Source organism: Mangifera indica, chromosome 6, assembly GCF_011075055.1.
Source record: "Mangifera indica cultivar Alphonso chromosome 6, CATAS_Mindica_2.1, whole genome shotgun sequence".
Taxonomy (NCBI): Eukaryota; Viridiplantae; Streptophyta; class Magnoliopsida; order Sapindales; family Anacardiaceae; genus Mangifera; species Mangifera indica.
Window position 1 is genome coordinate 15,903,650 of NC_058142.1, and position 64,790 is coordinate 15,968,439.

Here is a 64,790-nt window from a genome sequence, read left to right on the forward strand (position 1 = left end):
GGTAGAGAATGGCTACACCTCTCTAGATGAAGCAACTTGACTAAAGGAAAACAAAAAGAAGGACTCCAAGGTATTGTTCTTCATTCAGCAAGCAGTGCACGACACCATCTTTTCAAGGATTGCAGCAACTACAACATCAAAGAAAGCCTGGACAATTCTAAAGACTAAGTTCCAAGGTTCTTCTAACGTAATGGCTGTAAAAATACAAACTCTAAGGCATGAGTTTGAGACTCTGCTTTTGAAAAGTAATGAGTCAGTTCAGGATTTCTTATCATGAGTTACAGTAGTAGTTGGACAAATGAGAGCATATGGAGATAATATAACTGATCAAACTGTTGTCACAAAAGTTCTGAGAAGCTTAAACAGTCAAGTTTGATCATGTAGTAGCTGCAATTGAGAAATCAGAAGACTTGACAACTTTCTCATGTGATGAATTGATAGGTTCCTTGCAAACACATAAAGCTAGGCTCAACAGATCATAAGAAAAACTTGAAGAAAAAGCATTCCAAGTGAAAAGAGATGCATTAGGATCAAAAAGAGGAAGAAGCAAGGGGATGTTTCATGGCAGGGGTCTAGGAAGAGGAAGGAGTCGAGGCAATGAACAAAAGAACTCTTCCAATGATTATAGAGGTACCAAAAGTGGTATACAGTGTTACCATTGCAAAAAGTATGGCCATATGCAGGCTGATTATTGGCATAAAGTAAAACAAGTGAATATGGTGGAAGAGAAAGAAGAAGAAAGTTATTCATGACTCACTATGATATGAACAACGCTCACAATGATGTTTGGTTTATTGATAGTGGTTATTCTAATCATATGACAAGCATGAAAAAGTTGTTTAGAGATTTGGACGAGACCAAAAAAACGAAGGTGAAACTTGGAGATAATAAGGAAATGCAGGTTGAAGGAAAAGGAACAGTAGCAGTTAAATCTAGCAATGGAAAGGTGAGACTTTTATATGATGTTCAGTATGTTCCAGATTTGGCATATAACCTGCTTAGTGTTGGACACCTAGTAGCTAGTGGTTGCTCAGTAGTTTTTGAAAAAGGAGTCTGCAAAATTTTGGAAAAACAATCTGGAAAATTAATTGCTAATGTTCAAATGACTAAGAATAAAATGTTTCCGCTTGGGGTGTCAAAATTGTTAGCATGGTTCTTGCAGCAAATGTAATGGAAGTGTCAAAATTGTGCCATTTGAGGTATGGACATCTTAATATTAATGGATTGAAGCTACTTAGTCAGAAGGAAATGGTGTATGGTTTGCCAAAAATGGAGTCCATTGATTTGTGTGAAGGTTGCACATATGGGAAGCAAGGAAGGAAATCTTTTCCAAGCCAAAAGCATGGAAAGCAACTAGATGCTTGGAATTGATTCATGCAGATTTGTGTAGATCAATGAACATTGAATCATTGGGAGGAAATCTATATTTTTTCCTCTTAACAGATGACTATAGTCGTATGAGTTGGGTTTACTTCCTGGAAAACATGTCAGAAACGTTTGAGAAGTTTTAAAGGTTCAAGGCTCTTGTTGAGAAGCAAAGTGGAGCCTACATCAAAGCACCATGCACAAATAGAGGGGGAGGATTTTTATCTAATAGTTTCATTCATTTTTATGATGAAAGTGGCATTTGCAGGGAATTAACAACTTCATTCACCCCAGAGCAAAATGGAGTAGTAGAGCATAAAAATAGAACAATTATTGAGATGGTTAGAAGCTTGCTAACAGCTAAAGGGCTTCCAAATCAATTCTGGGCAAAAGCAGTTGCCACTACAGTGTATTTGCTCAACATCTCAGCAACAAGAACTGTTCAAAATCGAACTCCTTAACGAAGCATGGAAAGGTATGAAACCTTTTGTAAGCCACTTAAAAGTTTTTGGATGTGTTTCATATGCTTTTGTAGAATCACATCACATAAGCGTAGTTAGCTGGATGGAAAATCTGAGAAATGTATCTTCATTGGATATAGTTCTCAATCCAAAACATATAAGTTGTATAATCCTCTCAGTGGCAAAATAATTACCAGTAGAAATATAGTATTTGATGAAGAAGCAAGCTGGGACTGGAATGAAGCAATGCAACCTAAAATACCTTCATTAGACCTGATAGATTTGTCACCAACAGAGACACTACCACACTCAACTTCAAGTGAAAGCAGTCCAACTATAACTCCTAACGATTGCAGCACTAGTTCATCTAGTAGTGAGCAAACATCAAGCAGTTATGAAAATGAAACTCCTCCAAGGAAGTTTAGATCACTGCAAGATCTCTATGACTCTTATGCCTTTGCATTAATGGCTACAGATCTAATAACCTATCAAGATGCGGCTGAACAGGTTGTACGGCAAGATGCTATGAAGGAGGAGCTCAATGCAATAGAGAAAAATGACACATGGGAGCTGGTAAAACTGCTACAAGGGAAGAAAGCTATTGGGCTTAAATGGATTTTCAGAACCAAATTCTGTGCAGATGGAAGCATACAGAAGCACAAGGCAAGACTAGTAGTTAAAAGAAATACACAATAGCAAGGAGTCGATTTTGAGGAAACTTTCTCTCCCATTGCACGATTGGAAATAGTGAGAACATTCCTGGCGCTGACAGCTCAATTAAAATGGTTAGTATATCAGTTTGATGTAAAGTCAGTATTTTTAAATAAAGACTTGGTGGATGAGGTCTATGTTACACAACCAAAAGGGTTTGTGATTGATGGTCAAGAAGAGAAGGTGTTATAGCTAAAGAAAGTGCTCTATGGATTGAAGCAGACACCTAGAGCTTGGTACAACAAGATTGGTTCATATTTCTTGGAAGAAGGATTCAAGAGAAGTGATAATGAGCCAACACTTTACTTGAAGAGGGAAGGTATTAATGATTTCTTATAGTCTGCCTTTGTATTGATGATATAATCTATAGGGGCTCATCACATTCTCTTGTCACTAAATTTAAGTCTCACATAATGGCAAGATTTGAAATGACAGACTTAGGCAAGTTACATTACTTTCTTGGTCTAGAAGTGAAACAAATGAAGGATGGTATATTTATTTCACAGAAGAAATATTCAATTGATCTTCTCAAAAGATTTAATATGTTGAATTGCAAAGGTACAAGAACTCCAATGAATGTAAATAAGAAGTTACAGCAAGAAGATGGTTCTGGAAAAACAGATGAAAAAAACAGCAGGAGCTTGGTTAAAAGCCTTATTGACTTAATTGATACACAACCTAATAGTTTTTTTTCTGTTGGTATAGTATCAAGGTTTATGAGTTATCCTACAAAGCATCATTTTGGAGTTGCAGAAAAGATTTTGTGATATGTTGTAGGAACTTTGGAGTATGGTATTTGGTACACACAAGCAACAAACTTCAAGTTAACTGGTTTTAGGGTAAGGTCACTAGATGATCAAAGAAGTACCTCTGGACACATTTTCAGCCTTGGTTCTAGAGTTGTAACATGGAGTTCAAAGAAGCAGTTGACTACAACACTCTCCACTTCAGAAGCTGAGTATATGGCAGTTACTACTGCTATCTGTCAAGCAGTAGGGCTGAGAAGATTAATTATAGACCTTCATCAAACACAAGCTAAGGCAACAACTATATTCTATAACAAGAAGTCCACCAATGAAATGCAAAGCTGGCTTTCATGGAAGAACAAATCACATTGATCTAAGATTTCACTTTATTCGCGAGTTGGTAAGCAAAGGTGAAGTGGACATACAATATTGTGCAATCGAAGAGCAAGTAGCAAACATTTTCATAAAGGTTTTCCCTAGCACCAAGCTAAGCTATCTCAGATCATTACTCGGTGTATGTAGCTTTGAATTAAGAGGGAGTGTTAGAAACTAGCCGTTAATTCAAAGCTTATAAGTTGGCATTCTATTTTGCAATCAAATATCAAGTATATAGTAGTTGAGATAGTTGCAATAAATCTGGCATATTTAGCTGGATATTCTGTTTTAGTTGTTGAGCAATTTTAAGCCAACGTAAGTGATGTGTTCCGGCTTAATTAAAAAAAAAGTACATTCCTTTTCACACAATACATCAATTCCTCTTTTCATCACATGTGTCCTCTTAAGAGATGAGGACGTTGAGTCTAGATTGTGTGTTTAAAGATGATATCTTGATAGTAGGTCAAGGATGTTACATCTTTCAAAATTGAAACTCAACTTACATACATTTTCATTGTTTTTCAGGTCCAAAGTTGAAATTGTGAAGAAGATAGTGGGTGATATATTGAGGAGTTTGAGGAATGTCATCTCTTCATGTGCTAACAAGAACTTGGTTGGAGTAGAATCAACCATGGAAGAATTTATTGAGTTGTTATTGAGCAAAGATGTTTGCAGTCTGGGAATTTAGGGCATTGGTAACATAGGCAAAACAACTATTGCTTGTGAAATATTCAACAAAATCTTGAATTGCTTTGAAGGATTCTACTTCATTGAAAATATTAGAGAAGAATCAAGAAATCCAAATGGGCTAGTTCACTTGCAAGAAAAGCTTCATTCTTCTATACTAGGAGATCAAAATCCCAACATGGGAAGGCATGGTGCAATGAAAACTTTGATTGTTTTTTATGATGTCACAAAGTTTTAGCAAATAGAAGATTATAAAAGTTTGGGTTTAGGAAATCGAGTCATTATGACAACAAGAGATAAATAAGTGCTTAAAAACTGTAAAGCAGATAAGAAATTATCTCATCTAGAAGATCTGTATCTTTTCAATTAGTATGCTTTCAAACAAAATCTCATCCTATAAGATTATTCAAAGCTCTCAAGAAAGGTATTAAATTATTCTCAAGGTATTTCATTGCCTCTCAAAGTGTTGGGTTCATCTCTATTTAACAAGAGCATACAAGTTTGGGAAAACACAATAAGCTAGAAGAAACTCCTCCTTTGAATGTTTACAATGTGTTAAAATTAAGCTTTGATGAATTGCATAGTAAGGAGCAAGATATATTTTTGGATATTGCATGTTTTTTCAAATGGAAGGACAAAGATATAGTGGTAAAGATCTTAAAGGCAAATGACTTAGAGGCTAAGTATGGAATAAGTGTTCTTATTGATAAGTCTCCTATAACTATTTCATCAGACAATATGATAACCATGCATGATTTGCTTTAAGAAATGGGAAGGAAAACTGTCCGAGAAGAGAAGGATATTGGTAAACAAAGTCAATTGTGGCATCAAAAAGATATTTATCATGTCTTCACAAATAATATGGTGAGAGAAAAACATAACCTTTTGTGAATCTAATTTTTCTTCATTTATGAAGTGAATAAAGTCATTCAATCATAATCCTATAGGATCCATACATAGGTATTGAATTAAAACTTTAAGTTATAAAAATACTTAGAATGACATGCATTTTGAAATCAAATTTACCTATTGGGGCCAAATCAATATGGAATGGGTTATTGGTCTACCATCAAAGGTCCAATAAATCTTAAAGCTCATACTAATATTGCCTACCCAAATGATAACATTTTAAATGTATTGTGCTTATCTAGATTTGTTTACTTAATCTCATTTGTAAATTATCACTGGATTATTCAACTACTAGGTTTTATTAAACCAAAATCATAATTAATGCAAGCCCACATCATTAAATTTTGAAACATATGAATGCTAACTTATGGGGCTTCATCTTGATTGTAAAGGAATTGAAGCACTTCGAGGCATATGCATTGACATGCTTCAAATTAGAGATATGCTTTTAAATCCTCTTGCTTTCTCAAATATGCGTAGTTTGCAATTCTTTAAGGTCATTGGAGCTGTTAATAACAAGGTGCATCGATTTCAAGACCTGGAATTCAAATTCTCTAAGCTAAGATATATCTGATGGCATAATTATCGGTGAAATTCTTTGTCATGCAATTTTAATATAGAGAACATCATTGTTCTTGAGATGCACTAGTCTAATCTTGAAGAGCTTTAGAGTAGGATCCAGGTATATGTATCTTATATAACAATCTTGTGTACCTATATATCACAAGTTCTAACTGGATTTTTTTTCCTTTTTGTTGCAGCCTCTTGTTAATTTGAAGTACATCAACCTAAGTTACTCCATGCGTCTACTTAAGATTGTTGAACTCTCAATCTTCAAATCTTAAAAGTTTGATTCTAGAAGGTTGTACAAGTTTGACTGAGATCATAATTTCCCTATCTATTCGGAAGCTCAATAAACTTGTTACTTTAAATCTAAGAAATTGCAAAAGCCTCCAACGTCTTCCACTGGGTATTCTTTAATTAAATTCTCTTAGATTTGTTAATCTTTCCAATAGTTCAAACCTTATAATAGCTCTAAAGATCTCATGTAACATAGAATAACTTTCTCTAGATGGAACTACAATAAGAAAATTTTCTTGTGTGGTTGAAGGCTCTTCTAGACTAGTTCAATTCACTCTTCAAAACTGTTTAAGGCTTATGAGCCTTTTAACAAATTTTCATCAGTTTGAATCCCTCAAAAATCTTTCTCTATGTTCTTGCTCAAATCTTGAGGCTATTCTAAGGATCCTATGATAGATAGAAGAGTTATATATTGATGGAATTACAATAAAAGAATTAACCTTGTCAATTGAGTCTCTTTCTAATCTACAAACATTAAGTCTCTATAATTGTTCAAGGCTTGAAAGTCTTCCAAATTGCATCTGTATGCTAAATTCTCTCAAGTATCTATCTCTCCTCGGTTGCTCAAACATCAAGACAATTCCAAAGATCTCATATAAGATAGAGCAATTATATTTAGATGAAACTACAATAAAAGAATCGCCCTCCACAGTCAAGTCTAGTCACTTTGAGTGTAAAAAAATTTCAAATCTTGAGAATCTTCCTAGTGAATTTTGTAACATGAAATCTCTCAAACATCTCTATATCTCTAAGTGTTCAAAACTCGATAGATTGTCTGAGGACATCAGGAATCTGTAAAGTTTGGAGGTATTTAAAGCTAATGGAATTGCTACAATCGAATTGCCATCATCCATCAAAAGTTTGAGTAACATTTGCGAATTATCTTTTGAGAGATGTAGAGGGCAAGAGCTGGTGCATTCTCTTCCTCATAAGTTATCAGGTTTGTAATTTTTGAAGAAACTAAACTTGAATAAGTGCAATATGTTAGATTTAATACACAAGAACAAACAAATAAACTCATGCAATCCTAAGATCTACAGATAGATTATAAAATACAAAATTAAACTTCAAGGTTTTAGAAATACCTGGATTGTCATGCAAACTAAATCCATAAAGCATCTAAAATTACCTATCAAGATCACCTCTTAATGGGACTTGGTGTTTTACTCCAAAAACCTCCCTTAATGATAACTTTGAATGGATAAGTTATACTGTAAGCATACTGCCTTAGGTTTGGGAGCAAGGACCTAGTCAATTTATAGTAGCTTAATTGACTGTCCATCAAGGTCTAATAAACTTCAAAGTCTATACTTATGTTGTCCACTCAAATCATAACTTTTAGGGGGCGTTTGGTTTAGGTAATGTTTTATTCCCAAAATAAAAAGATTACCTTGAAGATAGATTACTTAAAAAATTACTGGGTATAAATGATTACTATGTTTGATAAAATTTGATAGGTACAAATAATTATTGTGTTTGGTTAAAGGTAATAAAAGATTACTAGTAAATTATTTTACTTAAATGCCCTTGAATATAATTATTTTTAATTATTTTTATATTATTTGTCATATTAATTAAAAATAAATTTATTTTTGTCTCAAAAAATTAATAAATTATAATATAATTATAATAAAATCAAGATTACCTTGATAATCTTTAAATACTTAAGGTGAAGGTGTTAATCAGATTACCACCTATATTACCTGTCACGTCAGCATTAGTAATAGAAGATTACTATAATCTTTTATTACTGACAAACTAAACAAGAGAATAAAAAATATATTACTAAGGTAATCTTAAAAAACCCAAACCAAATGCCCCCTTAAGTGTATTGGGTTTATCTTTATGAATCACTTGTATATTTTCTTGTGGGAAATCCGATGTTTACTTTTTGTACATGTTTGAGTGAATTAAGCAATGACAATGTGATTTTCCCTGAACCATCCAGGATCTTATCCACCGTTGTCGACTTCAATAACCTGTCTTTCTAGCTCTATCAAATATACATTCATGAAAATTTTGATCAACTTCAATATGCATGCACGGTGTTGTGAGCAAAAAGGGCATTGAACTCAATATTTGAGCAATGGGATGCACAGTTTCATAGACTAACTTTTTTCCTGCATGCATGACATCTTCGATACTATTATAACATCTTTCTCCAAAAGTATTGTCCTCCAGAGGAAAAATGTTACTAATTAATATCTAAAACATCTATTTAAAAAAAAACTTTAAAATGAACTCGTCACCAAAAGCATTCAGAAATTTATATGAGAAAATTGAAAATTTGGAAGCGAACAAAAGATGTATATATCACATATAAAAACTTATCTGAAAACATCTGAGATCATAGAGTAATTATGTAAATATCCTTAGATAAGATACAATTGTACAACTATTTGAAAATTATATCTGAATAAAGCCAAAAGTCAACAATATTATACGACCACATGCATGTAACATAAACCAAAGGTAACCTACTCTAGCCCAGATTTATCCTCGTTGACTTGACCCTACCTCATAACTACCTCGATCACCTGTACCTGTAATCATGGAAGGAAAGGAAGTGAGGGATAAGATCACTCAGTAAGGGAAAGAATTAAGTAAATTATCTCTGTTCCTATTCTAAATCACTTTTGAGACTCAATCTCATGTAATAACCTCCTCAGAGAATCGAAAAGATAATCTGGCTCATCCTTTACTATTTGGGTTACACTTTGTCCTATCTGGTGTCCATCAGATACTTTTTGGAAGCTGACTACAAGGATTTGACCTTTTTTTAAGCTCGAGCTCTTTTTCTTTCTCTCACTACACCATTTTTTAATCTAAATTGTACTTTACTATGAGCATGCTCTATTGCAAATGAACTCTACTGTGGGTCTATATCCTACTACGGATGTGTCCTATAGTGGACGTGCCTTACTATGGGTAGTGTAGCGTAAAATGTCCTCTCATAGTTTATAGCATGTGTGCATTATCTCTTACTAATCTTGCTTCCATCTAAAACTAAACCCCGTGTCAGGGCCCTTTCTTTCTCTTTAGGCACATGGGATACTATTACATATCCATAACCTACTAGACCATACTCTTGGGATAACCCCTAACTCCTAAGCCCCAAATTTCCTTTCGTTCTTTTCTTTTTCTCTTATTTCTTTCCTTTCTTTCTTCCTTTTCTTCTTTTCCTTGTTTTCCTTCCTTTTCTTTTCTTCCCAAAACTACAATTATTATTTATTTGGTAGAGTAGTCTTTTTGTTCAAATAATTTAATAATCCAAACGGTCTCCAATTCATACAAACTATATATCATTGAAAAGAGGATTCAAAGAGCTTTCCATTGAGCTATAATAACACTCATGATTCATCAAATAAAGCAGTCAAAATGTGGGACGAGATCAGTGGCAAAAACCTATAATTACTGTTTATTTGGTAGGGCAGTCTTTTTGTTCAAGCAATTTAACAGTACAGACGGTCTCCAATTCATACAAACTATATATCATTAAAAAGAGATTCAAAGAGCTTTTTAACAAGCTATAACCAAACTCATGATTCATCAGATAAAGTAGTCAAAATATAGGACAAAATCAGTGGTAAAACTGTAAATATTTCTTAACTCTCTGCCATAAACAAAATCACACATATAAATACCCTAAATGGCAAAACCACATTTCTCATCTACAAAATCATCATTTATAACATAGAGCAAAGGAACCAAATGCATAAAACATGAAACATACCAAAACTGATTCCACTTACTTTGCTTCAAGCCCATACTTGTCAAGTTTGCTCTCTCTTCTTTGTCTTACTTCTGTTCTCACCAAAAACCAGCTTAAATCGATACCAAAACACACTAATATATTCATATAACATACATCTAATATATATAAACGTAGGTAAAGTGAAAAGAATGAGATCTTTTGGTTACCAACGTTTCCAAAGTGTTTTCTCTCCTTTTCTTTCTTTACTTTGTCTTCCAAAACCCTTTCAAATCATCCCCTTTTTCTTCAAAAACAAAGAAAAAGCATGAAGAGGCTAAGCTTTCTGGAAGGGATGGGAAAAGAAGATGAAAAATGCATTTTGTCTTGTCTTTTAGCCCTTAATGTATATAAATATATTTTTGGCTTATTATATATGTCTTTTTGTAGTTTTCTTCTTTCCTTTTCTTTTTTTTTTTTCTTTTCTTTTTTTGATTATTATTATATATATATATACATACACATACATACATTTACAATTGAACATATATATATAAGACTGGAAATGTATCAAAGCAAGGTCAAAAGACATAAATGCCCTTGAAAAGTACCTAAGGGTATTACAACTATCTTTTCAAAAATTAGATTTTCATGCACCCACATTATGGTTTAGGGCCAGTGGTTTTGTTCTATCTTAGACTTATTTGGGAGTAACTTCAACTTTAACCACTTTGTGTATGGATGACTTAGTCCATTACGCACATGCCATAGTTCGAGCATCTCTAATAGCAACCAACAACATATTCATGAAACCAACAATCACATACACTTATCTTTTAATACACCTATCACTATGTCTGTTTAAGCTTTATAGCACACCAACCTTGAATTGTGACAAGAAACAGTGGTGGACTATAGAATATAAATGAAAAGTCATGCAGTGGAACTGCCACTGATGCCACGCAATTTAAGGGCTTTATTAATAATCCTACTATCAAATGTGATTGCACTTACGACAATGGCTCAATCTGTCATATTGTTGGATAATAATTTAATAATTAATAAGTGTGTAATGGATGTCGATAAAGTGTGTGGTGTATGCTAATCAAGTAGGTAATGTGTCCTAGTTTTTATAAAGTTATTTTTATATGTTTTAGTGGTTCCAAAATTTTTGGGAACCACTTCTCCTTGTTTAAAGTAGTGGGTTAATGGTTCCTAAATTCTTATCCATGTTTATTTTAGTGCCTATTTTACAGTTACTACTTTTTATTATACAACTTATTTAAAAGTTTTTAATTGATGAATAAAGTATGCAAAAATTTTCTTTTCTTTCTTCTTTACATTTTTTTTTTTAGGCCAACAATGGGATTAGAGCAAGGTTAACCAGAGAAGAGCTTTTGTGAGAAGAGAGTGTGTGGAAAGTAGTAGCTTATTTTATTCAACAGCAAACAATTATGGCCACAGATAATTTTGTGCAACCAACAATTTCTCACTTTGATTCTCATTACGATCATTGGAGTATGTTGATGGCGAATTTCATGAAATCGAATGAGTATTAGAAAATACTAGAGTGGAAGCATTAAAATTGAAAGATCTCAACACCAAAAATTATCTTTTTCAAACAACTGATCATTCAATCTTGGAAACCATTCTTTGCAAAGACACTTCCAAGGATATTTAGGGCTTTATGAAAAAGAAATTTCAAGGGTCAATAAGAGGAAGGAGGCAATAGCTTCAAACACTCCGTTCACAATTTGAAATGCAACAGATGAAAATAGTAGAGTCAATCACCGATTACTTTTCACGAACGATGACAATCGTTAACAAAATAAGAATTCTCAATGAACAAATGACAAACGTCCTCATAAACGAAAAAATACTTGATCCGTGACACTAAATCTTAATTTTGTTACCTATTCTATAAAGGAAGCAAATGATATTGAAGAACTTTCAATTGATGAATAGAAGAGTTCTTTAATGGTTCATGAACGGAAGTTTAGTCGACAAGAAAAAGAGGAGCAAACATTAAAGGCTTCAAATGAAAATCATACTTTTGTAGTAAACAAAGCAAAGAGAGGATGAGGTAGAGGAAACTCAGATTAAAGATATCATCAAGAGAATCAATCTCATAATTCTCAAGGAAAAGGAAGGAAACAAGACTAGTGTAGCTCAACTAATTATAAACTAAGAGACAAGTCTAATGTTGAGTGTTATCGATGTCACCACTATGGTCATTACAAATCTAAAAATAGAGAAGAGAATTCAAAATTTATGGAAAAGGAGGAAGAAATATTCTTATTAATGGCTTACTATACTGGAAAAGAAGTTAACAAAAACCTATCACTAGATGCAACAATCATATGTATGGAGATAAATTATCCTTTTCAACTTTAGATGAATCATTACATGATAATGTGAAGTTTGGAGATAATTCAAAAGTCTTCGTCATGGGAAAAAGATAGGTAATAGTTCAAACAAAAGAAAATGTTACTTAAACAATTTCAAATGTCCTTTTTGTTCCACAATTGAAGAACAATTTGCTAAGCATTAGACAATTGCAAAAAAAAAAGGTTATGAGATTCTCATGAAAAATGGAGTATATTGCATTCAAGATGCCAATTTGGGAGTAATTGCTTAAGTTGAAATGATTGCAAATAGGATGTTCCCTCTTTATCTTAATAGCATCAATTGATCATGTTTTTTAGCAAAATAAAATGACGTGGCTTGACTGTGGCAAAATATGGTTATTAGTCATCTGATTTTTGCTAGCCCCTCAAAAGTTTCTGAAAAATGCACTGTTAGCAAACGACATCGTGATCCATTCCCAAACAAAAAATCACAAAGGGCAAGAAAACAGTTGGGAATTGTTCAATTTGACATATGTGGACCGATAAATCCAACATCCAATGGGGGAAAAAGGTATTTAAATATTTTTATCGATGATTACACTTGAAAAAATTGGGTCTATTTTTTTGAGGAAAAATTTGACCCTTTTTGTAGCCTTTAAAAGCTGTAAAGCACTTGTTGAAAAGGAAGTTGAAAACTCAATAAAAATTCTTCATATGGACCATGGAGTAAAATACAACTCACATGAATTTGCAAATTTTTGTGAGACTTATGGAATCAAGAGGCGACTTATAATAACATATATGCCTCAACAAAATGATGTTTGTGAAAGAAAGAATCATACTATTTTTAATATGATACAAAGTCTTATGATGAAAAGTTGTGTTCCAAAAACTTTCTAACCTGGAGCAATAAATTGAAGCATTTATATTTTGAATAGAAGTCCCACATTTTCTATTCAAAATATTACACTAGAAGAAGCATGGATAAGTCAAAGATGATTGATGTCAAGTGGGTTTATAAGACAAAATTAAAGGAGAATGGTGAGGTTGACAAGTATAAGGTACGATTAGCAGCTAAAAGATACAAGCAAGAGTATGAGATTGACTATAAAAAAGCTTTTGCTCTAATTGCTTGACACGATACAATCAAATTGGTGATTGCTTTAGCAACTCAAAATTCATGGCCTATTTTTCAGTTGGATGTGAAATCAACATTCCTCATAGTGACATCCAAGAATAGGTATTTATTGATCAACCTCTTGGTTATGTGAAGCATGGAAGTGAACATAAAGTGTACAAATTGAAAAAGGTATTATATGGGTTAAAACAGGCTCCACATGCTTGGTATAGTCAAATTGATGATCATTTTCTGAATGAAGGTTTTAAAAAATACCCATGTGAACATACACTATTTATTAAAGTTGGTAATGATTGTAAGATGCTTATTGTGTGCTTATATATGGATGACCTTATTTTTACTAGAAATGATATAGACATGTTTAAAAAATTTAAAAGATCCATAATGGTTGAATTTGATATGTCAAATCTTGGAATGTTGCATCATTTTTTGGGAATTGAAGTGGTACAGTCTGGTGTTGGGGATTTTATTTCTCAAAAGAAATATGTTCAGGAGATTTTAAACAAGCTTCAAATGAAGAATTGCAATTCTATCTTTACATCAACTGAGTTTGGTTTGAAGCTTTTGAAAATCCAAAAGGAAGAAAGGTGACAACACTTTTTACAAGCAAATTGTGGGAAGCTTGATGTATCTTACTGCAACACGATCTAATATCATGTATGCAATAAATCTCATAAGTAGATACATGGAATGTCCAAAGGAAATAAATGTTTTGACTACAAAAAGAATTCTCAGATATTTGCAAGGTACAATGATTATAGGTTGTTTTACAAGAAAAGTGAAAAATCAAATTTGTTTGGTTTTACAAATAGTGATTATGTTGGAGATCCAAATGACAGAAAAAGTACTTCAAGTTATGTTTTTATGTTAGGATCAAGAGTTGTTCGATGGTCTTCCAAGAAACAACCAATAGTTACTTTGTCAACCACAGAAGTTGAATCTGTAGCTACTACAACATATGCTTCTCAAGCAATTTGGTTACAAAATATCCTTAGAAAGGTTCATTTCAAGCAAGAATGACCTATTCTTATATATTGTGACAACAACTCAGCTATAAAACTATCAAAGAATCATGTTTTGCATGAGAGAAGTAAACATATTGATGCAAGATTTCACTTTTTACAAGATCTTATTGATATTGTCTACTACAAAAGTGAAGATCAAATTGCTGACATATTCATAAATGGCCTCAAGCTAGATGCATTTCAAAAACTAAGTTACTTAGAGTTTGCCTAATTGAAAATGCAATTTAAGGGAGGGTCTATTATGTTGAATTAAATGGATGTTATAAACATTAAATTGAGGGAGGATTGATGGATAATAATTTAATCATTAATAAGTTTGTAGTGGATGTCAATAATGTGGTAGTGTGTGCTAATAAAGTGGGCAGTGTGTCTGAGTTTTTCAAAAGTTATTTTGATATGTTTTAATGGTTCCAAAATTATTGGGAACCACTTCTCCATGTTTAAAGTAGTGAGTTAGTGGCTCCTAAATTCTTGTCCATGTTTGTTTTAGTGTCTATTTTCTAGTTACCACTTTTTATTGTACAACCTATTTAAAGGTTTTTAATTGATGAATAAAGTATGCAGAAATTTTTTTTCTTTCTTTTCTGTATTGATTTTGGCCAACACATATCGCCCAACTGTAAGCCTTCCTTTCTTCTCCCTTGAATCCTGCCATGCATGGTATTTACAAGTTCATAGGTCAATACTACTAGTCTTAACACTATATAATTCATCTTACAGGAGAATTTATGCTCTGGACAAAAGAGCAGTGATTATAGAAGCGCTACTGGCTTTGAAATATCTCGGATTTCTGTATGATATTTCCCACTTACATTTAATTTCTTTAAATTGTCACCTTAATGTCCAGTTATTGAAATCTAACCTTATCCTTAATATTCGAATCTTCTTTCAAATAGAAAATCGCAATTAAAATTTTATCTTAAATTTTAATATTTAAAATAAATCTATTTCAATATTCAAAATTGAGATAATTATCTCTCCTTTTTAATATTCAAATTTCATTTCATCTTCTTCAAAACCTATCCATAATATCCAAATTATATCACATCTCTAATCCTTAACCCGAATTATATTTATCATATTTAAAATTACAATAATGATTAGGTTAAATATTTGATTGGCCCAAACTTATATTTTTTTATGAAAAAGCATCATCATTAACTTGAACTCAACTCACTCAATCAACATTTCAATTTGAGCTCGAACAATTTAGATCAAATTCAACATAAGATGGAATGAAGTTTATATTATGATAACAACTACCCTACTTTTATTGTCGTTATATTTATCTTATAAGCGTCTTATAGTGAGATGACTTAAGAACAATAATAAATGTATTTGTTTGACAATTTCTCCATAAAAATATTAATTATTGTAAGACATAAATTCTCTAATAAAGAATATGATTTCTTAAATTCTTTTATCGTCAACATATATTGTATTTAAGGCTATTTGTACTAAGTTTTAAGTGTTTAATTAAACACTCAAATGATGTCTATATTATTAGAATTTATTTTTCTTTAATTCAAAATTATTTAATTATATTATTTAAATACATATAATTTTATTATAAAAAATCCAAGTTCCGTTGTGCCTACAAGGTTGTGTTAGAGTGTTAATTTTAGAACTATGTTAGGATTGGTTGGCACAAATTATTGTATGATTAAATAAGTTTGAATACCTTGTTGAAAATGTAAAAGCAATTCTTAAGTTTTAGGAATAAGAATTAAACCTAGAACCTATATAAATGAAAACCTACCCAGATACCTATCTGATTAGTTAGAGTTTCAAGTACCCAATACTATTTACCCGTTTTCTTTTCTTTCTTTCTCATTTTCATCATCATCTGTCTCCTTCCTTTACTTCTATTCTATAACCATCTTCACGCCCTTGCTATTTCCAACACCAGCACAACACTCCTTTAAATTCAGCCCCTTACTCTCTCTGTCTTCGACACAAACATTAAAAAACAAATAAAAATAAACAACCACATAAAAAAAAAAAAATCTATCCAGAAAATAAAACAGTCAAGATATTCAATCTATCCAGAAAATAAAGGATCAAAATCAACTCAGATGCATGGAAAAACCAGGTTGCTAAAAAACTTCAATTGAAAAAATTTTAGCAACCTCAACACATACCAAAACCATCTTCAAGCTTTCAAATTTCAGCGTTTGGACCAAACATTCTATTGTATACTTACATTAAACACCGGTCATACACAACGTACAAAAACTTGTTACTATATATATATATATATTTGATCAAACGGACACACCAATGGGGCTTGAATAAGTTGTTCATGTCACCTAACCAAGTATTCTTAACATAATTTCAAATAAGCAATATTATGTCTATACACATTTGAATTGACAATTATATGCATAGATGATATTTTCCCATGCGATTGAATGTTATTTTATCTTTAATTTAAAGTCACTTAAGCAGATGATGGCATATTATCTATATAGTTAATCATGTACTCAAACCTAATAACATCATGATATATCATCTGTGTACCCAATTATGAACTCAAAGTTAAAAATATGTATACATAGTATTGCTCTTTCAAATATAGTTCTTGGATCAATTTCAATTACAAAAGTGATGAAATCGAAAATGGTTTTATTCCTCTTCCTTTATTTGACCCCCTTTAAATTTTATTATTTCTTCATTAGCTTCCCTATATTTTCCTTTTAATCAACTTTGATCACCTAAATTTTATTTTTGATCCGTCATTTGTAGAAGAATATATTTCCATCTAACAAATAAATATTTAAAATACAACAAAAGGTTTCAGAGGAAATTTAGAAGAAGAGTTTGTGTAAGAATTAAAAATACAAAGTTGAAACCACTTTAAAACAAATACAAAGTTAAATTGGGGCTCTAATTGAGTTTAAATCTCAATTCATCAATCTCAAAGCAATCTAGAGTTGGATTTTATTCGAGCTCGGACTGAACCAAATCCAACCCTTTTTATTTCTTATAGTATATAATTAAGACAACAAAAGTAAATCCAGAATCTTTGTTACAACTTTATTCCAATAATCTTTCAAATCATAAGGATGAAAATGTGAACAAAACTCCTCAAACCCTGAATAAAAATGTTACCTTGATCTGGATTCACCTTAGAAGGATTCTAAAAGCTTCGATCTCTCGGACTGTGGCTCATCTTCTTCATCTTCTTCGTCGGAGAGCCAGCACAAGCTGGATTCATTCATTGATTCCTCCTGGCTCAACAATAAACGGACGCCACACTTCTTCACCACGCAATCATCCAAAGGGCTCCGATGATAATCCGTAACACGAAACTTGATAATGGCCTCAGAGAATTCGTCCCATTCTGATTTATCATCCACCTGAACATCATATCCCAGAAACACAATATCAAACTCCACATTGGACGGCGCATACTCTTTGGTCCAGGCTAAAAAGCTGCCGCTTCCCATTTTCTTCAAGCCATCTTTGCTTTTCAGAAGCATCTCGCACTCAACAACCAACGTACCAGCTTTATAGTCCTGGAATGATAACACTGTGCAGAAGGTGAAGCCAATGAAATTATGACTCAACGAGCCTTCTGGGAGCTCTAGAAATGACGCAGTACTTTGAACGTTAAACCAGCCTGGAATTTCGCTTCCTCGGAAACACATGTAACTGGTAGGACTCTTGTGGGTGTAAGAGGTTTTCTCATACATAATTGACAGAGCGTAATCCAGAATGTTTGTGAGCATTCTCCAGTCGAGATTGAAGCAATTTATGAAGCTGAGATTACCGTTGAAATAGCCTTGGCTTGGAATCGGCAAGTCGGATAATGCTTGGAGAGATATGCAGCTATCTGCTACCAAAAGTTTTATGTTACCAGGAAGGTTTGGCAAGGATTGAAGCGTGTTGCAGTGGCTCAAGTTAAGCGACGACAGCTTTGAAAGGTTGATGATTGTTGTTGGAATGCTGCTAAAATTGTTTCCAGAAAGATTTAAATCCTTCAGGGAGGATAAATCGCCAAGACTGTTGGGTAATTCTGTGATATTGCACTCATTCAGGTTTAGTTTCTTCAAAAACGACAAACCTGATAACACACGAGGAAGAGAACGCACCAGCTCTTGCCCTTTACATCTCTCGAAAGATAATTCACGAATGTTGCTCAAACTTTCCATGGACGATGGTAATTCGGTTGCAGCAATTCCATCAGCTTCAAACACCTCCAAACTTTGCAGATTCCCAATGTCCTCAGGCAGTCTGTCGAGTTTCAAACACCCAGAGATATAGAGATGTTTGAGAGATTTCAGGTTACAGAATTCGCCTGGAAGATTCTCAAGATTTGAACAATTTTTCATACTCAAAGTGACCAGACTGGATTGACACTCGATTAGGGAGGGCAATTCTTTAATTGCAGTTTCATCTAAATATAATTGCTCCATCTTACATGAGATCTTTGGAATTGTCTTGATGTTTGAGCAACCGGAGAGAGACAGATACTTCAGAGATTTCAGCTTAAGGATGCCATCTGGAAGACTCTCAATCCTTGGACAATTCTTGAGACTCAATGTATGTAGATTAGATAGAGACTCAATTGACGAGGGCAATTCTCGTATTGCAATTCCATCAATATATATCTCTTCTATCTTATGTGGGATCTCTGGAATGGCCTCAAGATTTGTGCAAGAAGATAGAGAAAGATGTTTGAGGGATTCAAACTTATGAAAATTTGTTGGGAGGCTCTCCAGCCTTGAACAGTTTTGAAGAGTGAATTGAACTAGTCTAGAAGGACCTTCAACCGTAGAGGAAAATTTCTTTATTGCAGTTCCATCCAGACATAGTTGCTCTATGTTACATGAGATCCTTGGGGCTATTCTGAGATATGAGCAACCTGAAAGATTAACAAATCTTAGAGAATTTGATTGAAGAATACCCGGTGGAAGACCCTGGAGGCTCTTGCAATTTCTTAGATTCAGAGTAATAAGGTTATTGAGCTTCCTACTAGAGGGGAAAATGATCTCAATCAAACTTGTACAGCCTTCCAGAATCAAACTTTCAAGATTTGGAGCCTGCGAGAGTTCAACAATCTTACGCAGATGCTTTGAGTAACTCAGGTCAATGTACTTTAAATTAATTAGAGGCTGCAACCAAAAAACGAAAGGAAAAAATCCAATTAGAAAATCTTATGCATGCAAACATCTTTAGTCCAATAGCTCATATATTGTCAATATTGAACACATAATCCAACATAGTTTTGTTTTCGAGTTTTTTAACTCAAAACACTTCAGTTTGTGAACTCACAAGTTATTAAACTAATTTTATTTTAATATTTTTAAATAATGTGAGATACATATACAATCTCGACATATCTATCATATTTTTTGAATATGAGATTTGTCTAAAAGTGTCAGATAAATTGTTATATAAGATACATATACCTGAACCCTACTCCAAAGTTCTTTAAGATTAGAATAGCGCATCTCAAGAGCAACCAGGTTCTTCGAATTAAAATTACGTGGTAAAGATTTCCACCGATAATTATGCCAACAGATGTATCTTAGCTCAAGGAAATCAAATTCCAAGTCTTGAAATTCATGCACCTTGTTATTAACAGCTCCATAGACCTTCAAGAATTTCAAGCTATGCATATTTGAGAAAGCAAGAGGATTTAAGTGCACTTCTCCTATTTGAAACATGTCCATGCATATGCCTCGAACGATTTCAGTTCCCTGACAATCAAAATGAAGCCTTATAAGTTAGCATTCATATGTTCAAAAAATTTACTGATGTAAACTAACATTAATTATGATTTGTGTTTAATAAAATAAGGTAATTGAAAAGTCCAATAATAGTTTATAGATAAGTTTAAGTGAATAATAAAGACAAATGTAATACACTTAAAAAATATGATCATGATAGATAATATTTGTGTGAACCTTAAAGTTTATTGGACATTTGATGAAACTCCAATAACCTTACTATATATTAACTAAATCCCTTCCAAAACCTATAAAACAATTTTATCCATTAAAAACAATCACTCAGGAGATTTTAGGAGAAGAAAACCTATCACTTCAATACATACAAATTCAAAACGCATAACCATTAGGTATTTATATAACTCTAAAGTTTTAATTCAATATTTTATATATTATGTATACATCTTGCAGAATTAGGATTGAATGCTTTTATTAAACCTCATATAATGCATGAAGGAAAGCCAAATTGACAAAAGGCTATGTCTTTGCCTCTCACCGTATTTTTTGTCAAGACATGATAAAGATCCTTATGATGACACAATCGACTTCGTTTGCCAATATCCTTTTCTTCCCGAACAATTTTCCTTCCCATTTCTTGAAGCAAATCATGCATGGTTATCATATTGTCTGATGAAATAGTTATGAGAGACTTATCAATAAGAACACTTATTCCACACTCTGCCTTCAAGTCACTTGCCTTCAAGAGTTTCATCACCATATCTTTGTCCTTCCACTTGAAAAAACATGCAATATCTAAAAGTATATCTTGCTCCTCTTCATCCAATCCATCAAAGCTTACTTTTAACACAATGTAAACATTCAAAGGAGGAGTTTCTTCTAGTTTACTTATTGTGCTTTCCCAAACTTGTATGCTCTTTTTAAATAAAGATGAACCCAACACTTTGAGAGATAAAGGAAGACCTTGAGAATAATTTACTACCCTAATTGAGAGCTTCAAGTAACCTTCTGGGATGGGATTTTGTTTGAAAGCATACTGGTTGAAAAGATGTAGATCATCTGGATCAGACAATTTCTTAACTTCATAGATCTTATCTACATTGCAATTCTCGAGCACTTGTTTATCTCTTGTTGTTATAATTACCCGGCTTCCTAAACCCAAACTTTCATAATCTTCAATCAAATCTTCTATCTGCTGAAAATCTGTGACATCATCCAAAACAATCAAAGTCTTCATTGCACCAAGCCTTCCCATGTTGGGATTTTGATCTCCTAGTATAGAAGAAAAAAGTTTTTCTCACAAGTGAACGAGCCCATTTGGATTTCTTGATTCTTCTCTAATATTTTCAGCGAAGTAGAATCCTTCAAATTCATTCGAAATTTTGTTGAATATAGCACGAGCAATAGTTGTTTTGCCTATTCCGCCAATGCCCCAGATTCCCAAACTGCAAACATCTTTGTTCAATAACAACTTAATCAATTCTTCCATGGTTGATTCTACTCCAACCAAGTTCTTGTTAGTACTCGGAGAAATAATAGTCCTCAAACTCCTCAATATATTATCCACAATCTTCTTCACAATTTCAGCTTCAGACCTGGAAAACGATAAAAATTTATGTAAACTGAATTCCAATTTCAAGTTTAATAGGAAAAATGTAACATTCTTGACCCACCGTCAAAATATTGTCTTACAAGTGGTTTTACTTTTTAGTTTTGCAACCCAAAACACCTGGTACAAAGAAATTATGGGACAGTAGGAACTTACGTATTGTCATTCAAAGATCAGCCAGATATATTGGCTGCTTGACTCAGAGCAGTCTTCCATCTCTGCACCATCTCCGGTTGTTCCTTAAATCGTTCTTCTAGCTTAGCAAATCCATCTCCGAAACTCCCGGTTTGATTCCTTACCTCGGACGGACAAACATGATAGAAAACGGGTATCACGATCTGTCCATGAATGTTTTTGCATTCAATGATCTTCACAAGTTCTTCGAGACACCATTTCGAAGACGCATAGTCTTTTGAGAAAATGGTAATCGCGATCTTCGATCCTTCGATCGCATTCAGAAGAGAGCGTGAGATTTCATCTCCTAGCTTGAGTTTATCATCAATGAAAGTTATAATCTTTTTCTGTCTCAGAGCTTCGTGGAGATGACTGGTGAAACTGTGGCGAGAGTTGGGGCCTCTGAAATTGAGGAAAACGTGGTGCTTTGCTTGAAGATTTGTCGAAGAAACAGATGAAGAAGAAGACGTAGCCATTAATTCCGACTAAAGATTCAGCTCCAAAATAAAATCAAGAAGCAGCAGTCATTAATCATTTCAAGTTCTCGAAAATAAAACAAAAAAGGCCAAAAAAAAAAACCATATTATGGAAATAGAAGTTTTACCAGAATATTGTAGCCAGGTGTAGTTTTAAATGCATGATTACTTCAAAGAAAAATATGAAGTCAGATTTTCAAAGAATTTTGAAGGTGAAAAAGTGAAGAAGGAAAGTTTTCTTCAATTCAAACCCTATGCTGAAAGTAGTTAAAAAAAAAAGAAAAAGACCATCCTGGAAGTTTCTTTATGACAGGTGACAGCATTCGGTTTTCTTAGTTTTCCACGATTTTTTGGAACATGTACTGTCTGTTTCTTTTTGTCTTTACTAATTAATGCCATGTGAATTTTACCTGGAAAAATATTTTGCCTGCGTAACGAGTCCCATTGAACCATTTTTTATTGTAAGTATTTTTCACTTACTGTCGTGGTTTTCTAGAAAAAGTTGCAGAGAATATTCTTTTCATTCTCAGCTTGTCACTTGTGCCGGCCAGAAGTCATCATCAATCGACCAAAGAAAGGAAGTAAATATCAATGTTTTGCATTGTCCAGTGTGCCGTCTGATTTAGCATGATATAAAATTTTTTCAAATTAAATTAATAAAATAGTTTGAAAAATTTTAAAATCAAATTTCTTTAGATTTTTAATTAAATTAAATTAAATTTAAAAAATACGATTTGATTTAGTTTATATTACGGTTTGAATTATAGTTATCAATAATCTATGATATATTATACGTATCTTATAATACGATACGATACAAATAAAAAATCATATGTATCAATGTTTTGCATTGTCCTGTGTGCCGTCTGCTTACGATATACAAATTTAAAAAATTAAACTAAACCACGCTTAAAAAATATAGTTTAATATAATTTATATTACGATTTGAATCATAGTTATCAATATCATATTATATATTATATGTATTTTATAATATGATATAATACAGGTAAAATCATACGTATCATAAAGTACATTAAAATAATACGATATAATAAATTAATCCTATGTTATGATATATATTACGATACGGATTGATATACTTTTTTTTAGAGAAAATGATGATATAGTATGGATGTTTATGAAATATTTTCAAATATTTAAGGTGTTTATGATATTATCCAAAATAATGACATGTCAAGTATAATTTTATATTATTTTGTTAATATTTTATTATTTCATTTTTTAAAAGACGAATCATATTATATGATACACACTACATAATTTGAAAAATTAAATTTTTAATATACAATTCAATTTTCATGGTTTAAACCTTTTAAAATTATATATATATATATATATATATATATATATATATATATATATATATATATATATATATATATATATATATATATATATATATATATATATATATATATATATATATATATATATATATTTATAAAGAAATACGGTTTACGAATAAGTTCTATTTGAAAATCGTTGAAACCACAACTGAAATTGAAAAAAATGGTTTGAAATACTTTCAACCAAACCAAATTATACTGTAATTTTTAAGCTTTTCAATTCGATTTTACGGTTTGAACTAAATTATCCATATCCCTAATTTCCTCCAAAGAGTTATTGAAGGGGTAATGGGGGAAATTTTATATATAAGAGTTGTTAGGTTCTTCTTTTTTCAATTTTGTACAATTTATCATTAAATATATAATCTAAATCACTTTAATACTAAAATGAACTTAATTTGGTGGTATACATACTTAAAATTAAAGGTGGCAGTGGGTCAAACTAGTTTCAATGCAGATCATTATGCCTGCAGTAATACCAAGTCGACCCCAAAAAACACTAAAGCATGTGGCACATCTCGCACTGAAGTGGGTCATGTCATGTTGGGCCCTTAATAAGGCAGCCCATGGGATTTCAGGGGTCCGTCGTTAATTATATATTTTTTAATTTTTTTCAATTTTTTATCATTTTTTGTTATGTCTTTTAGATTTCTTATACTAATCTTTTGATTTTTCCTATAAAATTAATGATAAATAATTAATAAGTTTATATTTTTAACATTAATCTTTCAGTTGTTTTCCTAACATTAATAAATACTTTTGAATTCCCTATGTTATTTCTTTGGATTCCCGAAGTAATAATAAATAATTAATAACATTTTTAAAAACTTGTGAACAATGTCATGCTAAGCTAGCTCACAAGTCAAACTTCATGGACCAGGGCATGACGTACAAGCTAGCACAACCTATTATAATAGCAAATCATACCTGAAAAAATTCAAATGGCTAATAATCTTAGAGGGGGTAAATAAAATTATTTAAAAACTTTAATATCAAATAAAATCTTTCAAATAAACATTCAATCAATCACAATTTCACAAATAGTTTCAACAAAGTAGTAAGCCAATCAAGCATAAGCACAATATTCTTTTAAAGAAATATTTGATCAAAATCAATCACTTAGACAATTTCAAGAATGATAGTCAAACAAAATCAATATCGAACAAATTTACTCAAGCAATCAAACATAGACAATACTTAACAATTTATCAAAAACATAAAATATAAATAAAAACATAAAGTGAAAAGATTAGGAAAAGGAAATACTCAATAATTTATAGTGGTTAGGAGTATTTTCTTCCAAGTCTTCTACGTCCACTTTTTTAAACTATCTGCTTAAAGTTTCACTTGTAAAGATATTGTCTCTTTACAATAGTTCTCCGGAATTGTGCCCATAACAATAATTTATCTAGTATTTTGCCTAAAAGAGTTTGAATATAGAAAATTTAGATGGAAATGCCTCTACAAAGGCTGACACAAAGAATAAGCACAATAGTCTCTCAAGTGTATGAGTTTAGGCTTAATAAGAGATTAAAAGTGTAAGAGAAAAATGAAGAAGAATAGCAACCGTTTTTCACAATATGTTTCTCTAACTTTTCTTCGATTGATATGCTCTCAATTTATAGAGTTTGCATGGCTGTGTTTTGCAATGTTTCTATTAATTTGAGTTGCCTTAGAAAAAATAGTCGTTTCTTTACTGCAAGCGACTCTTTGCTCTTAAAAATCCAAAGGCATGATTGGCATGTTTATATAGCACAATTGGCATCTAATTTTTACAACTAAGTCAACCTCATTCAGAGTTCCCAACGGATAGCTTTAAATGCACTAAGCACAGGCGACACTTCCTTGGCATTGGCGGCTTGCTTCATTTCTTTGTTTTTGTAAGAATTTCACAAGTTTGAACAACTTGCATGTCATCTTATGCACGGTTGAAGTACGGGCTTGATTTTACAAATGGCACAATTGGCATAATTGAAGCAAGGCTGGACAAGACTTTGATGAAGTCTTCATTTTCACGGCTGGACATGCTCTTTGCATGGTTGGAATTATTAAGTGCATGGCTGGAATTCATAAGCATCATGGTTGGAATGCATAAAGTGGAGTGGCATGACTAGACCTTACTTGGCATGGCTAGACAAGTCTCTTGGCATGATGGAGCACAACTAGGAAGATGTTGCATGGTTAGCTTGAGAAAAGGCACTGCTGGCATGATCTTGCACCACTTGGCATAAGAAAGTTAAGTGCATAGCTAGACATATGTTGCATGGTTGGCATCAAGTGGTGCATGGTTGGCAAGGCAACATTTTCTTTAAATTTCAGCAACATTTCCAAAAGGCTACATAGGTGAGGCATGATTGATGCATGGTTTGATGTCCATTTACATTTTCCTTATGAGTTAAGTGTTCCATATGAAGTCTAAGTCGTTCCTCATTTTAGTTATGCAAATTTCATACTTTGTCTATTTTATAATGTTTTAACACATTCCTTGGACATATTAGCATTTTAATTTATGCTTTTATCATCATTAAAACACTAAAGTCCAACAATACCTTTGTAGGTCAAGCCAAAAAAAAGGGACCCCTGTTCAAATTCTAAAAATTGATTTTTTATGTTGATCAAGTCAAACATGGTTTTTTTTTTTATCTGGCCTTATTGTTGAACTATCTAATCCTACTCCAAAAACAATTTTCAAGCAAATCAAAATCATTTTTATTAATGGTTGACAATTTATCCAGTTGAATCAGATGGTTCAATCTAATTTTTAAAATCATGGTAAACATTACTTAAGTCATTTCTTTTATTTTTCTTTCATTTTATTTATTAATTTTCATTTTTTTTCTTGTGAAATGATTTCAGTTTGTCTCATTTGTTCTCTTACCTATTTCAATCTATCCTTTCAAACAACCATAAAATACTTACTCAAGTTCAAATCGTTGCTATTATAGTGTACTTTATACAAAAAAATGAAATATGTACATCAATTGATAACAAAAAATCACATCAATAGTAACATAATATATACACTTTGCATATATAGACATATATTATAGTATTTTGTTAGCATTAATACCTATTCATTTAACAAGAGATCCTAATATATTATATCCTTTTATAAGTAGTATAAATTATTGGATGTTGTTATAGATCTTACATAAAATGTAATCTTTGCTTGTCACTGATCATTTGATATATCCAAATAAGCTTTACTTGAACTTTTATGGGCTTGTTTGCCATTGAAGCCATTGGGAGGTCATTTTTTTTAATCTTTTATATTGTCATGGATACTCTCTAGTAGTATCTATTAACTAAAATCAGTAATGGGTAAGTTTTATTAAGATTGCACGCATGATCATTTAGAGGTGTTAAGAATCCTACATTAAATGTGATGCTCGAAAGTCTCGCCTCTTAAGTGAGAGAAATCAAAATAAAATTCTAGAGCCTATTACTCATAAAAAAGAAACGGAGTGTAATATCTTTGGTCTAATAGTTTAACCCTTTGTTAAGTTATTGTTCACTTTGGATACACAACTTATCACAATTTAGTTTTTGGACTTTACAGTTTAAAGAGTTCATTATTTAATCAATCATATATTAGCATCTCCAAGTGATACGGGCTGGACATCCAAATTCAACATCTCTTCTTGTCCTTATTGAGGCCAACATCTCATTTCACATCCAAACCCAACATCTCTCCTCGTTCTCATTGATGTTTGTCTCACTATCGCTTAAAAAGCTATGCAGAGTGACTCAAATACCATTTGTAATTTGGACTTTGTAATTTAAAGAAATTACAAGTTATTTAATCAGTCATATGTTAGCATCCTCAAGCAATATGGGATAAACATCCAAACTTAATATCTCTTCTTGTCCTCATTGAGGCCAACATCTCATCTCACATCCAAACCCAACATCTTTCTTCGTCCTCACTGAGGTTTATTTCACCATCGCTTAAGAAGACATGCGAAAGGACTCAGATGCCATTTGTAACATTCTTGGTCTAATAATTTAATTCATTGTCAAGATATTATCCACTTTGAACATATTGTACATTATAGTTTTACTTTTGAGTTTTGCAACTCTAACAACTTAAGAAGCTCACAATTTATTTAACCAATCATATTTTAGCATCCCCTATCAATGTGAAATGCACATCCAAACCTAACATCTTTTCTCTTAATTAACTATGTAGAATTTGTCTAAAAGTGTTATATCAAGTCAATTCAGGTCACATCCAAAGTAAAATTACTTTTTAACCAAGTTTGAACCATAACTCGTCGATCTTAAATTGATCTCGAGCTAATTTTTTTGGATTCAAGTTGATGTTAAAATGTCTTGTTCAAACTCGGCCTAAATCAAATTTGACCCTAATTCCATCTCCTTTTATTTTTATTTTTATTTTTCATATTATCTTTCATCATGTTGTAATTCCACAATTATAGTTTTATTATTTGGAAGCAAGTAGTATTTAAACCTCTAGATTTGATCAAATACGATGAAGCCCTTGTAATACTAATAATAAGTCTCAACCTTTTTATAATATTGACAATTACTCTCAACTAGAGTTATAAACGAATTGAGTCACTCATAAGTCATTTGCGATCGATTCAACTTATGTCGAGTCAGGCTGAGTTCGGTTATTATTGAGCTCGGCTCAAACTCGAATGGCTCAAATATTTACTCAAGTCAAGTTCAAGTAGGTTGCAACTCAACGCAATGAGCTCATGAGCTTGGATAAGCCATCTAATATCAATAAAAATTTAAAATTTTAAAATCTCGCGCTTACACCCAAAATCTTATATTTACCTCCTAATTTTTGTCCGACCATATTAACTTTTAAACTTTGCATGTACAACCAAATATTAAACTTTGAATATATGAGGTAATTGATAAATATATAACTTACAAAGTTCTACTTTAATTTTTCACGTCAAGCTCAAACTAGCTATTTCTATCACAAACTCAAGCTCAAGCCTACAACTCCTCCAACCATGCATCCACCCTATCAAACTATGATCAAGTCAAACAAAACTCAGTTTAGTCCAATTGTAGCTTTATTCTCAACAATCTTAATGTGTTCACCTACAAAACACACCCCCTCACTTTAACTTAATTTCTAATAGCCCCTTCACCCATAGTAAACTTAAACAATTGTTAAATTATGTAAAATATTGCAAGTTATTATAAGAATACGATAAAAACAACTAATGAATAAATAAAATTCTAAAAAAATGTATAATTATTCTTTTCAAACTGGGAGTGGACTTATTAATTAATCTGGTATAATGAAACGAATAAGAGTTATATAAAAATAAGAATTATAAATTAAATAGAAAAAAATTTAAAAATTACTGTACAAAACTTAAAAAATTAAAACAAATCTAAAATATTGAACTTAGGAAATGTTTGTTAGGTTCTAGATTTTTTTTTATTTTTTAGTTTATTAGTTTTGTTAGTTTACTTAAATTTTTCAAGTTAAAATAATCCTTTTAAATCCAGCCTTTGTGATTTTAGGTTATAGATTTGTCAGATTTAGGATTTTTATTTTTTAATTTTGGGGCAAATTAGTCAAGTTCCATATATAATTTGGCAATTTATTGTGGTTTGTCAAATTTAGTTCAACTCTGATATTTATTAGGGCTTGGTAGTTTAGAAACTTTTCTAAAAATAAGTTCAATTTACATGATATAGGGTAATTGGTTAATTCTTGATAATTATAAAAATTAAAGTGAATTTACTCTTGTAACCTGAATTTGATAAAATTAAATGTTAAACTTTAGGAGACTACCGATACGGATTTAAAGTTATTAGTTATATTATAAGTAGAGGTAAATTCAAGTCAAACCAAGTTTGAACAAAGGTCAATCCAACCTTAGCTTGAATTTGAAAGGGTGAGTTTGGGTTCAAGTTTAAACCATTTCAAATAGAGAATAATGAATGATGCTAGAGAAGATGATGAGTCATTAGATTAAAAAAAAAAAGGACAATTACCAAGGAAGAAGAAGAATCATCGCAATACAAAAGTTTTGACATAAAATCACTAGCAAACCCTTGAACTCAAACTAAACTACTAAGTTAAAGTTTTAGATTGAGTTCAACTTGTCTGAATCAAATATGCATTAGAGTCGAAGCTTTCAAACCTTGGAGGGTTAAGTTTCCAGTTTGGAAAATATGTTTGTAAGAGCCTATGGACTAAAGGTTGCTTGCCTAAACTTGAAGGGTTAAATTGTAATTATACTCTTATAGTCATAATTTATGAAGAAGCATCTACAAACTTCCAAGTTCATTTATCGAAGCCAGCTCAATATTCCTCTTTTGTCTCTTCTAGACAAAAGAGGAGTGATTCTAGAAGGGCTACAGGCTTTGAAATATCCCGGATTTCTGTATGATTTTTCCTACTTACTTTCAATTTCTTTAAATTGTCACCCTTAATGTCCAAATATTGCAATATAACCTTATCCTTAATATTCGAATCTTCTTCCAAATATGAAATGGCAATTAAAATTTTATCATAAATTTTAATATTCAAAATAAATCTATTTTCTTCAAATGAAAAGTTATATAATTATCTCTTATTTTTAATACTCTAATTCGATTTCATTTTTTATTGGCCCGAATTTAACTTATTTTATTAAAACAAGCGTAATCATTAGCTCGAACTCAATTCACTCAGTCCATATTCAAATTCAAACTCCGGCAACTTGAGTCAAATTCAACACTAAATAGAATTACGTTTATATTATTATAATTAACAATTGGCTTCTTTTTATTGTTATTATATTCATCTTATAAGCATCTTATATTGAGATGATTTAAGAATAATAACAACAGTATTTGTTTGACAATTTCTCCATAAAAACATTAATTATTGTAAGACATAAATTCTTTGATAAAGAATATAATTTCTTAAATTCTTTTATCATAAACATATATTGTATTTAATGCTATTTGTACTAAGTTTTAAGTATTTAATTAAACATTTAAATGATATATATATTATTAGGATTTATTTTTTTTCAATTTAAAATCATTTAATCATATTATTTAAATACACATAATTTTATTACAAAAAATCCAAGTCCCGTTGTGCCTACAAGGTTGTGTTAGAGTGTTAATTTTAGAACAATGTTTGGATCGGTTGACACAAATTATTGTATGGCTAAATAAGTTTGAATGCCTTGTTGAAAATGTAAAAGCAATTCTTAAGTTTTAGGAATAAGAATTAAACCTAGAACCTATATAAATGAAAACCTACCCAAGTACCAATCTGATTAGTTATGGTTTCAGGTACCCAATACTATTTACCCATTTTCTTTTCTTTCTTTCTCATTTTCATCCTCGTCTCTATCTCCTTCCTTTACTTCTATTCTATAACCATCTTCACCCCCTTGCTATTTCCAGCACCAGCACAACATTCCTTCTTTAAATTCTGCTCCTTACTCTCTATGTCTTCGACACAAACATTAAAAAGCAAATAAAAATAAACAACCACATAAAAAAATAAAATTAATCTTTATTTCACTATGACAAACAATGAAAAAATAAAAACAGTAAACATATTCAATCTACCCAGAAAAAACCAGGCTGCTAAAAAACTTCAATTGAAAAAATTTTAGCAACCTCAACACATACCAAAACCATCTTCAAGCTTTCAAATTTCAGCGTTTGGATCAAACATTCTATTGTATACTTTTATTAAACGCCAGTCATACACAACGTACAAAACATTATTACATTATTTTCTTTTTTTGATCAAACGGGCACACCAATGGGGCTTGAATAAGTTCTTTATGTAACCTGACCAAGTATTTTTAACATGATTTCAAATGAGTAATATTATGTCTATGCACATTTGAATAGATAATTTGATGCATAAATGATATGTTATCATGGGATTGAGTACTATTTTATCTTTAATTCAAAATCACCTAAACATATAATGACGTATCTTCTATATAGTTAATCAAGTATACAAACCTAATCACATCATAATATATTATCTGTGTATCTAATTAAGAACTCAAAGTCAAAAACATGTATGTATAGTATTAATTTTTCAAATATGGTTCTCGGGTCAATTTTGATAACAAAAGTGATAAAATCAAAAATGGTTTTATTCCTCCTCCTTTATTTGACCCCCTGAAATTTTATTATTTCTTTTGACTTCCCCATATTTTACTTTAATCAACTTTGATCCCCTAAATTTTATTTTTGAGTCTTGCATTTGTAGAATATTATATTTCCATCCAACAAATAAATATTTAAAATACAACAAAAGGTTTCAGAGGAAATTTAGAAGAAGAGTTTGTGTAAGAATTAAAATCAAAGTTGAATCCACTTTAGAACAAATACAAAGATAAATTGAGGCTCTAATTGAGTTTAACTCCCAGTTCATCAATCTCAAGCCAATGCAAAGTAGGATTTTATTCAAGCTCGGACCGAATCAAATCCAACCCTCTTTATTTCTTATAGTATATAAATAAGACAACAAAAGTAAATCCAGACATTTTGTCACAAACTTTATTCCAAAAATCTTTCAAATCATAAGGATGAAAATGTAAGCAAAACTCCTCAAACCCTGAATACAAATGTTACCTTGATCTGGATTCCCCTTAGAAGGATTCTAAAAGCTTCGATCTCTTGGACTGTGGCTCATCTTCTTCATCTTCTTCGTCGCAGAGCCAGCACAAGCCGGATTCATTCATTGATTCCTCCTGGCTCAACAATAAACGGACGCCACACTTCTTCACCACGCAATCATCCAAAGGGCTCCGATGATAATCCGTAACACGAAACTTGATAATGGCCTCAGAGAATCCGTCCCATTCTGATTTATCATCCACCTGAACATCATATCCCAGAAACACATAATCAAACTCCACATTGGACGGCGCATACTCTTTGGTCCAGGCTAAAAAGCCGCCGCTTCCCATTGTCTTCAAGCCATCCTTGCTTTTCAGAAGCATCTCCCACTCAACAACCAACGTACCAGCTTTATAGTCCTGGAATGATAACACTGTGCAGAAGGTGAAGCCAATGAAATTATGACTTAACGAGCCTTCTGGGAGCTCCAGAAATGACGCAGTACTTTGAACGTTAAACCAGTCTGGAATTTCGCTTCCTCGGAAACACATGTAACGGGTAGGACTCTTGTGGGTGTAATAGGTTTTCTCATACATATTTGACAAAGCGTAATCCAGAATGTTTGTGAGCATTCTCCAGTCGAGATTGAAGCAATTTATGAAGCTGAGATTACCGTTGAAATAGCCTTGGCTTGGAATCGGCAAGCCGGATAATGCTTGGAGAGATTTGCAGCTATCTGCTACCAAAAGTTTTATGTTACCAGGAAGGTTTGGCAAGGATTGAAGCATGTTGCAGTGGCTCAAGTTAAGCGACGACAGCTTTGAAAGGTTGATGATTGTTGTTGGAATGCTGTTAAAATTGTTTCCAGAAAGATTTAAATCCTTCAGGGAGGATAAATCGCCAAGACTGTTTGGTAATTCTATGATATTGCACTCATTCAGGTTTAGTTTCTTCAAAAACGACAAACCTGATAACACACGAGGAAGAGAATGCACCAGCTCTTGCCCTTTACATCTCACAAAAGATAATTCACGAATGTTGCTCAAACTTTCCTAGGACGATGGTAATTCGGTTGCAGCAATTCCATCAGCTTCAAACACCTCCAAACTTTGCAGATTCCCAATGCCCTCAGGCAGTCTGTCGAGTTTCCAACACCCAGATATATAGAGATGTTTGAGAGATTTCAGGTTACAGAATTCGCCCGGAAGATTCTTAAGATTTGAACAATTTTTCATACTCAAAGTGACCAGACTGGATTGACACTCGATTAGGGAGGGCAATTCTTTAATTGCAGTTTCATCTAAATATAATTGCTCCATCTTACATGAGATCTTTGGAATTGTCTTGACGTTTGAGCAACCGGAGAGAGACAGATACTTGAGAGATTTCAGCTTAAGGATGCCATCTGGAAGACTCTCAATCCTTGAACAATTCTTGAGACTCAATGTATGTAGATTAGATAGAGACTCAATTGACGAGGGCAATTCTCGTATTGCAATTCCATCAATATATATCTATTCTATCTTATGTGGGATCTCTGGAATGGCCTCAAGATTTGTGCAAGAAGATAGAGAAAGATGTTTGAGGGATTCAAACTTATGAAAATTTGTTGGGAGGCTCTGAGATCCTTGGGGCTATTCTGAGATTTGAGCAACCTGAAAGATTAACAAATCTCAGAGAATTTGATTGAAGAATACCCGGTGGAAGACCCTGGAGGCTCTTGCAATTTCTTAGATTCAGAGTAACAAGGTTATTGAGCTTCCTACTAGAGGGGAAAATGATCTCAATCAAACTTGTACAGCCTTCCAGAATCAAACTTTCAAGATTTGAAGCCTGCGAGAGTTCAGCAATCTTACGCAGATGCTTTGAGTAACTCAGGTCAATGTACTTTAAATTAATTAGAGGCTGCAACCAAAAAACGAAAGGAAAAAATCCAATTAAAAAATCTTATGCATACAAACATCTTTGCTCCAATTGCCCATTTATTGTCTACATTGAACACATAGTCCAACATAGTTTTGCTTTTAAGAGTTTTAACTCAAAACACTTCAGTTTATGAACTTACAAGTTATTAAACTAATTTTATTTTAATATTTTTAAACTATGTGAGATACATATACAATCTCAACATATTTATCATATTTTTTCAATATGAGATTTCTCTAAGAGTGTCAGATAAATTGTTATATAAGATACTTATACCTGGACCCTACTCCAAAGTTCTTTAAGATTAGAATAGCGCATCTCAAGAGCAACCAGATTCTTCGGATTAAAATTACGTGGTAAAGATTTCCACCAATAATTATTCCAACAGATGTATCTTAGCTCAAGAAAATCGAATTCCAAGTCTTGAAATTCATGCACCTTGTTATTAACAGCTCCACAGACCTTCAAGAATTTCAAGCTATGCATATTTGAGAAAGCAAGAGGATTTAAGTGTACTTCTCCTATTTGAAACATGTCCATGCATATGCCTCGAACGATTTCAATTCCCTGACAACCAAAATGAAGCCTTATAAGTTAGCATTCATATGTTCAAAAAATTTATTGACGTAAACTAACATTAATTATGATTTGTGTTTAATAAAAAGAGGTAATTGAAAAGTCTAATAATAGTTTATAGATAAGCTTAAGTGAATACTAAAGACAACTGTAATACACCTAAAAAATATGATCATAACAGATAACATAGTGTGAACCTTAAAGTTTATTGGACATTTGATGAAACTCCAATAACCTTACCATATTTTAACTAGATCCCTTCCAAAACCCATAAAACATTTTTATCCATTAAAAACAATCATTCAGGAGATTTTAGGATAAGAAAACCTATCACTTCAATACATACAAATTCAAAACGCATAACCTTTTAGGTATTTATATAACTCTAATGTTTTAATTCAGTATTTTATATATTATGTATAGATCTTGCAGAATTAGGATTGAATGCTTTTATTAAACCTCATATAATGCATGAAGGAAAACCAAACTGGCAAAAGGCTATGTCTTTGCCTCTCACCGTATTTTTTGTCAAGACATGATAAAGATCCTTATGATGACACAATCGACTTCGTTTGCCAATATCCTTTTCCTCCCGAACAATTTTCCTTCCCATTTCTTGAAGCAAATCATGCATGGTTATTATATTGTCTGATGAAATAGCTATGAGAGACTTATCAATAAGATCACTTATTGCACGCTCTGCCTTCAAGTCACATGCATTCAAGACTTTCATCACCATATCTTTGTCCTTCCACCTGAAAAAACATGCAATATCTAAAAATATATCTTGCTCCTCTTCATCCAGTCCTTCAAAGCTTACTTTTAACACTTTGTAAACAATCAAAGGAGGAGTTTCTTCTAGTTTACTTATTGTGCTTTCCCAAACTTGTATGCTCTTGTTAAATAGAGATGAACCCAACACTTTGAGAGATAAAGGAAGACCTTGAGAATAATTTACTACTCTATTTGAGAGCTTCAAGTAATCTTCTGGGATGAGATTTTGTTTGAAAGCATACTGGCTGAAAAGATGCAAATCTTCTAGATAAGATAATTTTTTAACTTCATAGATCTTATTTACTTTGCCTTTCTCAAGCACTTGCTTATCTCTTGTTGTTATAATTACCCGGCTTCCTGAACCTAAATCTTCATAATCTTCAATCAAATCTTCTATCTGTTGAAAATTTGTGACATCGTCAAAAACAATCAAAGTCTTCATTGCGCCAAGCCTTCCCATGTTGGGATTTTGATCTCCTAGTATAGTAGAAAGAAGCTTTTCTCGCAAGTGAATGAGCCCATTTGGATTTCCTGATTCTTCTCTAATATTTTCAGCAAAGTAGAATCCTTCAAAGTCATTCGAGCTTTTGTTGAATACAGCACGAGCAATAGTTGTTTTGCCTATACCGCCAATGCCCCAGATTCCTAAACTGCAAACATCTTTGTTCAATAACAACTTAATCAGTTCTTCCATGGCTGATTCTACTCCAACCAAGTTCTTGTTAGTACTCGGAGAAATAATATTCCTCAAACTCCTCAATATATTATCCACAATCTTCTTCACAATTTCAGCTTCAGACCTGGAAAACGATAAAAATTTATGTAAACTGAATTCCAATTTCAAGTTTAGTATGAAAAATGTAACATTCTTGACCCACCGTCAAAATATTATCTTACAAGTGGTTTTACTTTTTAGTTTTGCAACCCAAAACACCTGGTACAAAGAAATTATGGGACAGTAGGAACTTAACGTATTGTCATTCAAAAAACAGCCAGATATATTGGCTGCTTGACTCAGAGCAGTCTTCCATCTCTGCACCATCTCCGGTTGTTCCTTAAATCGTTCTTCTAGCTTAGCAAATCCATCTCCGAAACTCCCGGTTTGATTCCTTACCTCGGACGGACAAACATGATAGAAAACGGGTATCACGATCTGTCCATGAATGTTTTTGCATTCAATGATCTTCACAAGTTCTTCGAGACACCATTTCGAAGACGCATAGTCTTTTGAGAAAATGGTAATCGCAATCTTCGATCCTTCGATCTCATTCAGAAGAGAGGGTGAGATTTCATCTCCTGGCATGAGTTTATCATCAATGAAAGTTATAATCTTTTTCTGTCTCAGAGCTTCGTGGAGATGACTGGTGAAACTGTGGCGAGAGTCGGGGCCTCTGAAATTGAGGAAAACATGGTGCTTTGCTTGAAGATTTGTCGAAGAAACAGATGAAGAAGAAGACGTAGCCATTAATTCCGACTAAAGATTCAGCTCCAAAATAAAATCAAGAAGCAGCAGTCATTAACCATCTCAAGTTCTCAAAAATAAAACAAAAAAGGCAAAAAAAAAAAAATCAGATTCGGGAAATAGAAGTTTTACCAGAATATTGTAGCCAGGTGTAGTTTTAAATGCATGATTACTTCAAAGAATAATATGAAGTCAGATTTTCAAAGAATTTTGAAGGTGAAAAAGTGAAGGAGGAAAGTTTTCTTCAATTCAAACCCTATGCTGAAAGTAGTTTAAAAAAAAAAAAAAAAGACCATCCTCGAAGTTTCTCTATGACTGGTGACAGCATTCGGTTTTCTTAGTTTTCCACGATTTTTTGGAACATGTACTGTCTTTTTCTTTTTGTCTTTACTAATTAATGCCGTGTGAATTTTACCTAGAAAAATATTTTGCCTGTGTAAGGAGTCCCATTGAACCATTTTTTATTATAATTACTTTGTTTTTCTCACGTACTGTCGTGGTTTCTAGAAAAAGTTACAGAGAATATTCTTTTCATTCTCAGCTGTTTTAAATGGCCAACATTGATACTTACTTCCTTTCTTTGGTCGACTGATGATGACTTCTGGCCCAGGAGTCATCATCAGTCGACCAAAGAAAGGAAGTTAGTATCAATGTTTTGCTTTGTCCAGTGTGCCGTCTGGTTTAGCACAATATAAATTTTTTTTCAAAATAAATTAATAAAATAGTTTGAAAATTTTTTAAATCAAATTACTTTATATTTTTAATTTAATTAAATTAAACTAAAAAAATACAATTTAATTCAATTTATATTACGGTTTGAATTATAGTTATCAATATTTTATAATATACGTATTTTACGACACGATACGATACAAATAAAAAATCATATATATCATAAAATATATTAAATTAATATGATATAATAAATAAATTTTACACTATGATATATTTTTCTAAATAAAATGATGATACAGTATAGATGTTTATAAAATATTTTCAAATATTAATGGTGTTTATGATATAATCCAAAATGATGATATATTAATCATAATTTTTTATTATTTTATTTTTTAAAAAACACATCATACGATATGATCTATAATACATAATTTAAAAAATTAAGTTTTTAATATACAATTCGACGAATATGGTTTAAACATTTTAAAATCGCTGAAACCGCAATTGAAACTCAAAAACGATTAGAAAAACTTTCAACCCAAATCAAACCTAACTGTAATATTTAAGTTATTCAATTCAATTTTACAATTTAAACTAAATTATACATATCTCTAATTTCCTCCAAGGATTTGTTAAAGGGGTAATGGAGGGAGTCTTATACATGAGAGTTGATGGGCTCAATTTTTTTTTTCAATTTTGTATAATTTATCATTAAATATATAATCTAAATCACTTTGATACTAAAATGAACTTAATTTGGTGGTATACATACTTAACATTAGAGATGGCAGTGGGTCAAAATAATTTCAATGCAGATAATTATGCGTATGGTAATATCGAGTCTACCTCCAAAAACATTAAAGCATGCGACACATCTTGCACTGAAGTGGGTCGTGTTGTGTTGGGCCCTTAATAAAGTAGTTCATGGGATTTTGACGGGTCGCCGTTAATTATATACTAATCTTTTGATTTTTCTTAAAAAATTAATGATAAATTAATTAATAAGTTTATATTTTTAACATTAATCTTTCCGTTTTTTCATAATATTAATAATAATTTATTGTTACTATTTAATTCTCCATAATATTAATAAATACTTTTGGATTTCCCATGTTAATTCTTTGGATTTCCCAAGGCCACCAAAGAAAGGAAGTAAATATCAATGTTTTGCATTGTCCAGTGTATCGTCTGGTACAGGTCGTAATAAGAATTTTTTTAAATTAAACTAATAAAATAATTTAAAAAATTTTCAAATCAAATTATTTTAGGTTTAAAATTAAACTAAATTAAATTTAAAAAAATATAGTTTACAAATCTTACGATACGATACAATATAAGTAAAAAATCATACATATAATAAGATATATTCAATTAATACAGTACAATAAATGAATCTTACGTTATGATACATATTACAATACAAATTTATATACATTTTTTTAGAAAAAATGGTGATACAGTATAGGTGTTTATGAAATATTTTCTAATATTATGGTGTTTATGATATTATCCAAAATGATGACATGTCAATTATAATTTTTTATTATTTTGTTAATAATTTGTTATTTCATTTTTTAAAAGGTGCATCATATGATATAATACATTATACATAATTTGAAAAATTAAGTTTTTAATATACAATTCGACTACAATGGTTTAAACCTTTTAAAATCATATATATAAAAAATCTAAATCACTTTTAATACTAGAATGAACTTAATTTGGTGGCATATACTTAAAATTAAAGACGACAGTGCATCAAACTAGATTTAATGCAGATCATTATGTTTGCGGTAATACCAAGTCGACCCCCAAAAACACTAAAGCATGCGGCACATCTCGCACTAAAATAGGTCATGTCATGTTGGGCCCTTAACAAGGCAATCCATGAGATTTGGCGAGTCTGTCGTTAATTATATATTTATTTTATTTTTTTCAATTTTTTATCTTTTTTTTTTTGGTTATGTCTTTTAGATTTCTTATACTAATCTTTTGATTTTTCCTATAAAATTAATAATAAATAATTAATAAGTTTATATTTTTAACATTAATCTTTCAGTCTCTTTCATAACATTAATAATAATTTATTATTACTTTTGGCCATGTTAATCCTTTGGATTTCCCAAGTAATAATAAATAATTAATAAAATTTTAAAAAAATTGTGAACAATGTCATGCTACATTAACTTACAGGCCGAACTTCATGGACTAGGGCATGACTTACGAGCTAACACAACCTGTTATAATAACAAATCATACCTGAAAAAGCTCAAATGACTAATAATCCTAGAGGAGGTGAATAAAATTATTTAAAAACTTTAATATCAAATAAAATCTTTCAAATAAACATTCAATTAATGACAATTTCACAAATACTTTCAACAAAGTAGTAAGCCAATCAAGCATAAGCACAATAGTCTTTTAAACAAATATTTGATCAAAATCAATCACTTAGGCAATTTCAATAATAATAGTCAAACAAAATCAATATCAAACAAATTTACTCAAGCAATCAAACATGAACAACACTTAACAATTTATCAAAAACATACAATATAATAAAAGCATAAAGTAAAGAAAGTAGGAAAAGAAAATGTTCAATAATTTATAGTGGTTAGGAACTTTCTCTCCCAAGCCTTCTATATACACTTCTTCAAGCTATCTGCTTGAAGTTTCACTCGTAAAAACATCATCTCTTTACAAAATAGTTCTCTGGCAATATACCCATAACAATGATTTATTTAGTATTTTGCCTAAAAGTGTTTGAATACAAAAAATTTAGATAGAAATGCCTCTGCAAAGGCTGATACAAAGAATAACCACAATAGTCTCTCAAGTGTATGAGTTTAGGCTTAATAAAAGATTGAAAATGAAAGAGAAAAATGAAGAAGAATAGCAACTTTTTTTCACAATATATTTCTTTAACCCTTCTTCAATTGAAATACTCTCAATTTATAGAGTTTGAGTGGCTATGTTTTGCAATGTTTCTATTGAGTTGAGTTGCCTTAGAAAAAATAGTCATTTCTCTGCTGAAAGTGACTTTTTGCTCTTAAAAATCCACAAGCACGGTTGGCATGTTTAAATAGCATAGTTAGCATCTAATTTTTACGGAAAAGTCAACCTCGTTTAGAGTTCCCAATGGATGGTTTTAAATGCACTGAGCACGAGGCGACACTTCCTTGGCATTAGCGGTTTGCTTCATTTCTTTGTTTTTGTAAGAATTTCATAAGCTTAAACAACTTGCATGTCATCTTGTGCATGGTTAAAGTACGGGCTTGATTTTACAAATTGCATAGTTGGCATAATTGAAGCAAGGCTGGACAAGACTTTGATGAAGTCTTCATTTTCATGGCTGGACATGCTCTTTGCATGGTTGGAATTATTAGTGCATGGTTGGAATTCATAAGCATCATGGTTGGACCTTGTTTGGCACGGCTGGAAAGCATGAAGTGGAGTGGCATGACTGGACCTTACTTAGCATGGCTAGACAAGTCTCTTGGCGTGATAAAGCAGAACTGGGAAGATGTTGGCATGAGAAGAGGCATTGTTGGCATGATCTTGCACAATTGGGCATAAGAAAATTAAGTATATAGCTGGACATATGTTGCATGGTTGGCAAGGCAACATTTTCTTTAAATTTCAGTAACATTTCCAGAAGGCTACATAGGTGAGGCATGACTGATGCATGGTTTGATGTCTACTTACATTTTCCTTTTGAGTTTGGTGTTCCACATGAAGTCTAAGTCGTTCCCGAATTTCGTTCTGCAAATTTCACACTTTGTCCATTTTGTAATGTCTTAACACATTCTTTGCATATATTAGTATTTTAATTTATGCTTCTTGTCATCATTAAAACACTAGGGTCTAACAGTATCTTTGTAGGTCACACCAAAAAAAAAAGGGCTACTGTTCAAATTCTAAAAGTTATTTTTAAAAAAATGATTTTTTCTGTTGATCAAGTCAAACAAGGTTTTTTACCTGGCCTTATTGTTGAACTATCTAGTCCTACTCCAAAAACGATTTTCAAGTGAATCAAAATTGTTTTTATTAGTGGGTGACAATCATCCAGTTGGATCGGATGATTCAATCAAATTTTTAAATCATGGTAAATATTACTTAAGTCATTTCTTTTATTTTTCTTACATTTTGTTCATTAATTTTCATTTTTTTCTTGTGAAATGATTTCAGTTTTTCATATTTTTTTCTTTTACCTATTTTAGTTTATCCCCTTAGACACCCATAAAATACTTATTCAAGTCTTTTCAAGTTCAAATCATTGCTATTATAGTGTACTTTATACAAAAAAAAATGAAATATGTACATCAATTGTTAACAAAAAATCACATCAATAGTAACATAATATATACACTTTGCATACATAGACATATATTAAAGTATTTTGTTAGCATTAATACCTATTCATTTAACAAGAGATCCTAATATATTATAGCCTTTTATAAGTAGTATAAATTATTAGATGTTGTTATAGATCTTACATAAAATGTAATCTTTGCTTATCACTGATCATTTGATATATCCAAATAAGCTTTACTTGAACTTTTATGGGCTTGTTTGCCATTGAAGCTATTGGGAGGTCATTTTTTTTTATCTTTTATATTGTCATGGATACTCTCTAGTAGTATCTATTAACTAAAATCAGCAATGGGTAAGTTTTATTGAGATTGCACGCATGATCATTTAGAGGTATTAAGGATCCGACATTAAATGTGATGCTCGAAAGTCTCACCTCTTAAGTGAGAGAAATCAAAATAAAATTCTAGAGCCTATTACTCATAAAAAAGAAACGGAGTATAATATCTTTGATCTAATAGTTTGACCATTTGTTAAGATATTGTCCACTTTGGATACATAACTTATTACAATTTAGTTTTTGGACTTTGCAATTTAAAGAGTTCATTGTTTAATCAATCATATATTAGCATCTCCAAGTGATACGGGCTAAACATTCAAACTCAACATCTCTTCTTGTCCTCATTGTGGCTAACATCTCATTTCACATCCAAACCCAACATCTCTCCTCGTTCTTATTAATGTTTGTCTCACTATCGCTTAAAAAGACATGCAGAGTGACTCAAATACCATTTGTAATTTGGACTTTGTAATTTAAAGAATTTACAAGTTATTTAATCAGTCATATGTTAGCATCCCCAAGCAATATGGGATAAACATCCAAACTTAATATCTCTTCTTGTCCTCATTGAGGCCAACATCTCATCTCACATCGAAACCCAACATCTTTCTTCGTCCTCATTGATGTTTATTTCACCATCGCCTAAGAAGACATGCGAAGGGACTCAGATGCCATTTGTAACATTCTTGGTCCAATAATTTAATCTATTGTCAAGATATTATCTACTTTAAACATATTGTACATTATAGTTTTACTTTTGGGTTTTGCAACTTTAACAACTTAAGAAGCTCACAATTTATTTAACCAATCATATCTTAGCATCCCCTATCAATGTGAAATACACATCCAAACCTAACATCTTTCACCTCATTTAACTATGTAGAATTTGTCTAAAAGTGTTACATCAAGTCAATTCAGGTCACATCGAAAGTAAAATTACCTTTTAACCAAGTTTGAACCATAACTCGTCGATCTTAAATTAATCTCGAGCTAATTTTTTTGGATTCAAGTTGATGTTAAAATGTCTTGTTCAAACTCGGCCCAAATCAAATCTAACCCTAATTCCATCTCCTTTTATTTTTATTTCTCATATTATCTTTCATCATGTTGTAATTCCACAATTATAGTGTTATTATTTGGAAGCAAATAGTATTTAAACCTCTAGATTTGACCAAATACGATGAACCCCTTGTAATACTAATAATAAGTCTCAACCTTTTTATAATATTGACAATTACTCTCAACTAGAGTTATAAACGAATCGAGTCACTCATAAGTCATTTGTGATCGATTCAACTTATGCCGAGTCAGGCTGAGCTCGATTATTGTCAAGCTCAGCTCAAACTCGAATGGCTCAAATATTTACTCAAGTCAAGTTCAAGTAGGTTGCAACTCAACGCAATGATCTCATGAGCTTAGATAAGCCATATAATATCAATAAAAATTTTAAATTTTAAAATCTCGCACTTACACCCCAAAATCTTATATTTACCTCATAATTTTCGTCTGACCATATTAACTTTTAAACTTTGCATGTACAACCACATATTAAACTTTGAATATGTGAGGTAATTGATAAATATATAACTTACAAAGTTCCACGTTAATTTTTCACGCCAAGCTCAAACTAGCTATTTCTATCACAAACTCAAGCTCAAGCCTACAACTCCTCCAACCATGCATCCACCCTATCAAACTATGATCGAGTCAAACAAAACTCAGTTTAGTCCAATTGTAGCTTTATTCTCAACAATCTTAATGTGTTCACCTACAAACACACCCCCTCACTTTAACGTCATTTCTAATAGCCCCTTCACCCATATTAAACTTAAACAATTGTTAAATTATGTAAAATATTGCAAGTTATTATAAGAAAACGATAAAAACAACTAATGAAAAAATAAAATTCTAAAAAAATGTATAATTATTCTTTTCAAACTGGGAGTGGACTTATTAATTAATATGGTATAATGAAACAAATAAGAGTTATATAAAAATAAAAATTATAAATTAAATAGAAAAAATTTTAAAATTACTGTACAAAACTTAAAAAATTAAAACAAATTTAAAATATTGAACTTAGGAAATGTTTGGTAGGTTCTAGATTTTTTTTTATTTTTTAGTTTATTAGTTTTGTTAGTTTACTTAAATTTTTCAAGTTAAATTAATCATTTTAAATCCAGCATTTGTGATTTTAGGTTATAGATTTGTCAGATTTAGGATTTTTTTTTTTTATTTTGGGGCAAATTAGTCAAGTTCCATATATAATTAGGCAATTTATTGTGGTTTGTCAAATTTAGTTTAACTCTGATATTTATTAGGGTCTACTTGGTAGTTTAGAAAGTTTTTCTGAAAATAAATTCAATTTATTTGATTTAGGGATGTAATTGGTTAATTCTTGATAATTATAAAAAATAAGGTGAATTTACTCACGTAACCTGATTTTGTTAAAATTAAATGTTAAACTTTAAGAGACTATCGATACAAATTTAGAGTTATTAATTATATCACAAGTAGAGATAAATTCGAGTCAAACTAAGTTTGAACAAAGATCAATTCAACCTTGACCTGAATTTGAAAGGGTGAGCTTGAGCTCGAGTTTAAACCATTTCAAATAATGAATAATGAATGATGCTAGAGAAGATAACGAGTCATTAGATAAAAAGAAAAGAAAGACAATTATCAAGGAAGAAGAAGAATCATCGCAATACAAAACTTTTGATGTAAAATCACTAGCAAACCCTCGAACTCAAACTGAGCTACTAAGTTAAAGTTTTAGATTGAGTTCAACTTGTCTGAGTCAAACATGCATTAGAGTCGAAGCTTTCAAACCTTGGAGGGTTAAGTTTCCGTTTGGAAAATATGTTTGCAAGAGCCTATGGACTAAAGGTGGCTTGCCTAGACATGAAGGGTTAAATGTAATTATACTCTTATAGTCATAATTTATGAAGAAGCATCTACAAACTTCCAAGTTCATTTGTCGAAGCCAGCTCAATATTCCTCTTTTTGTCTCTTCTAGACAAAAGAGGAGTGATTCCAGAAGAACTACAAGCTTTGAAATATCCCGGATTTATGTATGATTTTTTCTACTAACTTTAAATTTCTTTAAATTGTCACCCTTAATGTCCAAATATTGCAGTATAACCTTATCCTTAATATTTGATTCTTCCAAATATAAATCGCAACTAAAATTTTATCATAAATTTTAATATTCAAAATAAATCTATTTTCTTCAAATGAAAATTTAGATAATTACCTCTTATTTTTAACACTCAAATTCGATTTCATCTTCTTCAAAACCTATCCTTAATATCCAAATTATATCACATCTCTAATCCTTACCCCAAACAATATTTATCATATTTACAAAATAAAACAATAATAATAACATCAAATATTTGATTGGCTTAGCTTATTTTATGAAAATAAGTGTAATCATTAGCTCTAACTTGATTCACTCAATCCATACTTGAATTGAAGCTCAAACAATTCAGATCAAATTCAACACTAGATGTAATTAAGTTTATATTATGATAATTAACAACTGGCTTCTTTTTATTGTTATTATATTCATCTTATAAGCATCTTAAGTTGAGATGATTTAAGAACGATAACAACTGTATTTGTTTGACAATTTCTCCATAAAAATACTAATTATTGTAAGACATAAATTCTTTGATAAAGAATATGATTTCTTAAATTCTTTTATCATACACATATATTGTATTTAAAGTCATATATACTAAATTTTGAATATTTAATTAAATATCTAAATGATGTATTATGTGATTACATTTTATTTTTTTAAATTCAAAATCATTTAATCATATTATTTGAGTAAACATAATTTTATTTAAAAAAATCCAAGTTTTTTTGTGCCTGCAGGGTTGTGTTAGAGTGTTAATTTTAGAACTATGTTTGGATCGGTTGACACAAATTAGTGTATGGATAAACGAGTTTGAATACCTTGTTAAAAATGTAAAAACAATTCTTAAGTTTTAGGAATAAGAATTAAAACTAGAACCTATATAAATGAAACCTATCTGATTAGTTATGGTTTCAGGTACCCAATACTATTTACCTGTTTTCTTTTCTTTCTTTCTCATTTTCATCCTCATCTCTGTCTCCTTCCTTTACTTCTATTCTATAACCATCTTCACCCCCTTGCTATTTCCAACACCAGCACAACATTCCTTTAAATTCTGCTCCTTACTCTCTATGTCTTCGACACAAACATTAAAAAACAAATAAAAATAAACAACCACATAAAAAAAGAAAAATAATCTTTATTTCACGATGACAAACAATGAAAAAATAAAAACAGTTAACATATTCAGTCTACCCGGAAAATAAAGGATCAAGATCAACTCAGACGCATGGAAAAACCAGGCTGCTAAAAAACTTCAATTGAAAAAATTTTAGCAACCTCAACACATACCAAAACCATCTTCAAGCTATCAAATTTCAGCGTTTGGATCAAACATTCTATTGTATACTTAGATTAAACACCAGTCATACACAACGTACAAAAAATTAATACTATATATATATATTTGATCAAACGGATACACCAATGGGGCTTGAATAAGTTGTTTATGTAACCTGACCGAGTATTCTTAGCATAATGTTAGATGAGCAATATTATATCTATACACATTTGAATAGACAATTACACACGTAGATGATATAACATCATATGATTAAGTATTATTTTATTTTTAATTCAAAGTTACCTAAGCATATGATGACATACCATCTATATAGCTAATCATGTACCCAAACCTAATAACATCATGTACATCATCTGTGTACCCAATTATGAACTCAAAATCAAAAATATGTATACATAGTATTGCTCTATCAAATGGGGCTCTTGGGTCAATTTCGATTACAAAAGTGATTAAATCGAAAATGGTTTTACTCTTCCTCCTTTATTTGACCCATTTAATTTTTATTATTCCTTCATTGGCTTCCCTATATCTTACTTTTAATCAACTTTGATCCCCTAAATTTTATTTTTGAGTCTGCCATTTGTAGAATATTATATTTCCATCTAACAAGTAAATATTTAAAATACAACAAAAGGTTTCAGAGGAAATTTAGAAGTAGAGTTTGTGTAAGAATTAAAAACCCAAAGTTGAAGCCACTTTAGAACAAATACAAAGTTAAACTGAGGCTCTAATTGAGTTTAAATCTCAGCTCATCAATCTCAAACCAATTCAGAGTTGGATTTTATTCAAGTTCGGACCGAACCAAATCCAACCCTTTTTATTTCTTATAGTATATAAATAAGACAACAAAGGTAAATCCCGACTTTTTGTCACAAACTTTATTCCAATAATCTTTCAAATCATAAGGATGAAAATGCGAACAAAACTCCTCGAACCCTGAATAAAAATGTTACCTTGATCTGGATTCACCTTAGAAGGAATCCAAAAGCTTCGATCACTTGGACTGTGGCTCGTCTTCTTTATCTTCTTCATCGGAGAGCAAGCACAAGCTGGATTCATTCACTGATTCCTCCTGGCTCAACAATAAACGGACGCCACACTTCTTCACCACGCAATCATCCAAAGGGCTCCGATGATAATCCGTAACACGAAACTTGATAATGGCCTCAGAGAATTCGTCCCATTCTGATTTATCATCCACCTGAACATCATATCCGAGGAACACATGATCAAACTCCACATTGGACGGCGCATACTCTTTCGTCCAGGCTAAAAAGCTGCCGCATCCCATTTTCTTCAAGCCATCTTTGCTTTTCAGAAGCATCTCGCACTCAACAACCAACGTACCAGCTTTATAGTCCTGGAATGATAACACTGTGCAGAAGGTGAAGCCAATGAAATTATGACTCAACGAGCCTTCTGGGAGCTCTAGAAATGACGCAGTACTTTGAACGTTAAACCAGTCTGGAATTTCGCTTCCTCGGAAACACATGTAACTGGTAGGCCTCTTGCGGGTGTAAGAGGTTTTCTCATACATATTTGACAGAGCGTAATCCAGAATGTTTGTGAGCATTCTCCAGTCGAGATTGAAGCAATTTACGAAGCTGAGATTTCCGTTGAAATAGCCTTGGCTTGGAATCGGCAAGTCGGATAATGCTTGGAGAGATTTGCAGCTATCTGCTACCAAAAGTTGTATGTTACCAGGAAGGTTTGGCAAGGGTTGAAGCATGTTGCAGTGGCTCAAGTTAAGCGACGACAGCTTTGAAAGGTTGATGATTGTTGTTGGAATGCTGTTAAAATTGTTTCCAGAAAGATTTAAATCCTTCAGGGAGGATAAATCGCCAAGACTGTTGGGTAATTCTGTCATATTGCACTCATTCAGGTTTAGTTTCTTCAAAAACGACAAACCTGATAACACACGAGGAAGAGAACGCACCAGATCTTGCCCTTTACATCTCTCGAAAGATAATTCACGAATGTTGCTCAAACTTTCCATGGACGATGGTAATTCTGTTGCAGCAATTCCATCAGCTTCAAACACCTCCAAACTTTGCAGATTCCCAATGTCCTCAGGCAGTCTGTCGAGTTTCCAACACCCAGAGATATAGAGATGCCTGAGAGATTTCAGGTTACAGAATTCGCCCGGAAGATTCTCAAGATTTGAACAATTTTTCAAACTCAAAGTGACCAGACTGGATTGACACTCGATTAGGGAGGGCAATTCTTTAATTGCAGTTTCATCTAAATATAATTGCTCCATCTTACATGAGATCTTTGGAATTGTCTTGATGTTTGAGCAACCGGAGAGAGACAGATACTTGAGAGATTTCAGCTTAAGGATGCCATCTGGAAGACTCTCAATCCTTGAACAGTTCTTGAGGCTCAATGTATGTAGATTAGATAGAGACTCAATTGACAAGGGCAATTCTCGTATTGCAATTCTATCAATATATATCTCCTCTATCTTATGTGGGATCTCTGGAATGGCCTCAAGATTTGTGCAAGAAGATAGAGAAAGATGTTTGAGGGATTCAAACTTATGAAAATTTGTTGGGAGGCTCTCCAGCCTTGAACAGTTTTGAAGAGTGAATTGAACTAATCTAGAAGGACCTTCAACCGTAGAGGAAAATTTCTTTATTGCAGTTCCATCCAGACATAGTTGCTCTATGTTACATGAGATCCTTGGGGCTATTCTGAGATTTGAGCAACCTGAAAGATTAACAAATCTTAGAGAATTTGATTGAAGAATACCCGGTGGAAGACTCTGGAGGCTTTTGCAATTTCTTAGATTCAGAGTAACAAGGTTATTGAGCCTCCTACTAGAGGGGAAAATGATCTCAATCAAACTTGTACAGCCTTCCAGAATCAAACTTTCAAGATTTGAAGCCTGTGAGAGTTCAGCAATCTTACGCAGATGCTTTGAGTAACTCAGGTCAATGTACTTTAAATTTATTAGAGGCTGCAGCCAAAAAACGAAAAGAAAAAATCCAATTAGAAAATCTGATGCATGCAAACATCTTTGGTCCAATAGCCCATATATTGTCTACATTGAATACATAGTCTAACATAGTTTTGCTTTTGAGTTTTTTAACTCATAACACTTAAGTTTATGAACTTACAGGTTATTAAACTAATTTTATTTTAATATCTTTAAGCAATGTAAAATACATATACAATCCTAACATATCTATCATATTTTTTCAATATAAGATTTTTCTAGGAGTGTCAGATAGATTGTTATATAAGATACATATACTTGGACCCTACTCCAAAGTTCTTTAAGATTAGAATAGCGCATCTCAAGAGCAACGAGGTTCTTCGGATTAAAATTACGTGGTAAAGATTTCCACCGATAATTATGCCAACAAATGTATCTTAGCTCAAGGAAATCGAATTCCAATTCTTGAAATTCATGCACCTTGTCATTAACAGCTACATAGACCTTCAAGAATTTCAAGCTATGCAGATTTGAGAAAGTGAGAGGATTTAAGTGTATTTCTCCTATTTGAAACATGTCCATGCATATGCCTCGAACAATTTCAGTTCCCTGACAATCAAAATGAAGCCTTATAAGTTAGCATTCATATGTTCAAAAAATTTACTGACGTAAACTAACATTAGTTATGATTTGTGTTTAATAAAAAGAGGTAATTGAAAACTCCAATAATAATTTATAGATAAGTTTAAGTGAATAATAAAAACAAATGTAATACACTTAAAGTGTGAGCCTTAAAGTTTATTAGACATTTGATGAAACTCCAATAACCTTACTTTATATTAACTAGATCCCTACCAAAACCCATAAAACAATTTTATCCATTAAAAACAATCATTCAGGAGATTTTAGGAGAGGAAAACCTATCAGTTCAATACATACAAATTCAAAACGCATAACCTTTTAGGTATTTATATAACTCTAAAGTTTTAATTCAGTATTTTATATATTATGTATAGATCTTGCAGAATTAGGATTGAATGCTTTTATTAAACCTCATTTAATGCATGAAGGAAAACCAAACTGACAAAAGGCTATGTCTTTGCCTCTCACCGTATTTTTTGTCAAGACGTCATAAAGATCCTTATGATGACACAATCGACTTCGTTTGCCAATATCCTTTTCTTCCCGAACAATTTTCCTTCCCATTTTTTGAAGCAAATCATGCATAGTTATCGTATTGTCTGATGAAATAGTTATGAGAGACTTATCAATAAGAACACTTATTTCATACTCTACCTTCAAGTCACTTGCCTTCAAGACTTTCATCACCATATCTTTGTCCGTCCACTTGAAAAAACATGCAATATCTAAAAATATATCTTGCTCCTCTTCATCCAATCCATCAAAGCTTACTTTTAACAAATCGTAAACCTTCGGAGGAGGAGTTTCTTCTAGTTTACTTATTGCGCTTTCCCAATCGGTTATGCTCTTGTTAAATAGAGATAAACCCAACATTTTGAGAGATAAAGGAAGACCTTGAGAATAATTTACGACCCTATTTGAGAGCTTGAAGTAATCTTCTGGGATGAGATTTTGTTTGAAAGCATACTAGCTGAAAAGATGTAGATCTTCTGGATAAGACAATTTCTTAACTTCATAGATCTTATCTACGTTGCAATTCTCAAGCACTTGTTTATCTCTTGTTGTTATAATTACCCGGCTTCCTGAACCCAAACTTTCATAATCTTCAATCAAATCTTCTATCTGCTGAAAATCTGTGACATCATCCAAAACAATCAAAGTCTTCATTGCACCAAGCCTTCCCATGTTGGGATTTTGATCTCCTAGTATAGAAGAAAAACGTTTTTCTCGCAAGTGAACGAGCCCATTTGGATTTCTTGATTCTTCTCTAACATTTTCAGTGAAGTAGGATCCTTCAAATTCATTTGAGATTTTGTTGAATATAGCACGAGCAATAGTTGTTTTGCCTATTCCGCCAATGCCCCAGATTCCCAAACTGCAAACATCTTTGTTCAATAACAACTTAATCAATTCTTCCATGGCTGATTCTACTCCAACCAAGTTCTTGTTAGTACTGGGAGAAATAATATTCCTCAAACTCCTCAATATATTATCCACAATCTTCTTCACAATTTCAGCTTCAGGCCTGGAAAACGATAAAAATTTATGTAAACTGAATTCCAATTTCAAGTTTAATACGAAAAATATAACATTCTTGACCCACCGTCAAAATAGTCTTACAAGTGGTTTTACTTTTTAGTTTTCCAACCCGAAACACCTGGTGCCAAGAAATTATGGGACAGTAGGAACTTACATATTGTCATTCAAAGAACAGCCAGATATATTGGCTGCTTGACTCAGAGCAGTCTTCCATCTCTGCACCATCTCCGGTTGTTCCTTAAATCGTTCTTTTAGCTTAGCAAATCCATCTCCGAAACTCCCGGTTTGATTCCTTACCTCGGACGGATAAACATGATAGAAAACGGGTATCACGATCTGTCCATGAATGTTTTTGCATTCAATGATCTTCACAAGTTCTTCAAGACACCATCGCGAAGACGCATAGTCTTTTGAGAAAATGGTAATCGCAATCTTCGATCCTTCGATCTCATTCAGAAGAGAGGGTGAGATTTCATCTCCTAGCTTGAGTTTATCATCAATGAAAGTTATAATCTTTTTCTGTCTCAGAGCTTCGTGGAGATGACTGGTGAAACCGTGGCGAGTGTCGTCGCCTCTGAAATTGAGGAAAACACCGTGCTTTGCTTGAAGATTTGTCGAAGAAACAGATGAAGAAGAAGACGTAGCCATTAATTCTGACTAATGATTGAGCTCCAAAAAAAAATCAAGAAGCAGCAGTCATTAATCATTTCAAGTTCTCGAAAATAAAACAAAAAAGGCCAAAAAAAAAAAAAACCATATTCGGGAAATAGAAGTTTTACCAGAATATTGCAGCCAGGTGTAGTTTTAAATGCATGATTACTTCAAAGAAAAATATGAAATCAGATTTTCAAAGAATTTTGAAGGTGAAAAAGTGAAGAAGGAAAGTTTTCTTCAATTCAAACCCTATGCTGGAAGTAGTTTAACAAAAAAGACCATCCTGGAACTTCCTCTATGACAGGTGACAGCATTCGGTTTTCTTAGTTTTCCACGATTTTTGGAACATGTACTGTCTCGTTCTTTTTGTCTTTACTAATTAATGCCGTGTGAATTTTACCTGGAAAAATATTTTGCCTGCGTAACGAGTCCCATTGAACCATTTTTTATTGTAAGTACTTAGTTTTTTTCACGTACTGTCGTGGTTTTTTAGAAAAAGTTACAGAGAATATTCTTTTCATTCTCAGCTTGTCACTTGTGCCGTTTTAAATGGCCGGAAGTCATCACCAATCGACCAAAGAAAGGAAGTAAATATCAATGTTTTGCATTGTCAAGTGTGCCGTCTGGTTTAGCACGATATAAAATTTTTTTCAAATTAAATTAATAAAATAGTTTGAAAATTTTTTAAATCAAATTACTTTATATTTTTAATTAAATTAAATTAAACTAAAAAAATATGATTTGATTTAGTTTATATTACGGTTTGAATTATAGTTATCAATATTCTATGATATACTATATGTATCTTACGATACGATATGATATAAATAAAAAATCATATATATCATAAGATATATTAAATTAATATAATATAATAAATGAATCATATACTATGATACATATTATTATACAAATTGATATATTTTTTTTAAAGAAAATGATGATACAGTATGGACGTTTATGAAATATTTTCAAATACTAAAAGTGTGTATGATATTATCTAAAATGATGATATGTCAATAATAATTTTTTATTTTTTTATTTTTTTTAAAACGCATAATGCGATATGATCCATAATACATAATTTAAAAAATTAAGTTTTTAATATACGATTCGACTACTATAGGTTAAACATTTTAAAATCACTGAAACCGCAATTGAAACTAAAAAACTGTTTAAAAAACTTTCAACCCAAATAAAACCGAATTGTAATATTTAAGCTATTCAATTCGATTTTATAGTTTAAACTGAATTATACATATCTCTAATTTCCACTAAGGAGTTGTTGAAGGGGTAAAGGAGGGAGTCTTATACATGAGAGTTGATGGGCTCAACTTTTTTTTTTCAATTTTGTATAATTTATCATTAAATATATAATCTAAGTCACTTTAATACTAAAATGAACTTAATTTGGTGGTATACATACTTAAAATTAGAGATGGCAGTAGGTCAAACTAATTTCAATACAGATCATTATTCCTATGGTAATACCGAGTCGACCTCCAAAAACATTAAAGCATGTGACACATCTTGCACTGAAGTGGGTCGTGTTGCGCTGGGCCCTTAACAAAGTAGTTCGTGGGATTTTGGCGGGTTCACTGATAATTATATTTTTTTAATTTTTTTCAAGTTTTTATCTTTTTTTGTTATATCTTTTAAATTTTTTATACTAATCTTTTGATTTTTCCTAAAAGATTAATGATAAATAATTAATAAGTTTATATTTTTAACATTAATCTTTCAGTTTTTTCATAACATTAATAATAATTTATTATTAATTTTTAATTCTTCATAATATTAATAAATGCTTTTGAAATCCCTTGTTAATTCTTTGGATTTCCCAAGGCCACCAAAGAAAGGAAGTAAATATCAATGTTTTGCATTGTCCAATGCGCCGTCTGGTACAAGACGTGATAAGATTTTTTAGAATTAAACTAATAAAATAATTTTAAAAATTTTCAAATCAAATTATTTTAGGTTTAAAATTAAACTAAATTAAATTAAAAAAATATAGTTTGCATTTCTTACGATACGATACAATATAAATAAAAAATCATATATATCATAAGATATATTAAATTAATACGATACAATAAATGAATCTTACGTTATGATACATATTACGATACAGATTGATATGTAATTTTTAGAGAAAATAATGATACAATATGGGTGTTTATGAAATATTTTCTAATATTAAAGGTGTTTATGATATTATCCAAAATGATAATATGTCAATTATAATTTTTTATTATTTTGTTAATATTTTATTATTTCATTTTTTAAAAGGAGCATCATATGATATAATACATTATACATAAGTTGAAAAATTAAGTTTTTAATATACCATTCGAGTACAATGGTTTAAACCTTTTAAAATCATATATATATATATATATATATATATATATATATATATATAATCTAAATCACTTTAATACTAGAATGAACTTAATTTGGTGGCATATACTTAAAGTTAGAGGCGACAGTGCATCAAACTAGTTTCAATGCAAATCATTATGTCTGTGATAATACCAAGTCGACCCGTAAAAACACTAAAGCATGCGGCACATCTTGCACTAAAATGGGTCATGTCATGTTAGGCCCTTAACAAGGCAGTCCATAGGATTTGGCAGGTCTGTCGTTAATTATATTTTTTTTATTTTTTTCACTTTTTTTAATCTTTTTTTTGTTATGTCTTTTAGATTTCTTATACTAATCTTTTGATTTTTCCTATAAAATTTATAAGTTTATATTTTTAACATTAATCTTTTAGTCTTTTTCATAACATTAATAATAATTTATTATTACTTTTGGATTCCTCATGTTAATCCTTTGGATTTCCCAAGTAATAATAAATAATTAATAAATTTTTTAAAAAATTGTGAACAATGTCATGCGGCATTGTGCCCAGAACAATTATTTATTTAGTATTTTGCCTAAAAGAGTTTGAATACAAAAAATTTAGATAGAAATGCCTCTACAAAGGTTGATACAAATAATAAGCACAATAGTCTCTCAAGTGTATGAGTTTAGGCTTAATAAAAGATTGAAAGTGAAGGAGAAAAATGAAGAAGAATAGCAACTTTTTTTCACAATATATTTCTCTAACCCTTCTTCAATTGAAATGCTCTCAATTTATAGAGTTTGAGTGGCTATGTTTTGTAATGTTTCTATTGAGTTAAGTTACCTTAGAAAAAATAGTCATTTCTCTGTTGAAAGCGAATCTTTCTCTTAAAAATCCACAAGCACAGTTGGCATGTTTAAATAGCATAGTTAGCATCTAATTTTTACGACTAAGTCAACCTCATTTAGAGTTCCTAATGGATGGCTTTAAATGCACTGAGCACGAGGCGGCACTTCCTTGGCATTAGCAACTTGCTTCTTTTCTTTGTTTTTGTAAGAATTTCATAAGCTTAAACAACTTGCATGTCATCTTGTGCACAGTTGAAGTACGAGCTTGATTTTACAAATAGCATAGTTGGCATAATTGAAGCAAAGCTGGACAAGACTTTGATGAAGTCTTCATTTTCATGGTTGGACATGTTCTTTGCATGGTTGGAATTATTAAGTGCATGGTTGGAATTCATAAGAATCATGGTTGGACCTTGTTTGGCACAACTGGAAAGCATGAAGTGGAGTGGCATGGCTGGACCTTACTTGGCATGGCTAGACAAGTCTCTTGGCATGATAAAGCAGAACTGGGAAGATGTTGCATGCTTGGCATGAGAAGAGGCATTGCTGGCGTGATCTTGCACAGCTGGGCATAAAAAAGTTAAGTGTATAGCTAGACATATGTTGTATGGTTGGCATCAAGTGGTGCATGGTTGGCAAGGAAACATTTTCTTTAAATTTCAGCAACATTTGCAAAAGGCTACATAAGTGAGGCATGATTGATGCATGGTTTGATGTCCACTTACATTTTCCTTATGAGTTAGGTGTTCCACATGAAGTCTAAGTCGTCCCGATTTTCATTTTGCAAATTTCATACTTTGTCAATTTTTAATGTTTTAACACATTCTTTGCACATATTAGTATTTTAATTTATGCTTTTTATCATCATTAAAACACTAGGGTCCAATAGTACCTTTGTAGGTTGCACCAAAAAAAAGGGGCCACTGTTAAAATTCTAAAAATTTATTTTTAAAAAATTGATTTTTTCTATTGACCAAGTCAAACAAAGTGTTTTACTTGGCCTTATTGTTGAACTATCTATTCCTACTCCAAAAACGATTTTCAAGCGAATCAAAATTGTTTTTATTAGTGGTTGACAATTCATCCAGTTGGGTAAAATCGCTCATGAGCAGTTAAAATTAACGATAGTAAGAGTAAAATCATCATTTTATATTTAACATTAAAAATAAATTTAAATATGATTTCATTCCCCCCCCCCCCCAAATTTAAAAAACTAAATTTTCTCCCCTAAGTCAAGTTTGAAAAGATCACATCTACCCCCCTAGGGTTTAGTTTCCAAACCCCTTCACTTTCTCCTACATCATCATCGGTCGTCTCTCCCTCTCGATGGTTTCTCTTCCACCGATGGCCTGCCTCAACTCTACCCCAACCCATTCGGTGTCGTCTCGTCTTCGTTTGGGAAGACGAGTGTCTTCCTAGATGAAGACGAGATGACTCATCGTCTATTGAAAAGATGAGTTCATCTGGGAAGACAAGATCGATCAATCTTGTCGTCATCGCTTGGGAAGACGATTTCTCTTCCCAAACGAAGACGAGATGACATCGGATAGGTTGCGGTGGAGTTGAGGAGGGTCGTCGGTGGAAGAGAAACTGTCAAGAGGGAGAGACGATCGGTGATAACATCGAAGAAAGTAAAAGGGTTTGGAAACTACACCCTAAGGGGGGAATGTGATTTTTCCAAACTTGGTTTAGGGGAGAAAAGTTAGTTTTTAAACTTTTAGGGGGGGAAATGAGATTAAATTTTCAAGGATTAGGGTTCCATTAAATTTAATTGGTCATAGATACGTAAACGGTATTTTCATAGTCAATGGGGGGAATTTTGAGAATTCAGCATAGTTTGGGTGGGAAATAGTCGTTTGGCCTAAAATATAAATGTAACCAAACGAAGATGGAAAAGGCCCCATGAAATTAATACCCGAAACATCAAAAATTTCACAAACTAAAATAAGAGTTTGCGGCATTTCATTTTTCTGTGAAATATTACCTGTTTTCTAACAGCGTTCACAAGATTTGCAAAAAAAGTATATGTCTTGAAATAAAGTTGGCCAAAAAAATCCATAATCCAGAATTTTTCTTGTTGTCCTTTTGGCTCCAAAATGGCTTTCACAAGTATACGAATGGCAGAAGGTAATAATAGAAGAAATTTTAGTTTCAGGCATACACCTTCTTATAACTTGATCAACGCAATGTTTCCATAAATATGGATCATCTCATACATAATATTTTGCATCATTTTTCAATTTGTCTCTTTAAGCCTTAGATAAATCAGCTGACAGTATGTTAGTAACCAAATAATTCACAATGTTTACGTACCAGGGCAGCCTGCAGCTTGCTAAAAATAACTACTCATCAAGAAATTGCTCCTACAGATTATGCTCTGTTTTTACATGAACTAGACGGCTTAAATGGTCAACAACACGATTCTCTTGTCCAATTTTATCCTTGATCTCCAGGTCAAATTCACTCAGTAGAAGAATCCATCTTATAAGCTTTGGTTTTGCCTCTTTCTTTGTTATCAAATATCTAACGGTTAAGAGCGAAATTTTTCTAATGCAAAAACAACAGCCAAGAGTTCTTTTTCAGTGGTTGAATAATTTTTATGTGCATCATTTAAAGTCATCGAGGCATAATATATAGCATGTGGCACCCTTCCAACTCGCTGCCCCAAAATAACTCCTACAGCATAATCACTTGTGTCACACATTATTTCAAATAGGAGACTCTAATCAGGTGGCTAGATTATTGGTGCAGAAGTCAACAGCTACTTCAACTTGTTAAATGCATTTTTACAGCCTTCATCAAACTTGAAAGCCACATCTTTTTGCAGCAACTTACACAATGGCAATGTAATACGCAAAAAATCTTTAATAAAGCATCGGTAAAAACCTGCATGGCCAAGGAAAGAACGAACTTTTTGCACACTAGTGGAGTAAGGTAAAGATTGAATAATATCAATTTTAGCCTTATCTACCTCTATACCCCTAGCTAAAACTACATGCCCCAAAATTATACCTTGTTTAACCATAAAAAGACATTTTTCAAAATTTAAAATAAGGTTTGTTCCAATGCATCTTTGTAAAACAAGTGCAAGATTGTGCAAACAATTATCAAATGAATCCCCATGAATAATAAAATCATCCATAAAAATTTCTATAATGTGTTCAACATAATTTGAAAATATACTGACCATACACTTTTGAAAAGTGGTCGACACATTACAAGCTTCGAATGGCATTCGTCAATATGCAAAGGTTCCAAATAGGCATGTGAAAGTCATTTTCTTCTGATCTTCTGGAGCAATTACAATCTAAAAATAACCTGAAAAGCCATCTAGAAAACAATAGTAAGCTCCGCCAGCTAGCCTTTCCAACATTTGATCAATAAATGGTAACAGAAAACGATCTTTACAGGTTACAACATTTAATTTCCTATAATCTATACAAACCCACCACTCATTTTGAACTCGAGTAGGTACCGATTCATTATTTTGATTTTTTACCACTACGATGTTGGTCTTCTTTGGTACAACTTGAACAAGGCTGACCTATTCACTATCTGAAATTGGATAAATTACTTCGGCTTAAAGCAACTTCAAAATTTCCTTCTTTACCACTTCCATCATCGGCGTGTTTCGCCTCCTTTGTGGCTGTCGAATTAGTTTAGCACCTTTTTCAAGAAGAATTCGATGCATGCAAGTAGAGGGACTGATTCCTTTAATATCAGTAAAAGGTCTATCCTATAGCTATTTTGTGCTTATTTAGAATCTACACCAGTTTTTCTTCTTGCTACTCATTTAACTTGTTGGAAATGATCACTGGTAAGGTCTCCCCATCTCTAAGGTACACATATTTAAGGTGATTTGGAAGAGGTTTCAGCTCCAGCTCTGGTGCCTGCAAAATAGAAGGTACCAGTTCTTTGTTAGGCACTGGCAGCGCAATATAAGATACATTACCTATATTTTTCAACTCCCACTACTCATTCATTTCTGCCACTGTATTCTGCACATTTGACTTTAATGTAAATTCATCTCTTTCTTTCAAAATATTTTCATGGTTAGCCACTTCCAAATCATCTTCATCATCAAGTTCAAAAATATCCTACGCTAGAGAATCAATTAAATCAACTGAATACACAGGAAAATCCACATCAAGATATTTCATAACATCATAAATATTAAATTGGACAGTTTCACCATCAAATTTTATGGTCAGTGTGCCTTTATGAATATCAATTTTTGTTTTAGTTATTTTCAGAAAGGGTCTTCCTAGCAAAATAGGTGCAGACTGATCATTATTTTTCATGTCTAGAATATAAAAATCAACAAGAAAAATTAATTTATCATTAACCTGAACAAGGACATCTTTAATCAACCCCTTAGGATATGCATTCGATCTATCGACCAATTGAATAACTACACCAATTTTTTCTAAAGGTCCAAGATTAAGAGCAAAATAAATGGAATATGACATTACATTAATAGATGCTCTGAAATCTAACATGGCCTTTTCAATTTTAGTGCCACCTATTGTGTAAGGGATGTAAAACATACCTGGATCTTTATATTTTTCAAGAAGACTCTTTCGAATTATGGCTGAAACATTTTCTCTTACCCTTATTTTTTCACATCTTTTGAGTTTTTGCTTCTTTTTCAATGTACACAACTCTTTCAAAAATTTAGAAAAGCGAGGCACTTATTTGATTGCATCAAAAAGTGGGATATTGACTTCACACTTTCGAAAGGTCTCATATAAGTCTGCATTGCATTCGTACTTCAGTTTGAAAGTTTCATGTAAAGGAAGAACAGGTTTATATTCATTGAAAAAAGGATATTTACCTGTCACTTCATTTTCAGAAGAATTATTTTCTGCTACCAATTCCTCTCTATTTTTTGCTTGTTGTGTTGGTGCAAGTGGTGCTTTAATCAGCATTTCCAACTCTTTTCCACACCTCAACACTATGGCACTAGCATTCTCCTTTGGGTTCACCATAGTTTGTGATAGCAATTTTCTTGAATTTTGTGCTTCCAACCTACTAATTACAGTAGCCATCTAGCTCACTTGATTTTCTAGATTTTGAATGCTGCTTCTAGTTTCCTACTGAAATTTCACAATGCTAGTAGCCAAAGTTTTAACAATATTTTTAATAGATGTACCTGAATCAGAATTTTGAGTTGATTGCTACTGTCTAGGAATATAAGGCTACTGGTATGGCTAAAAGTTATTCGAAGGCTGATTTGTATGTGCATTCCCATAATGAAGATTAGGGTGATCTCTCCAACCTGAGTTATAAGTATTCAAATAAGGATTATAATTATAATTTTGTTGTTGTTGTCCTAGAAATCCACCTATTGCATTAGTTTGTTCAGAGCAGTCCTCCTGAAGTGTTGAGCATATATCAGTTGGATGCCCCCTTACTGGACAGATTTTATAAACTTTTACTGCCTCTATTTTTGCTACAGCCATTTAACGTGCAAGAGTAGTTAGATCATCAAGTCGTCTTTCAAGAGAAGAGACATTTACCTCATTGACATGTCGAGACGAATGGTTCGATCTATTCCCAAATTGTTGTGAATTTGAAACCATGTTTGCAATTAAATTCTGGGCTACTTTAGGTGTTTTGTCAGCCAATGCTCTACCACTTGCTGCATCAATCATATTTCGCTCATTTGATAAGAGTCCTTCGTAGAATATTGAATAAGCAGCTGGTCACTAATTTAGTGATGTGGACAGCTTGCACAAAGTTTTTTAAAGCGCTCCAAATATTCGTATAAAGACTCTCCACTATGCTGCCTAATGTCACAGATTTCTTTCCTTATGCTAGCAGTTCTTGATGCTAGAAAAAAAATTTTCAGAAATAGTCTTTTCATCTCATGCCAAGTGGTGATACTTCCAGTAGGTAGGTAATACAACCAATCTTGCGTATCATCTTTCAAAGAAAACGGAAAAGCTCTCATTTTGATTTGTTCTTCGGTTACTCCATTCAATTTCATACCTATACACACCATATGAAATTCCTTTAAATTTTTATGAGGATCTTCACCTGCAAGGCCACGAAAAATAGGTAAAAGATGAATCAGTCCAGATTTTAATTCAAATGTAGTATTAACATCTGAATTAGGAAAAGTAATGCAGTGTGGTTGTTGATTCAAATCTGGAGCAGCAAGCTTTCTTAAAGTCTGATTTTCAGCCATGTTTTCCTCTGTTTCACAAGCAGATCTGTGTACTTGGTGTCTCCTTTTTGCTTCTTTTCTCAGCCCTTTTGCAGTCTTTTCAATCTCTGGATCAAATTGTAAGTTAGCTTGTTTCGAAGATCGCATAACAAACATACAAAGTAAAAACTCCCCAGCAACGGTGCCAAAATTTGGTACATGCTGTCGTCGACACCCAAATTAAAACCTTAAATTCCTATAACAAAATTGTAGTAAATGAAAGTACGGATCATTCTCTCAAAGAGCTTTGATTAATATGTCGTCATAAATAAATTGAAACAAGGAAATAAAGGGGGTTTTGAATTGAATGCAAATTCTAATTAAAAATAATAAATAAAAATTCAGCGAAATAATCTAAAATAAATAATCAATTAAACAAACTTTGGTCTATGGTCACATCCACCATTGGAACTACGATTGATCATCAAAACCAAAAATATCAAATTAATTATTCAAATATTCATTGTGGTATTAAATTTACTTGTCCTTCCTTATGATTAGTTAATCAAAAACATGTATTCCAATTAACTCTTATTGATTAATAATTTGGATACGATCTCGAATTTAATTAAACAATAGCATTACAAATTAGAAAGACCAATGAAGCAAGACAACACAAACGTGCGACATTGCATTTAATCCAGTTGATTATTTTCCTAGGATTTATAGTTTCTGACGCAGCAAACGATAAACCTAGTTGTCACTTCGATTAGATGGATTAAACAATTACGGATTCAACACTTAAACTAGCAGTAGATTATATTAATTGATAAACTAACCGCATGCCTTAGAAATCAACCAACGCAATCATAAAAAATAATTCAAAAAGATAATCAATACTCGAATAATAAAAAAGATGCATTAAAGAACAAAAATAAATCTCACAATCATTATAGTTCCATGGTTTCAGATCCCTTCAACCAAGAGAAAATATTCAGCCACTGTAAACCATATTTAGCTCTCTAATCCTCCAAGTACAATGGTGAATAATCTCTTAGCAGAATAAAAATAAAAGTATATATATTTTTTCTCTACTAATATCTGGAAAATAAAAGTCAATCCTAATCTTCTAATCTAACCAAGCAAAAGTGATACATATCTTCCCAAAAAGAAAGGAAAAGATATATATTTTAATGTATATCCTTCCTCCAAAAATATTCTTCCTTATCTATCTTAATTAATCCCTTTTTCCAGTTAGTAATTATCCCTTTTCCAGGCAGTAAATTTTGATATTTTGTGGACCTTTGCAGCTGATCTGGACGTCCAGGTTTAATTTTCGAATTCTGCTTTTGTCATTTCACGTGCCTACACCTAGTCAGCCTCACAGAATTTGTAGATTAACAGGTCTGCTCCAATTTTTCATCTTTTTGGCCCAACTTACTTCAAAAATGCTCAAAGCTTCCTATATGCAAAAAGATAAGTAATTTCATTATATTGAATTAAATTTCCACACAAAACATAAGGGAATTAAAAATCAAAATAATAACAATTAACGACGTTATCATCAAGTTCCATATATAATTAGGCAATTTATCGTGGTTTGTCAAATTTAGTTCAACTCTGATATTTATTAGGGTCTACTTGGTAGTTTAGAAAATTGTTCTGAAAATAAGTTCAATTTACATGATTTAGGGATGTAATTGATTAATTCTTGATAAATATAAAAATTAAGGTGAATTTACTCTCGTAACCTAATTTTTTTAACATTAAATGTTAAAGTTTAAGAGACTATCGATACGAATTTAAAGTTATTAGTTGTATCACAAGTAAATGTAAATTCAAGTTAAACCAAGTTTGAACAAAGGTTAGTTCAACCTTAGCTTGAATTTGAAAGGGTGAGCTTGAGTTCAAGTTTAAACCATTTCAAATAGTGAATAATGAATGATGCTAGAGAAGACGATGAGTCATCAGACAAAAAAAAAAGACAATTATTAGGGAAGAAGAAGAATCATCGTAATACAAAAGTTTCAATGTAGAATTACTAGCAAACCGTCGAACTCAAATTAAGCTACTAAATTAAAGTTTTAGATTGAGTTTAACTTGTCTAAGTCAAACATGCATTAGAGTCGAAGCTTTCAAACCTTGGAGGGTTAAGTTTCTGTTTGGAAAATATGTTTGTAAGAGCCTATGGACTAAAGGTGGCTTGCCTAAACATGAAGGGTTAAATTGGAATTATACTCTTATAGTCATAATTTATGAAGAAGCATCTACAAACTTCCAAGTTCATTTATCGAAGCCAGCTCAATATTCCTCTTATTGTCTCTTCTAGACAAAAGAGGAGTGATTCTAGAAGGGCTACAGGCTTCGAAATATCCCGGATTTCTGTATGATTTTTCCTACTTACTTTCAATTTCTTTAAATTGTCACCCTTAATGTCCAAATATTGCAATATAACCTTATCCTTAATGTTCGAATCTTCTTCCAAATATAAAATGGCAATTAAAATTTTATCATAAATTTTAATATTCAAAATAAATCTATTTTTTTGAATGAAAATTTAGATAATTACCTCTTATTTTTAATACTCAAATTCGATTTCATCTTCTTCAAAACCTATCCTTAATATCCAAATTATATCACATCTCTAATCCTTACCCCAAACAATATTTATTATATTTAAAAAAAAAAAACAATAATAATAACATCAAATATTTGATTGGCTTAGCTTATTTAATGAAAATAACTGTAATCATTAGCTCTAACTTGATTCACTCAATCCATACTTGAATTCAAGTTCAAGCAATTCGGATCAAATTCAACACTAGATGGAATTAAGTTTATGTTATGATAATTAACAACTGGCTTCTTTTTATTGTTATTATATTCATCTTATAAGCATCTTATATTGAGATGATTTAAGAACGATAACAACTGTAT

General features: G+C 31.8%; 4 protein-coding genes and 1 non-coding gene across 5 annotated transcripts; 1 reads left to right on the forward strand and 4 right to left on the reverse strand.

The window, feature by feature from the left end:
- Nucleotides 1-17,445: 17,445 nt before the first annotated feature.
- Nucleotides 17,446-21,265, reverse strand: LOC123219710 (disease resistance protein RPP2B-like). Its single transcript, XM_044641698.1, has 3 exons — nt 20,549-21,265; nt 19,732-20,022; nt 17,446-19,434 (listed from the first exon to the last, which is right to left on the reverse strand). Exons 1-3 carry the CDS (start codon nt 21,263-21,265, stop codon nt 17,446-17,448), a joined length of 2,997 nt encoding a protein of 998 aa, XP_044497633.1.
- A 527-nt stretch (nt 21,266-21,792) lies between these two features.
- On the reverse strand, nt 21,793-22,269 carry LOC123219711 (TMV resistance protein N-like). Its single transcript, XM_044641699.1, has one exon. The coding sequence runs from the start codon at nt 22,267-22,269 to the stop codon at nt 21,793-21,795; it is 477 nt and encodes a 158-aa protein (XP_044497634.1).
- Nucleotides 22,270-32,248: 9,979 nt separating this feature from the next.
- Nucleotides 32,249-36,960, reverse strand: LOC123219712 (disease resistance protein RPV1-like). Its single transcript, XM_044641700.1, has 6 exons — nt 36,467-36,960; nt 35,239-36,295; nt 34,422-34,712; nt 33,875-34,124; nt 33,544-33,624; nt 32,249-33,225 (listed from the first exon to the last, which is right to left on the reverse strand). Exons 1-6 carry the CDS (start codon nt 36,958-36,960, stop codon nt 32,249-32,251), a joined length of 3,150 nt encoding a protein of 1,049 aa, XP_044497635.1.
- A 10,771-nt stretch (nt 36,961-47,731) lies between these two features.
- LOC123219713 (disease resistance-like protein DSC1) lies at nt 47,732-52,504 on the reverse strand. Its single transcript, XM_044641701.1, has 5 exons — nt 52,011-52,504; nt 51,329-51,842; nt 50,786-51,163; nt 49,994-50,284; nt 47,732-49,696 (listed from the first exon to the last, which is right to left on the reverse strand). The coding sequence occupies exons 1-5, from the start codon at nt 52,502-52,504 to the stop codon at nt 47,732-47,734; spliced, it is 3,642 nt and encodes a 1,213-aa protein (XP_044497636.1).
- Nucleotides 52,505-61,416: 8,912 nt separating this feature from the next.
- On the forward strand, nt 61,417-61,523 carry LOC123219844. Its single transcript, XR_006502923.1, has one exon. It is a non-coding gene; the product is annotated as a small nucleolar RNA R71 (small nucleolar RNA).
- The last annotated feature ends 3,267 nt before the right edge of the window (nt 61,524-64,790 follow it).

Bases quoted from the DNA above. Each gene is read 5' to 3' on its own strand.
- LOC123219710 (XM_044641698.1), bottom strand. From the start codon at position 21,265: ATGGGAAGGCTTGGTGCAATGAAGACTTTGATTGTTTTGGATGATGTC. The intron at 20,023-20,548 runs GTGAGAGGCAAA...TTTGATTGTCAG, and splicing joins ATGTCTTGACAAAAAATACG to GGAACTGAAATCGTTCGAGG. The intron at 19,435-19,731 runs GTATATGTATCT...TTTTGGTTGCAG, and splicing joins AACTTTGGAGTAGGGTTCAG to CCTCTAATTAATTTAAAGTA.
- LOC123219711 (XM_044641699.1), bottom strand. From the start codon at position 22,269: ATGGCTACGTCTTCTTCTTCATCTGTTTCTTCGACAAATCTTCAAGCA.
- LOC123219712 (XM_044641700.1), bottom strand. From the start codon at position 36,960: ATGGCTACGTCTTCTTCTTCATCTGTTTCTTCGACAAATCTTCAAGCA. The intron at 36,296-36,466 runs GTTAAGTTCCTA...ATCGTTTTCCAG, and splicing joins TGTTTTTTGAATGACAATAC to GTCTGAAGCTGAAATTGTGA. The intron at 33,226-33,543 runs GTAAGATGGAGC...TGAGATGTAAAG, and splicing joins GACAATTCCAAAGATCTCAT to GGCAAGAGCTGGTGCATTCT.
- LOC123219713 (XM_044641701.1), bottom strand. From the start codon at position 52,504: ATGGCTACGTCTTCTTCTTCATCTGTTTCTTCGACAAATCTTCAAGCA. The intron at 51,843-52,010 runs GTAAGTTCCTAC...ATCGTTTTCCAG, and splicing joins TGTTCTTTGAATGACAATAT to GCCTGAAGCTGAAATTGTGA. The intron at 49,697-49,993 runs GTATATGTATCT...TTTTGGCTGCAG, and splicing joins AACTTTGGAGTAGGGTCCAA to CCTCTAATAAATTTAAAGTA.